This window comes from Lepisma saccharinum, chromosome 3 (assembly GCF_977018435.1).
Source record: "Lepisma saccharinum chromosome 3, izLepSacc3.1, whole genome shotgun sequence".
NCBI lineage: Eukaryota > Metazoa > Arthropoda > Insecta > Zygentoma > Lepismatidae > Lepisma > Lepisma saccharinum.
The window spans coordinates 88,322,804-88,394,892 of NC_139231.1; the positions used below are offsets into that span (position 1 = coordinate 88,322,804).

The 72,089-nt window shown below is 38.5% G+C and overlaps 1 protein-coding gene across 2 annotated transcripts; it reads left to right on the top strand.

The window, feature by feature from the left end:
* The first annotated feature begins 2,156 nt into the window (after positions 1–2,156).
* LOC145985897 (beclin-1-like protein) lies at positions 2,157–58,888 on the top strand. Of its 2 annotated transcripts, XR_014441463.1 has the most exons (7): positions 2,157–2,351; positions 23,544–23,707; positions 35,179–35,309; positions 35,953–36,104; positions 43,353–43,410; positions 45,300–45,465; positions 58,581–58,717. XR_014441463.1 is itself a non-coding variant. In XM_083120033.1 (6 exons), exons 2-6 carry the CDS (start codon positions 23,593–23,595, stop codon positions 58,854–58,856), a joined length of 732 nt encoding a protein of 243 aa, XP_082976159.1. In that variant the 5' UTR covers positions 2,157–2,351; positions 23,544–23,592; the 3' UTR covers positions 58,857–58,888. The 2 variants fall into 2 exon arrangements, 1 of the variants encoding a protein (XP_082976159.1); XM_083120033.1 differs by lacking the exon at positions 45,300–45,465 and having other exon boundaries at positions 58,581–58,888.
* The last annotated feature ends 13,201 nt before the right edge of the window (positions 58,889–72,089 follow it).

The following is a 72,089-nucleotide window of genomic DNA, read 5'->3' on the forward strand; positions in this document are numbered from 1 at the left end:
GTAGGATGGAGTTTTGTGGACCTGGTAATATGTGTGTGTGTGTGTTAATTACACGCGGCTAAAGGGTGGGCCCATTCAATGTTATTTTGCAGCGTTTTACACTTCGCGGGTGCACTGCTAAACAATGTGAAATTACAAGTACTTTACTTTGAAAGGAGAAAATTATCATCATGCATTTTTCCCCATTTATTACTGATATTAGCTATAACAAATTGTAATCACACTAAAAGCGATGGAAATAAAGCTAAGAAAAATATGCCATGTGGTAGAACAAAATCTCTCAAATAGGCCGATTGCGCGTAATTGATTCGACGTAAATATATCAATACCGGGTTTTTAGAAATATAAATTTATTTTATGTCGACAACAGGAATGGTTCATAACTGATATTTTCTTTTTACCTTATATATATTCTTAATAAAGGTTGTGTAATGGGAGGGAAAGGGGGAGAAAAATGAACCGTCGAATGTAATTAATAAATTAAATTGTCATGGATGCCAAATGATTACTGCGCTCTTCTCTCAATGTAAATGTATTTTTATTAACTTCAAATACATAGTTACGTCCCTTTCTTTTTACAATTCGATGTTCTTATGATTCAGATTTCAGCGAACATTTGATTTTACGAAGTGCAGGTGTATCTCAAACACACCCGCACCCTTGCCTCTCTCCAGTCTCCAGGCTGTTTGGTCGGAACGAAACCTCGGAACGATTCGTTCCGACTCCAAATTCTCGTTCCGATTCCATAAACTCGTACCAAGGCTCACTGACTAGTCCTTCCTTCAAACGTACAGTACGCCTATTGGGGAGCTTGGAGCGAGTTAAAAACTGCAGTAACGCCCTCCATTATATTTGGCTTCTTGGTTGGTTCCTTCTGACCTCAATAGCGGGTGAAGGAGGGAGAGGAGTTTAACCGCGATGAACCCAGCAGGAAACTTCCTAAAAACGGGAAATTTTTGGAGCCAAGGAAGGGAAAAGAGTGAAACGTCTAAAATGTGCAAGAAACGGTGGAATTAGATGTCTTGCATTAAATAATACTTATCTTTTATAAACACCTGAAATGTATTTTCTTTCAGTTCGAACTCAGTTGATCGCAGTTAATCGTGATTCAGTTAAAAAGTGTAACAACATTCAAGTAAAGCCGGAGCCTGTGGCTGAGCGGTTAGCACATCGCGCTGCGATGCCAACGGTCCCAGGTTCGAATCCCGCTCGGACTTGGTTGTTTGTGAATGTCCATTCATCAATTTCATCACTCATCCCCATCTTCGCAAATTAGCCAGGATTCACAAAACGCAAAGTAAAATAAACTAAATCAATCAATCAACAATCAACATTCAAGTAAAAATATTAATTAGCAATAACGACTCAAATAAAACAGATTTTGTCCAACATGAAGAAAATAAATTAAGTACATACTCAATGATTTATCCACCTCTACATATCACGGCTATATTTTTTTCGCAACAGACCCCCTTTAAATTTATTCACAATCATCTAATTTGGTAGCAGACTCCCGTGGCGGAGGGGTTAGCACTTCGCGCTAACACTAGGGGGTCCCGGGTTCGAATGTTTGTGAGTGTCCATTCATCACTCATCTCCATCTTCGCAAATTAGCCAAAAGTGGCACAAAAAGCGAAGTAAAATGAAGCAAATCAATCAGTGTGATTTGGTGTTAAATTTGCCTTTACATCATTTACACCCTCCTAGATTAGAAGTTCTGGATAAATCGTGAAAGTATGGATAATTTATTTTCTATTTTATTGTTGTATTTCTTGGTGGTGGAAGACCAGGAATTTTCAAGTCGAAAGGGAAATTTTTTGCTACACGGGAGGGAAATTTTTCTCCGAGCCAGGGAAGAATTTTGCAGAATTCACAATGTCCCTGCTGTTTAGCCCAGATCACTCGGAATGGGCAAAATACAACTTTCCTCCTACCCCCCCCCTCTTCCCTCTCCTCGGAGTGCCTTTTCAATGCTGAGGCAGATGGCGGGAAAGTAAGGGAACAAAAGGACAAGAGAAGCCACTTGTAGAAGTTTCTCGCATGTGTTGACAACGACGCAGGCGCAGTAGCTAAAAACAAAACCAGATTCGATTCCAGCTGACTTCCTGAATCGGAACGATTCGTTCACTTGCTGGTTTCGTTCCTTTGGAACGATTCGTTCCGGAACGACCCATCACTAGTTCTTAACATTTGTGAAATTCTGAAATAAGTGTGCGAGTTTCGAAAAAAGATATTGCTGCTGTCACATAACCGTAGTAACATTCTCGATCTATTGAGTAATGTATCATTTAATTTTTTCGAGGACTCGAATGCAGACACTGAACATTAAGCACAATAATTCTTAAGCTGACGTAAGTTGTTTCATTTTATATCTTTCAAACTGAAGATGCATACGCAGGTGTGAAGGACTCGTGACCAGTGACGACGCCTGAAAACTATATATATATTATATATATGTGTATGTGTGTGTCTGTGCGCACACGCGTATCAGTGCAAAGAGAATGGCGAAGCGTGAAATTTTTACGTAGTCGTCGCAAGAATTGCCAAACGTCAAGAGTCGATCTTTCAACCGGGGAGTGGAGGGGGATTCCTACATCGATAATGATGATGACAGTGTTCGTACATGACATGTGAAGTAGAGATGGCCAGATCCATATGATCGTAAAATAAGGAAGACGACTTTCTTAATAAATTTTACCCGAAAAAATGTAAAAATTGTGGTAAAATTATCAAAGCCGGGAAACGTCTGTAACTCTGTAATTGTTGACATTCGTGCTTACTTATTCTGCATTGCAAAAGGTTGTTTTCGCTTTTTTTTTTTTTTTAACGAAATTAGGGCATGAGTTTACAATACCGGACCACTCTCCAATTTCTATGTAATTTCGCACACTCACTAATTGAGACCTCCTAATAACGAATCTGCATCTCATAATTGGCGGTCAAGCATGGAAATTGTAAAATAATGTGTAGAAGTTGTAGATTAACCTTGTTAAATAGGATGATTCTCCATGCAAAGCAATTGACAACAATGTTTCTTTCGCAATTCTTGTCGCACAACAGTTTTTCTACCTTGTGTTCCGACGTCAGAAGAGGAATTCCTATAAGGCAAGGTTAGGCCTGTTAGGTTAGGTTCCATTAGCATAAATACAACGAAAAATTATTATTTACGCTAAGAGAACTAAACACACTAAAATTGAAAAGCTTTCTTTCGTCTGTATTTCTTGACGTCAAAACACAAGGTTGGTCAAGTGTTGTGCCATGAGACCCAATTCGTTATGCTGTATCCAGCATTGCCACACTGTTGCGTTCTCAGTTACATTGTGTTCAGCATGGAAGAATGGCGGGAGACATGCACAACAGTTTTCCTACCTTGTGTACGAGGAATGCCTACGAGGTTAGGTTAGGCCTGTTACGTTAGGTTCCATTAGCATAAATACAATGAAAACTTTTTTTTTTTTTGGCAATGGTGTATTGCACGTTGATTTTTTTCATGTTGGGAGAATGGCGTCTTCCGTGGACCTATTGTTCGTGGAGGTATTTTCTTTCATCGTGGAATCTATTCGACCGGGAATTCATGTATTTTTGAAGAAAAATATCTCTCCGACGCACAATGACCGTTGTTTCCTCTACGTGTGCTGTATGTTCCATGTGTTTCATGACGTAACCCCCCTGTCAGTATTTCCAACCACGCTGTTGTTTTGCAAGAAGTGGAGAAATTATTTTTTTTCAAAACTGTATCACATTGTTTTACGATCAAAATTTTAACTATTCTTGCGTAACCTAACCGAATCTAACCTAACCTTGCCGGAAATGGTTCGTGGGGCTATCTGTCAATGGTTTTTGGGGCTATCCGTGAATGGTTTTGGGAGTTATGCGTCAATGTTTTGTGAGGCTATTCAGGTATTTTTCGTTTACGAAGGTTGGAAAAACTGCATACCCACATGATGCATGACGTGACTCAAGCTGTACCCGCCATATTGTGTGTTACGGAAGCGAAGAAACCAAGAAAAATAATTACTGTTAATGTGAAAAATTGAAATTATTTTCGTAAAAAAAACAAAATGCCACCTTAAAGAATCTTTTGCAATGCAGAGTAGGTAAGTACGAATGTTAAAAATGAGTAAATAAACGAGTTAGAGGTGTTCGGTGGAGAGCGCACTGGTACCGTAAAAACTGTTTGTATATGCACACTAAAATAGCGAAAGAACACGACAAAAATAACTATAAGTACCAATCCTAATCTAATTACATAAAATTATAAGAGGCTAGACTGCACAATCGCCCTTTGCGTTTTACCTTTTGAAAGTAAAAAAAATATATTGTTTGCTAATAGTACATATTTAACACTTCAAATTGATACTGTGCATTTCTCAATTTGAAGTTTACTAGAACATTACTTACCATATCTGGTATCCTTTTACCTAATCCATGTTGTAAACACACAGTATTACCAGGTCGAACTTTGGTTTTCAACGTGGATATACCTATATACGAATTTCCACTAGGATTGAACTTCTTTTAAATCATGTTTTCATTCCTATTTTTTCATGTTTTTATTCAAATTGAGTTATGACTTGAAATGATCGGACCCCTTTTCAATTTTCTTCATATTTGACATACTCACTAATTGAGGCCTCCTAATCGCGAATCTGAAGTTAATATTTGTCGGTCACGTCTAGAAATTGTGAACCATTGACGCTAGCCCCACGAACCATTGGTAGTATCAGGAATATATATATTTGGTTGTGAAAAAAAAAAATTTCGTGAAAATCGACAGTTTCCATTCCGAAAACTAATGCCTTATTTTCACTTATTTTGCAATTTCTAGACGTTTCCGACAAATTTTAACTTCAGATTCGTGATTAGGAGGCATCAATTAGTGAGTATGCCAATTATGAAGAAAATCTGAGAGGGGTCCGGTCATCTCAAGTCGTTCCCAAAGGGACTATAGAAAAAGGCGGGGGTCACGGTAGGTCAATTACCCCAGGGACGGAGCTCGGAATCGGGGGGCAATTAATACTACTTTTTTTTTCCCAACTTCCAATTGTTTCCTCACCTTAATTTTGCATTTCTGGAATCCTTGGTTCGTACCCTTTCCAACGATGTATCATACATATTTCTATTAAGAAGGGTCAATTCGACATCCTTACCATTATAGCTGCTGTTGTAGAAAGTCGTTTTGGGTGCTATATTCACTTGGGCGAAGCCTTCGGGCTGTTCTTCTTCATGGTAAAGTAACATGCTAAGGTAACAGACGTAGTTTACGTCACAAGATCACATTTCCAAGAGCTATAATCAACTGAAAATGTTCATAAACAACAAAATCTTCATAAATCATGCAACATATTTCACATTCTCCAGAGGGTTAAGGGTACCAAAAGGTTCTGTCTGAGTAAGTATGTGTCACCTCGAGAACAAGAATCTTGATCAGTCATCATTTGTAAGCATACTAAACACAATTCTTGTAAAGGAAGAATATTTTTTCTGAAATCAATATTTGAACCGCAGGATCCAAAAAAATTAAAAAGAGAAATAATACTATGAAGGAAATACAATGGATCCAGAACTGCTTTTTTTTTATTTTTTAGTTCTTTCTAGCACTAACCATGGGGATATTCATGCTTTTGCTTACTTATATTTTTTTTCTATGCACCTAGGGTTACCAGATCGCTATGAGGGAAATGTAGGACATTTTGTTCCAAAATATAGGCCATTGAGTCAAAATGTAGGACACAAAACATTTGCAATCAATAATACATATTTCTATAGAACACGTTAGAGAGTAATTTAAAATTGACACTTTTCATTAAAAAAAGTTTCTTAATGAATTCTTTAATTCAAAATTTCCAAACTTGTAATTATACTAAACAATGCACCTGTTTTAACGATACTTCTCAGAGGAGCCAATTTTTCCCAAAATTTCAGGTTGTCAAGATATATTTATGAGAGACTGGACAGTCAAACTATTTGATATTATATGGACCAGTACCAAACTTCCTACAGACTTTATGAAAAAAAAATCTCTCGTGAGTCTGTTGTGCTGATGGTTAATGAAAGTAATCTCTCAACCTTTGCATTATGACCTGTAATGGCAAACAAATATTCAGCAATTACCGTAGAAATGGTTCCAGAAGTTTCATCTTGGGTAGTTTTTAGTTGAATAACAGGGTGTCTACCAAAATAACAAATCCAAAATTCTTGAGTTTTTCAGGATATTTCTTTACATTTATTTTTTGTTTTTGTTTACCTAAGTAGGAGTCGAATAAATAAAGGTTAAGTTGGAAATTAGCAATTAAGAAAATAATATTTAATAAGAAAATCCTACCAAAAGGCTGGTTAAAATGAAAACTGCAGCAGAGATTTAGACCTATTTTATCTATTAATGCATTCTGGACTGCATTTTGCAGACTGCCGAGGCTCTGCTGTTTGGACTCTCAGCCAGTATGATCTTATGTGGGGCTCATGTTGTCGTCCCTATATTTATTTTATTTATTTATTGCGTCTTGTTTATCATGGCGAAGTTAAGGCTTTGTAGCCTTTTCTACCACTTAACCATGTTTACAACAACATTTAAACCATTACATAGAAAGGTAAATTTTAAAATATAAAAAGTGAAATATAAAATTACAAAGAAAAAATTACAGAAAAAAATGACAAGAAAAAAAATACATACGGGAATAAAATCCTAACCTATACACACGAACATACAACAAAACACACACATACACAATCAGATATTCATGACAGTAGTCAGGGATTTGAAATATTAAGGTGAATAAGGATTTTCAGTGTTGTTCTGCCCTTAACTGTATGCAATTTATCACTAAAATATAATGTGCTAACTATTTGTGCCCAATAAAAAATGTTTTAATTGCGTCTTAAAGACATATACTGAAGATGAGTTTCGGATTTCGAGGGGCAGTGAGTTCCAAAGACGAGAAGTAGAAACAGTGAAAGATTTTGAATAAAAATTTGAGTTATGAAGGGGGATGTGTAGTTGAGTTCTCCCTCGCGATCTGGTGTCAAGGCTGTGTGATTCGGAAAGCATTGAGAATCTGCTCGAGAGATAAGCTGGTTCCTTTGAACTGATTGCCCTATAGAGAAGGGTGAGGTTGTGTACCTTTCGCCGATCAATTAATTTGAGCCAATTTATCTTTGTAAAGAAAACGGATAAATGGTCCCTATATTTCAGATCGAAAATAAAGCGGACGCAGGTGTTTTGTACTCGTTGAAGACGTTGAGCGAGATCATCTGGTAATTCAGAATAGACAGAATCGCAGTAATCGAAGTGTGGAAAAACAAGTGCTTGCACCAGTTTGATTTTAATGCCAATGGGTAGAAAATGTTTAAGCCGAACAAGAGCGTGTAATGCAGCGAAGGCTCTTTTACTAGTTAAATTTACGTGATCTGACCATGAGAGATGCTGATTAAACATTACGCCCAGATTTTTGGCTGTTTTACTTAATTTAATAGCTTTCCCTAAGACCATTATGGGCGGGAGGGAAGAAATTTCAAATGCTGAAAGCATTTTTTGTGAACCTATAATAATAGTTTGGGTTTTCGAAGGATTAATTAGTAGCCTATGATTAGCTGACCAAGTACTGATTTTGTTCAGATCATAATTTATATCGCAAATTGAAGTTTCAATATTCTTTGGAGGAAATGACAAATACAGCTGAACATCATCTGCATAGATGTGATATTTACAGTGTTCGAGTGCGTCAGGAATATGGTTAATGTACAGAGAGAAGAGGAGTGGACCGAGGACGGTTCCCTGGGGGACACCGGCGCTGATTGATCGCCACGACGATTTCTCACCAGAGTTGAAGACGCATTGTTGGCGTTCATTAATATACGAACGGAACCAAGCTACGGTTGGGTCAGAGAAGTTGTACAGGAAGGATAGCTTGGATAGCAAGATGTCGTGGTCAATAGTCTGAAAAGCTTTACTAAAGTCTAGAAGTACAAGAATAGTTACTTCTTTAATGTCCATGGCGTGTCTTATGTCGTCCGTCACGTTGATGAGCGCTGTGCAGGTGCTATGGTTGCGCCGGAATCCCGATTGGAGGGGATTCATTAGATTGTTTCGTGATAAGAAATTACGCGTTTGGTTACTGACAACGTGTTCGAGAGCTTTGGACAGAGCCGGAAGAATACTTATCGGCCGGTGGTCGCCGAGGCTGAGAACTTTGTTTGTTTTTGGCAGAGGGCGAACCTTAGCCAGTTTCCAAATCGACGGGAATATGCCGAAGGACAGGGAGAAATTAAAAATGCCTGTTATAGGAACGAGAACGTACGGGAGAATTTTTTTAATCATTAGAACAGAGATTTCGTCTATTCCCACAGCAGTGGATTTTATTTTATTGAGAGCTGACTGAACGTGTCCTGGCCGAATGGGCGAGAAGAAAAATTTTGGTGCAGTGCTGTGAACGGTGGTCGAAATCGTTCGTATTGTTTCTTCCCTTACATTATTGTCCAGTGTTTGAACTTCGCTGAAATATTCGTTCAACATTTCTATGGAGAAGTTTAATTGATCGTTCCTTTTTTGTTTACCAACACCTAAAGTTTTCAGTTTTTTCCAAATAACATCTGACTTTTTCTCATAATTCAGAAGATCGTTCGCGAATCGACGCTTTGCTTTCCTGACCTCTTGGTTACAACGATTTCGTAATATTCTGAATCTTTCGAAACTGCCACTTGCCGACTGGCCGCGCTTTACGTCCCTCAGATTTTTGCCGTAGGATCGATCCCTGGCTGCCATGAGCTGCCGCAGGTCGTCCGTCAACCACGGACAAGGGGGGCGAGAGACGCGTTTCTTTTTCACCGGGGCGTGCTTGTCGTACAACTGGAGAATGAAAGTGTTAAGAAGATTCACCTGTTGGTCGAGAGTGGGCAACGTGCTGATTACGTGCCATGGGAGAATGGCGGCGTCGGCAGATAATTGCGCATCGTTTATGTTTTTAATGTCTCTGTAACATACAAGTTTGGCTTTGTACTTGGGAACGCGCAGCTCATAAGATAAAAATATCATGTCATGGTAAGAGATTCCGGGTACTGGGGTTTGTCTGTGACTTACTACGCGTGATGGCCTGGAAACAAGAATTAAGTCGATCCACGATTCAGAGGTTGGAGCGTGGTGAGTTGGGTCGAGAGGACAGATGGAAAGGTTCAGAGCAGACACCGTGTCCCGGAACGACGTGACTTCTTTCTTTGTGCAGCAGAGATCGATATTAAAGTCCCCCAAAATTATCGAATGTTCATAGTTGGGCAAGAAATTCCCGATTTCATTTTCGAAGTTGACGAGGGAAGTGCAAGGAGGTCAGTACACTACGGACAAAAGAACCTTTTGTTGTCTTACGGTGACTTCGAGAATGAGGAATTCGGAAGAATAGTTATATTCTCCGTGAGATTCTCATTACTTTTGCGTTAATGTCTTCCCTTAGATATATTGCTACTCCCCCGCCCCTTTTTCCGATCCTGTCTCTCCTAAAGAGTTTAAATCCCGCCACATGCACCAGATCGCTCGAGAGGGACTCTTGCAGCCACGTTTCGGAGACTAAAAGAGCATCGATATGTTCGAGCGTGGAAAATATATTTTGGATCTCGAGGAAATGTTTGAGGGCGCTCTGGGCATTTATGTGCGCTACATTGAGGTTGCCGGTGGCGAAAGTTGACCTGGGTTTGGGAAAAAAGTTTACAATCGTCTGCCGTGAAGGGGGTGGGGAGGGGTCGGTCACACTTCCTGGGGAGAGGGACAAGTCTCAGAGTTCCGCAAATGGGCTGGATGGGGGCGTTGCCAAATTTACAGTGACCAAATTAGCGGTTCCAGCCATCGCAGAGAGTTGAATTTCAATTTATTGGATGATCCGGAAAGGCATGCTATGTAAGGAATTATAAGTCTACTTACCAAGGCGGCAGAAGAGATGATGTTTGCAGAACACTGAAAACCCTTTGCAACACACTTAAGCACACACACACGCAGATAAACATATACACTAACACGGAAACACAAAAAAGAATAACAAATATATGTAGAAAAGAAACTTGCACAATGTATGTACAACACAGTTTTAAAATGGACGCTGAGCTTTTTTATGTCCATGTCTCAGGGTGTCCTTTCCCCTCCACGTTCACTCGATTTTTTGCAAGTCCTCCATCGTCGTGACCGAGATCTTATGCCCGTTGCTACGAAGTATAATGATCCTTCCATCCTGGGTCCAGACGTTCCTGGGGCCGTGTTGGTCTTTAGCCCTCTGCAGCACCTGATGTCGAGCGGCCGTCAGGGATTCTGTCAGAAGGAATCTTGATCCCTTCAGAGCTTTCTTTCTCTTCCATATAGAATCTCTCGTACGGTAACTGCAGAGGCGGAAGATGATGGGCCTCTTCCCGGACTTCACTGCATCCGCCACTGTTCTCCTCTGGGGACCGATGCGGTGGGAACGTTCAATGTAATCGATGCTGATGTCCTGCATATTCAGGTTCTTCCGGATCACTTGAAGAACGAGCTCGTCCGTGTTCTCGCCGGTCGTTTCCGGAATGCCGTGCAGCAGGAGACAGTTTCTCTTGGAGTACATCTCCAGATCGTCGATCTTCCGGGCGTTCTCGTTCGAAGATCTCTTGAGAGCCTCGATGTCCAACTTTACGGATTTCAGCGTTTCTGCGGCCTCCTTTTTGAAATCCAGGAAGGCCGCGCTCAGATCTTGCAACGCCGGCTGGACTCCGGTGTCGGCGCTACCAAGGGGTGTCTGCTGTCCGGCGATGTCCCGCAGGTGGTTCTCAAACTCCCGAAGTCGCTCCTCCACGCTTTCCACACGGTTAGACACCACATTCAACGAGGGCTTCGGCTTTGTCATGGTAAAAATGCCGTAAAAAGTATATTCATATGATGTTTACGTCACCACTAAGAGGCTTGTCGTGAACACTGACAATGCTGGTACTTGATTATATGGAAAATGGACTTTGATCGTTAAATGTACCAGCCTAGTGGAAGGAAAGATATGGGAGCTCTCGCTATCCTTGCATCGTGCTGTCCGCCATCTTGTTGATTGACTCTTCATCCATCTTATCTTATGGCCATTCATCCTCATCTTCGCGACTAGCCAAAGGAGCAGAAAAGTTAAGTAAAATAAACTAAATCCACTAATCAGTCATTGGGATAGCAAACATTCTTGACCACAAGTATAATTTCTTGACTTTTTATTGACTTCTTGGCCTACTTTCTTTAATTTTTCTTGATTTTCACGATTTTCTTGACTAGTAGACACCCTAAATAACTTTGTTCTGTAAACCCCTCCTTTACAATCAAGATAATGAGTAAGAATGGAAAACACCTTGTTTCATCAATATACCTGTAAACCCCAAGGCAAGAAATTTCCCTCAGGCATTGAACGCTCGCATCATCAGAATGTGGTCCCAAAACTTTTGTTCATTAATTGCTTCCATTTTTCCGTTTGTCCTCTAGCAGGACAATATTTTATTTTCTTTTTCAGCAATGACTCAATCAAAATAAATGTCACTATTGAGTTCGGGAACGCAGTCCATAGACTTGTAACTTGCATGATTTATCTTTGTTAAACTGAAACATGTATTTTCCTAGTTAATATATTGTGACGCTCAAAATGTAGGACATTTATGACATTTTTTAAATTTCTCCCGGACGCCGGACACACGGCTAAAATGTAGGACATGTCCGGGAGAATCCAGACGTCTGGTAACCCTATATGCACCATTTCTTTCATGTATTCTGGGTAAGTTGATGCTCTTCAGTATGTGTTTTTTTTCTTAAAAACAAGAGCGTTGCATGTTTTACAGTGCTGGACATTCTGAGAAGTTTCATCTTGATGACATCACAGATACCCTGTGGTGTTTGTAAACAAGGGGGCTGAAAAAGTTCTCTTATGACCAGACCTTCAAGAGTAGGGAAAACTAGCGGTCGAAGGACCTTGGATTCGCAGACTCGCTGCAATGATCTGGCCTGCCTGAAACCATTTCATTCAACATGAAACATAGCGGGGTGATTGGGCATGAGGAGTAGAACTGGGCTCTCCTTTCGATGTGCTAAACTTAGCGATCTCTTGCGTATTTCTAGCTGTTTCATGGTGTCATGTGACTAATTTCGTGCAAATATGCGAATATTCGTACTTATTTTTTTACTTCTCTAAATTATTTAAGATACAATATTTTTATTTTGCTTTGTCATCGCTGCATCATGTATGGTGTTTTGTGTTTGTCCTTCATGCAGAGTGAACGTTAACTGCCTAAATTTTATTCTTGATTACGAGTTAATCTCCATATGATTCATTTTAATAATGGCATTAACTATTTTTTTGTTCGTGGGAACTGCCATAAGTTGTGTTGTTTCCAGTGGCCTACTGCAGTGTTGAGAGAAAATGGTCTAAAATAGTTTCCCCATTTATAATTTCAAGATTCATCGTCTTTCTTGAGATGAAAATAGTGATACAAATATTGAAGTTCGGTATAACATAACAATATAAATAAAAAATATCAAATGTTTGGAAGAGTTCAATTTTCTTGCAAAATAAATGTGACATTTAAAAAAATAACTGTATGGTTAGGGGCAGATTTATTTGCACTGAAAGGCAAAAATTTTTTAAATTTGTCCTAAAAATTGTGTATTATGTTCTAAACATGCTTTATGATCGCACCAGGGGGGCAAGTCATTGCTCACATAATTGCATCTTTTGTCCAAGATTTCCAGCGCACTTGGCCAATACAATTGCTCAACATGTAAAAAAATTGCATTTCTGTGATTTTTATTTTTACAGACTTTTTGCAAAGCAAGAAAGTGATGACTAGTTGCTGGGGGTTATTTTAGTCCCCCCCAAATAACAGGGTCATCATGCTCTAGTTATTAACAACTAAAAACAATAACAATGCACTCCTTTGCATGCAAAATTTAAGAAATTAAATTAATAATATCCCACAGGTATCCATAACAACTGGTCTTACGTCTCCGAACAATTGTATTTTAACTACACCAATACACGGGGTTTACAAAGCCCTGAAATTCTGGACAAAACCCAAACTAGCAATTTCCTACTGTAATATTCTTTTGCTAGAGTTAGTTTCTAAATCTGGTTTGGCTAATTCTGATGGCAACTGTTCCAAATCATAAGCATGTAGATCGTTTGACAAAAGAATACCATTTACCTAAGCTTCTATGCTGAAATCAAGGCAGGGGTTTCACATACCTTATCCGATGTTAGAATTAATTAATAAGGTCGCAACTTCATAAGTCACGTGCTTTTGTTTACATTTACTTCATTCTTATTTTGGGTGGAGGATAGCACTCACCAGTGTTTTAGAATGTTGTGAATATTTACAAGTCTGGATGGGAGGTTCCAGTATATGTAGCATATGGTTGATCGGTTACTTGGCTTCATTTGCTTTTGGCTTATTGCAAAGATGAGGATGAATGGTGATATGTTGAAATTGGTGAAATGACAATCACAAACACGCATGTATAGGATGCAACAGAAGTCATAAAGAGAAATATACTGGCTGTGACTCGGTGAGTCCCCAGATGCCCGAGTCTTGTCAGTCTGCAAGATGCAGTCCAGCGTATACTACGAGGAAGACAGATTGGCATTTCAGTGTCATTGGAAAGGGTCACCGCTTACATCCTCCCCAAGATGGACATTTGCAACCAGAAGGGGAATTGCCCCTTTTGTTCTCCACACATGTAGTACAGCTCAGACATAGGTATGGCCACAGATTTACGAAGATAATGTACTAACAGCTAGTCAAGAAATAAAGCCACTTTAGTGCTGTCACTAACACATGGAACTGTGACTTATTTCTTTTACTTGTCTCTGATTGACACAAAGAACTTGAAGAGGCAAGCTTGAAATGAATCATTTCATGAAAATTATTTCGAATATGTGCATGAAATATGCACATAAAGCTCAAATATGCCCTAACATCTTAAATATGCATTTATATGCACTTTAAAACTTTCCCTGAGAATTCCCAATCAAGTAAGAAGAATGAATTCGTTGATAGGATATGGATGTTCCCCAAGGAAAGAAACATGTAAATATGCCAAAATCCACCCCCTGGTTATGGTGTTTCCTTAACCTGAAGCAGTACAGGTGAATATAGGAATAAAGCACTCAAAACAACAATCCAAAACAGTACCAACTTACCAAAGGGTGTTTCCTACTGCTTCATAAACATGAAATATTAATGACAAAAATAAATTTACAATAAATGTTAATTATTTTACATTAGAATGCATTATAAAGTAAAGTAAATCAAACACAAAGGACTGAAAAATTACAAAACCAAAATAGAAGAAACATTTGTTAGGAGTATTACAACCATAAAAACACAGTTTTTCGTTGTGACTCAAACTAAAAATAAATAAATGATGAAGGGAGCGTGTGTTCTCCTTAAACGTCACAACGGAAAACTGTTTTTATGCTTGTAATAACCGTAGACTACAAGAGAAATAATTCTAGAATGCAAGCAATACATACATACAAGAAAAACTAGTGTTTGGTTTGACATTGATAACAATTTTCGACATTTTTTTAGGTTAGGAGTGCTAACTTTGGTGGTGTTATCATTTACATTTTTCACTATTTGAGTGTGCATAGCCTACAACCTTTTTCTGCAAAGAAAGATGACAAAAGTAATTAAGAGAGAGGAGCTTTTTTTTTTTACTTGTGTGGCCAGTACTTTGGGATCAAATATGTCTTGTTATTTGCGATTTCGATGCCCTGAAACAAATTTTATGTTATGAAAATCTATCAATTAAAAATAATTGGATATAATTCTCAAGGGTCCAAAAGGTAGATCAAAAGCTAGGTATGTCACCTGGTGAAGGTACTCACATGTGTTCTGGATATAAATCTCATTGTCAAGTGTGCTCGCTCCCCGTGTATGCATGTGCTTGTTACCGAGAGATTATAAATACACACTGTACCTTTCTTGTAGAACTATGTTACTGCAAAATATTCCTTAAGGTGATCTCCGGCGAAGGTTTGAGCAACCGCTGATCGATATTTTCATTTTCTGAATCAATGTCCCCATAATTAATTAATTCATTTTACTTGTTAAATTTTGTACTTTTCACTTTTCTTGACAGGGCAACCCTGTTGCCGGCCGGCGGGCTCACTGCAGGTACTTACGGTCGCCTAATGACCTTGTAGAAAGAAGGGTTTGAAACACGGCGGGTGGTTTTGACCCAACACACAACAGGCTTAGAAGATGAAGAGATAGCAACATGTCTTTTGGGTTTTATCTGGGTAGCTTTTAAATTATGGACTGGAAATGGTGGTATGAAATTGTGTTCCGAACCAAGAAAAATATGAAGTTGGAATGTGGTGCGAGAGTATGAGTCTGAAAGCCAATTATGTTTTTAAAGCAGTTGCATTTCTGTAACGGGGCTGGTTATGGCATTCTTATTATTAACCCTATTGCCGATTCTTCCATTATGAATGTAGATAACGGACCATACTTTATATGTATAAATGAATGTTGAGTTTGTTTTTAAATTTGTTTTATGCACAGAAAGGCTAACCAGGACTGGAACTACAGTTTAATTGATTGATTGAAATGTGTTATTTTACTTCGCTTTTTGTGACAATTTTGGCTAATTTGCAAAGATGAGGATGAGTGATGATACGATGAAATTGATGAATGGACACTCAAACATCCATGCCCAGGCCAGGATTCGAACCCGGGACCCCTGGCATCGTAGCACAATGTGATAACCACTTTGCCACGGGGGCCGACGGACCTACAGTTTAAAGTGTAGTCTGAACCACAATGTGCCTGCACCGGGTATCGACCTCGGGACTCCTTGATTACAAGGCGACGACGTAACCACTATGGCATCGGGAAGGTCCGCATATAAATAATACATGATTACACACACGTATATAATATATACTAGAGATGGCAAACAATATAAAGTTAGGGGTAACCAGAATCGGGGGTACCTGGGTCTGATCCTAGAACCGAGTGTCCATTGATTGACTGATTAATTTGGTTATTATTAGTCGCTACTTGGATAATTACAACAATAATGAAGAATGGGGATTAGATGAAATTCTTGAATGGCAAGTCACAAAAAACATCTATGCCCTGGCTGGGATTCAAACCCAGGACACCCGGTGTTTAAGCACGCTATGCTAACCACTTCGCATGAAGGTTAGCCCAAGTGTCCAAATTTTGGGTTCTGGATGTATGAATTTTACATAATGGCTACATTAAGACCAGTTAACTATTAAATCATTCATTTCGAAAGCTCTTATCACTAATGCAATGAAACATTTCATACACAAATTAGAAGTATTTATGCCAATATAATATTTTAATATTTCAATTCCATTGCAAGCACTATAAAAAGATAAAATTCCCTGTGCGAAACTCTGTGCCATGAAGGCACATTTAAAGGATGGGGATAGGGCCCCACACATTCTCAAACTGGACCATCTTGGAGGTTGTGATCAGCACCATACTCCTGCAGCCTTTACCCCCCCCCTCCCCAGGTACCCATTGATTTAAGGCTGGGACAGCCCCAGAGCCGCTTTATGCCGGGACAGGGTCTGAAGAACTTCGACCTTAGAGATCACCTACCCGGGAATCAAACCTGGGTCTTTCGCGTGGCAGTCAGATCCTACAGATTTTTTTCTTTTTATTAAAGTGAAGCCCCTAAGCGGCAGCTCTTCCCACACAAACCTCATCTCCATTAATGTCAAATCTCGACTTGTTCATTGAGGACAAACAATCACAAACATCCATGTTCGAACCTGGGATTCTGGCATCAAAGCATGCTGCGTTCACCACTTCGCGACAGGGGTAGACAAACTAGACCACTTTGGCTCTCGCAAACACTATAAAACATTAGAAATCCTTTTTCTCAACCTCGATCTGTTTTCTGCAGCTATCATTGTTTACTTCTGGCATTTTCACTTCTACCAACATGGTGGAAAAATAAACTGGAAAGAGTGTGCAGCTGGGGCTAAATTCCGAGAATCACCACCGAAATATCATGTTTCACGTGCTGAGTGCTTTCCAAAGGTTTGGAAGATTTTAGCTGGTTTGTCGCAGGACGTTGCAGTCTGGGCTTCGGAGGAATTCGTCACCATTCGTAAACCTTGACGGGTGACATGGGCGTAATGTCAGACTTAACTTTGGGGGGGGGGGGACAGTCGAAAAGTTTTTAATCCCATAAAAATAGTGTCCAGGATTATTTGCTAAATAACTGATGCATTTGTGAAATCATAAATATTACTATTTATTACTTAGCTCCTCATGTTTTAGGATGTTAACAAAAGTATCCTTGGCAATCTCCTACTCCAGCGAAGGTTTGAGCATTTCCCATGTAAGCTTATGGGGTTTTGGGGGTATTTGCCCCCTCCCCTGCCAAGTTACGCCTATGACGTTGGGAACAAGATATCTTGAGAATGAAGCACCATCAACCAGGCACAGAAATTCTCATAAACACACACAAATAAATATAAATATATATAAATATTTCTAGTGTGCTGTGTTACAGTCGAGCGTTATTGTCAGGTAGACCATCCAGCGACTAAACAGGAAAAGTGGAAACGATACAGAAAATATGCCACCAGGAAGTGTTTGAATTGAAGAAAATGTAGAAAGGGGTGGGGATGTTACAGCTTCCTATCTTCACATTTGGACGTTTTTACCTTTGGAAGGCAAGGCAGTAGCCAGATATTTTCCCGAGGGGTGACTTTTTCAGAAAATGGAATAGGCTATTTGGGGCATGCTTTTAAACAAATTGTTCAGTGTTCCTCTTTGGCGAGTAATTTTTTAATTTGGAAAAAATATTTAGACACCTCATACAGTATATAACAATGCTGCAAATCAACGCTAACAACTTCCTCAGTTTTTGGCCTAGAGTTAGAATGTGTAATGAAACCATGCATATTCCATTTTTTTTAATGTTCTGAGAAGGTAACACTGTTAATCCAAGCTAGATGTTATACGAGGGTCACTATTTATATTTTGAGCCTATCAATGAAAAAACTGTAATTTGGCATTGAAAACTGCTTTATTGTTTTTGGAAGTATTCTCCTTTATGGTCAATACACTTTTGCATTCGTTCGAACCATTTGTCAAAGATGTTTTTCCAATCTTCTTGAGACACCTCCATAATATGGTTTTTGAACGCATCAACGGCATCTTCCGCCGACGAAAATCGTTGTCCACGCAATTTATTCTTGACATTCGGGAACAAGAAGTAGTCATTGGGTGCCAAATCAGGACTGTACGGCAGATGACCCATCAATTCGATTTTTTGACTCTTCATAAAGTCGGTTGTTAGACGAGATGTGTGACAGCTGGCATTGTCTTGATGAAGAATGATCCGACGGCGTTTGTTTGTTTTCGGTATTTGACCGAAGACCTCCGGCAAACAAATTGTTGTGTACCATTCAGAGTTGACCGTTCTACGTTCCTCTAAAGGCACAGTTGCCACATGACCAGTTTTCCCGAAAAAACAGGCGACCATTTGTTTCGATGTGCTTTGAGCGCGAACAACTTTTGTTGGATTGGGTTCATCTTGAAACACCCATACAGTCGACTGCTGTTTACGTTCCGGCTCATATGCATATATCCATGATTCGTCACCTGTCACAATCTTATATATGTCTTTTGAAGCACCACAATTGTATTTATTGAGCATTTGTTTGCACCAATTGACGCAAGCATCTTTTTGAGTTTTTGTCAAATTGTGTGGGATCCATCGAGAACATACCTTTCTCTCAGCTAAATGATCATGTAATATTTTATATATGCTGGTGGAACTAATGCCTATGGTTGCCTCAATCTCACAGTATGTCACATGACGATCTTGCAGTATTAGGTTTTGCACAGCATCAATGTTTTCTTCAACAACAACTGATTTTGGACGACCTTCGCGAATCTCATCGGTGAGCGAATGGCGGCCACGATTAAATTCGTTATACCAGCATTTCACAGTGGCAAAGGATGGGGCTTCATCGCCAAATGTGGAAGTAAGTTGATCGATGCACTCTTGTCTTGATAATCCACGTCGAAAATCGTAAAAAATCATCGCACGAAAATGTTCACGAGTTAATTCCATTTTATTGTTGTCGCGCAATCTCCAAGGCAACATAAACAACACAAATGAAGCTATTGACAAAACATTTGAAGTACGTTATGGTCAATAATGCCAGACGATTCCGTGCAAACGTCAAATCGCGCCTAACTTCAATCAGTGTTGCCAAGACTCAAAATATAAATAGTGACCCTCGTATTCTATGTGACTCAGATGTTTTACTCTCTTGCCACCATGGAACATTGATTGAATTGGTGTTTAAAGTCCATTTTATGAATAGTAAGGCTAATCGGAACTGGACCTACAGCTTAAAGTGGGATCCAAACTACTATGTGCCTCCACCGGTTATCGAACAAGGGATGCCTTTATTACAAGGCGACGAGGCTAACAATGTGCCATCGGGGAGGACCCTCCACTATGGAACATAACAATATCTTGGTTGTTGTCGAAACTGATTTGGTGCAATTCATCTGTATTCTTGACATCTGAGATTGTGGGGAAAATTCCACCTCTGCTCCCACCCCCTCCTTGCCCGAAGCACTATTTGCAGCATAGAAATTTCATATTCCACATTAAACGATTATAGGTTTTGTGTGATAATTCTGTTTCTATTCATGAAACATTTGCTCCGAAACTTTCAGTCTACAATTTAAAAGGAAAGATACTAAAATTGATCTTGAGGGGGGGGGGGGGCTTTTCCCCTGTTACATATACCCGAAACCGGTTGTATGGAGGTTGAGAGCATCTGGTGTGTTATCCTCGGGTCTCCCCCCCTCCCGCTTCTCCAGGCTCATTAGGTGCATCATGGGGATAATGACGCAGACCATGCCAAATTCTTGGGGAGGGATAGTTTTCCTTTCAACATCATAAAATTCAACATATTTTTCTAAAATACGTAAATGTATAAAGGACATCGTGCTGCAATGTGTGCGATGAGGCAGAGAGAAACATATTTGATTAGTAATTAATTCACTATAATTTGTTCCAAGATAAAGAAAAGAAATAATTTGGAGAAGAGGCAGATGAAGTAAATTGTTCAGTAAAGCCTAAAAATGACTCAGTAATAGGACAGTGCCGTAATAAAATACTTTATGGGAATTATGGCGTGATCTGGGGGGACGTGCTATTGGCTGTTGGGGTGGCGGAGGCTGATCTTGACAATTGTTAGAACCTATGCTTTATTTTGTTTTCTCAAAATTTCGGGAGGGGCTGTAGCTCTTCGGCTCCCCCTAAACGTATGCCAGTGATAAGACAGATATTTTACTTTTTTGTCATCACAGAATATCAATATTTTATTCCATTTCCGAAATATTTTTGAAATTTACATTATGTAATTTTATTTTTTGTCTTGAGATCTGAGATACTGGGGAATATGTCGCCCTCAACCCCTCCTTGAGAACAGCAATGCTTTACAGCATATTTTCGTCACCCCGGTACTTTGAGAAATTTCATACTCTAGACGAAGTGAATATATATGTATATATGTGTTGATTCTATTCACATTCCTGAACACTTTCATCTGTCCATTTCAATTTAGCCCTATAATTTCAAAAGTACCCTGTTAAATCTTCACAGAGCTTTCCTCCCTGGATATTTATACCCAAAGCCGGTTTCTGCAGCTCGAAAACATCTGGTGAGTTCTCCTCGGGCCTCCCTCCCCTCTCCTCCCAGCCCATTAGACGTGAACGAGAGTCCATTAAGAGCCGACTGGGCTCTGCAGGGTTGCCGTGTCAAGAAAAGTGAAAAAAGAGTAAAATGAATTAATTAATTTTCGGCACATTGATGCAGAAAATGAAAATATTAATCAGTGGTTTTCTAGAAACATCCTTTCTCGGTGTTCAGTTAAAATTTGAAAATATCTGGACGACAGGTTGTCGAGATAATCGTGACCAAAATACTCACAAAACCCAAAAAAGTAGATACACATTGGCACAGTGAGTTGCAACAGTATAACTTGTTTTTGTAAGACATAAAGGTAATGAAGTGAGAAACAATATTCCACTCTATTTGCATTCTGTATGCACATTACAGGAAAGCACTGGAGTTTGGCACCCCTCCCCCTGGATATTTTTAAAATGCCACACTGATTTCAACAAATAGTAAAATTTGTATTTTCTGGTTTTGGAAAGTGACTAAAATGCAACCACTTTCCAAGGCAAAGCGCATAATGTACTTTTTATGTACAATACAAATGACAGGCACTTTGTACATTATGACTAGACCTCGGATTTTTAGGTTCTAAAAAGTGTGCTTTTAGGTTCCTAAAATAGGCTCTAAAAATCTTAAATTAGGCTCGAAAAATCCTGAAGTAGGTTGCAAATAAACTTAAATTTGTACAAAATTCCCGAAAAATACTGATTAGATACAATCGTTAAAAATTAAATTTCACAAGAACTGTAATAACCAAATATTAATTTTCTAAACACATTTTCATTCCTTTGTATCATTTTCAAAATTATCTACAAATTATTATAATATTACACTAGTGCTGTTAGCAATAGTTACTTGTTCATATGCAAAATGAATTACCAGTACGTATGTATGATTTGCTGCACAATATCAGGGTGGCTACTCACTTGGAATTCCTTGAATTCTGGGATTATACGTAAATTATTGGCTCCTGGAATTATGAGGGCTCTGGAAATTATTCATGTATTTCATTAATACATGAAAAAAGTACAAGCAAATGTTTTCTTTATTCCCATTTTTTTCCTCCGTCGACGTGAAAAATTGCAACTTTTATTAATCCAAATTCCATTAAATTTATACATGTTAATGAATGCCCTGAGGCAAGTTTATCTCAGTTTAGCTTTTTTTTAGGAAGAAAAAGAAAGCTACATGGAAAGTTTACTCTATCTTAGTAGGCAAGGCTTAGCATTAGGAGTCTATAGTGCAGGGATGAAAAGTAGGGGGAAACAGCCTGCTTTAATTGCCTCCACTGTGTGCAGGTAACAGTAGCATCAGAAATTTTGTTTTGTTTAAAGCTTTGATAAACATTGTATAATTGGAGGGAGGGATATCAACAGAAAACATGTTTCAAACACTCCAGTCATTGAATTATTTCGCCACCAAACCTAGTAAATACCTCTGTGAGATATAAAAATCCTTTAAAACCTAAAAAAATATATAAAAACCTAAAATAGGTTCTAACAAGCAAAATAGGTTATTTTAGGCACTATAAAACTTCGTCAGTTGTGTTTTTTAATGAAATGCTGACATACCGTGTTACTTCTTATTTACCTGCAAAGGAAAAAATATGTCAAAAACCTAAAAATCTGAGGTCTACTTATGACTTAAGTTTGAAGAATTCAATTTCAGCATTACATCAAATTTCAATATCTAAGTACATATTTATTTCATCATCATCCTTCTAGCTGGTCCGGCATAGAAGTCAAGCCTTTCCATTTTCTTGTCTTCCACCACTCCTCTCCTTCCACAGTGTTCCAATCTTTTCCTCTTCTCCTAACATTCTCCACTATCTGCTCTTTCCACCGACATCTTGGTCTCCGCCTTGACCTTATTCCACTCCTTGTGCATTGTAAGCTCATACTGGTAGTCTTTCTTCATCCATCCTCTTCACGTGTCCTAATCATATCATCTGTGTCTGATCTATCCTGTCCTGAAGCTTCACCACCCCCACTGTATGTCAGATCTTCTCATTCCTTATTCCCTTCTAGTCTTCCCCAATATACTCCTTAAAAATTTCATCTCCACTGCCTGCATCTTTCTTTTGTCTCTCTCTGTCCAAGTCTGCTCCATACGTAATTATTGGCACATTGTATGTGTTATATATTACCTTCTTGCATTTCATAGGTTGTATGTTCCATATTAATATTTCAACGCTTTGATAGTCTACCACCCATTTGTCCTAATTTCCTCATTCCAACTATTAAGCTGTCTCTGTACTCTGTCATCAGTAGACAACAGGGATTTCATCTCTTCCTCTCCTATCTTCTTCACCACCTTTTTGTTAATTGCATCCATTGCAATTATGAACAGCAGTGGGAAAAGAGCAGTTCCCTGTTTTAGTCCATTGCTTATACTGAAACACTCCGTTCTTCCCACTAGTTTCTTCACATAGCTCTGGTTGACCTTATATGTGCTCTGCACTCGACACACTCTCTCTTATCTCTTTATCGACTCCTTTCTCTTTTAGAGCCTTCCAAATCTTCGTTCTGTCCATGCCTTCACTTCTTCATGTTCATTTCCTTTTTTCACGTTCAGCAATTTCTCGAAATGATTTCTCCACATTTTCCTTATTTCTTCATCCTCTTCTACAACGTATCCCCTTTCATCCCTTAGCTTACAACTGTCTCCTCTTTCTCTTCTCCTTTCTCTCACTAATCCATACAATACTTTCTTGTTCCCATCTACATGTTTATTTAAAATATTCACAACTTTTATACATCTGTACATTTTGCTTGGGCACATTAAGTTGAAGATTTTTAATATCTGATTTCTTTTGCAGTTTCAGGAAAGTAACAATTTCAACTGATATATGACCTAATAATATAAAAATGACTGATGCAATGCCAAGTGTGTACTTTATCTGTCGGAGATGCCGAAGGTGCTGTAGACTTGATGTAGAATGTGGAAGCATTCATTTAGAATCTGTTTTAGCAAAACAGACATGTAAGTACCTCTAGTCAATCCTTTATCCCCATTGAAATAAAAGTCTTCTCCTAGCTCAATATTGACTACATGCTTTTACTTTTACAAACATGTTTTGTTGTTTCGTTGCGCTTTCCTGTAAATTTCTATCCTGATTATGATGATATTCATTTAGGAAAATTTCAACTACAAGTAAGTTTAACAAAGGTTAATGCAATCACTTTGTAATTTATGAAAATTACTAATATATTCACTGTTCATTCCTATTACTTTTTCGCATTTACACTGCCGTGCACACACTCCTTTCATAACAGGATTACATGCAAAGATGGCCTAACATTCAAACAGGTGTTCTCAGGTTACCAGCCAGGTTAAGTCGATGTTGGCTTCCAATGTTTCGAGCGCATACTTTGCTCTCATCAATTCACCATCAGGATATTCCCTGATGATGAGAGCAATGTATGGAAGCCAATATCAACTTAACCTGGTAGGTAACCCGAGAACACTTGTTTGAATTACGTCACCAGGAAAGCTACAATTCCTATGGTCTACATTCATTGATACTTTTAAAAAGGAAATAATTATTTTTGTAAATTTGAATAACAATTCACTAATTGTAGAGAAGGCAGTAAATGATCTTGGATTTGTTTGGACTTCCACATAGAAAGGGCAGGTCATGTTAAAGGAAAGTTAAATTGAGGAAACAGAGTCCTGGTCTTTATACCACTTAAAGAATATTGTAGGCATTGATGTAAATAAGGAACTTTATGGCCTATAGTTACATTCAGCGGAGTAATTGTTTAACTAAACTTACAAAAGTTTATTTACAATCTCTTGAAGAATTTATACATACTCAGTAGGCCCAATACAAATATTTTTTTCTAAATGTCAGCTGCTAACAGTAACAAAGAGAAGGCTCAAGAAGGGTAATATGAATTTGAGTAAGCATGAACATCTAACCCAGTGGAACTATGTACTTATTAGCCGTTCCCATACAACTTACAGTAGATTGTACTCAGTAAGTGTAACTAGAGAATGGAATTCCATTCCAACCACCCTATCATCCATTGCCTTCCATAAAAAAATCAAATAGAAAATCGATCATCTACTAGTGATGTCTGACTATTGTCGAACTTCGACAAAATGTCCCACTACAAAATGCGACAAAAATCGCATGCATGGCACTCTTATGGAATTATTTTTTGTTGGATGTCTTCAGACTGCGACATCTGACAAAAATCACATGCATAAACAGAACCTTGTACATCAGAGTTTGTCTGGTATGGTACCACATTTCATTGAACAAACTTTCTATGCAAGCGATTTTTACCGGACATAGCAGTTAGACATTTGTTTTCTGTTCCACAGACTGTCCAACCTATTCAACAATTTAACAAACCAAATATACATTTTTGAATATCAGGCACGTTTTAGAAGGCTGTTGATTAAAAATATGTAAGCCTCTTTATCACATGTATTATTAGTAGGGAACGGAACTTTATGTGCTAAAAAACTCAGAAATATTTATTTTTTATGTCTCATAAATGTTGAAAATATGTGATAAAAACAGGAAAATATGTGACAAAAATAAAAACATTTGGTAACAAAAATGCTTACCTCTTAGTGAGCTATTTTTTGGAAGAGTTGCAGTGAATCACCATAGTTTTTCCAAATTCTCCATTGTAAATCTGTGACGATTATCTCTAAAAAGCATCTTATATTGTGAGAAAGATCGCTCCACGTCACAAGAAACAATTCTTGCATATTTGAAGCACGAGATGCCACTAAAGCTGAAGTTTTCCAAAGCTTCCTCTTCCTCTACTTCACCTTCCAAAACATGTGCAATTTGGCACAAATTTTGAACACCTTGGTTTTTCCCAAAAATTTCTGTACATTTAGACATTAGCACTTGTGCGTTAGATCCAGCGGGGGTAATATTCCCCCCCCCCCCCAATAGGATCGTAGGCGAGGTGCCAGAAGTTTGCCAGCGAGCGTGTTCAAAGACAAAACAAACCTAACACTCTCGATATGAAAGAGGTGCTGAGAATCAATATTTTTCCTTCGAGGATTTCGAGGCAGCTGAAGTCAATGAGCGATTTTATGTATTTAAAATGAAAATTCGCAAAATATGTATTTACATACGGAAAACTGGAAAAGATGTGTTTTTATGTAAAATAAAATTTGCTGTGTTGACATATAAGGCTATGATCAGAATTTTGACAAAAACGAGCGTCTCTATCTTATCGCAGAAAAAACATTTATTTACCTAAAGTTCCGTTCCCTAATTATTAGTTTGTTATTATTTTTCTTGTTATTTTCTGTTTGTACATCCCAATATAATATGGCTAATGCTATATTTTGAATCTTCTGTTACATAAATAAATAAATTTGTCATCTGCGACATGTGACAAAAATCACATCCATTGCCCTTACGTATTAATCTGATGTTCCTTGAATGCCTCAGTATGACATTTTTTGAACTTTTGACGACATTTGTCGGATGCAACATCCAACAAAAATCGCATTCATAAATGGATCCTTAGTCTGTTGCACCACTGTAAATATTCTGGAATTTTATTACTCGTTTGGCTCATTTTACCTTATTTAAAAAGGTTTTCTTTCATTCCCTGGCATAATACTGATTTTGCACAGGTTAACATATGTTTACAGTGACATTAACTGTTACGAATCGGGATATATCTATTGAATGAGATCATGACAAAGTGAAATGGAAATCTGCTTTCTTAAACGTTATAAAAATTTGACAAGTGAATGCTCCCAATCTCAGTTCTTCTGCTACTCCCGCTTTGCAATTCACCCTGCCCTGTCCCTTTAAACTCTGGAGAGTTGATTGTTAATCTGCCACTGAGTGAAGTTCATGTCCAATGTTATGAAATAAAATAATAAGAAGAAATAGGTAAATATTTTAATATATTAATTACGTGAATCATTCAATCCTATAAGTGTATCACTTTCTTCGGTAACTGACATATCTCTGCCAGTCCTGCTAAATTTTCGCTTTCTTCTACTGATTTATACAAGGGGTGTCTAGAAGGTAAATTTCGATTAATAGCAACCTTGGTTTTTCGCAAATGCAATAACACTGAAAAATATTAATTGTTGCACACAAGTGTTTATGAATGTGTAGTGATATCTGCACACTTTTTTCACCCAGTCGAATAAGCAAAATAATGCGAATTTGGCATAAAATGTGAATTGTTGCATTTTCACGATTTTTTGTAAAATGTTGTTAAACAACTAAAAATACTGTGAGATCCAACATTCTTGTGTTTTTTAGGGTTAAAAAAGAAAATATGCCATATTTGTGCAAGTTTTCCAAAATTTTATCCAAGAGAAAACTATAATGCATGTTAGCCCTGAAAGGGCCTTGGCCTATATCCCAACAGCAAGTCTCCCTTCCACAGTCCTACCTAGAGGTGTGGAGATCTTCAACCAGTAATGGAGGTGACATGGAGTCAGCACTAGTGATGGGTTCAAGCATTTCATTTGTGTGAGTCGACTCATGAGCGCTCGCTCACTTAGAAGAGTCATTCAAATGAGACGTTCAAAAGAGTCGTCAAGCTTCTTTTTCTCGAAACACATGCCTGAAGAGGGGGAAGGGGGGTAGGAGGTGTTGAAGCAGATGATTGTATTTAAATAAACGAACACAACGGAACGTATCAGCCTCTGTCCTTCAAGATTAATAAATTGTATTGCATTTTTGTGTATGTGTGTGTGCGTGTAACCGACTAGATGGCCATGATTCTGAAGTAATCGACATTTGATCTTGCCACAGAAGTTCCCGGGTTCTAGTCCCGGTCTGGGCAAGGATATTCTTTACGAGTGTCCCTTCATCTATATCATCACGCATCATCCTCATCGTCGCGATTACTTAAAATTTGAAGAAAAGCGGCATAAAATAAGAAAAATACAAATACGAGTCTGTGTGTGTGTGTGGATATACATATATGTGTAAACAGTAAACACACACACACAAACAAAATTTATTGCACATACTTGTTTTCATTACTCTGCCTCATGAGTAAGATTTTCTATATTTGTATCTTGTTTCAGTTTGCATTTCATGCTGCGGATAATGCAAATTATGCAGTACGATAGCATGCACAGAAATGCTATATAATTAATTATATCAACCTTTTATTAGTAATAATGTGCATTTACATATTCTTCCTTTTTTGCATTCGATCACTGGTTTTAATATCGCAACAAATGTGAGAAATCGAGTCAACTAAATGCACTCCAGATCTGCGCTGCGACACATGCTTGCCGACTCTTGAAACAGCACGAAAAGTCACAGCACAGTCCCACGACTCTTTCCCCATCAATCTGTCACGACTCTCCTGGCAGCTCGAGTCACAGCACAGCGCCACGACTCTTCTCCCGCCGTTCGTTCACGACTCTTGAGATGGCATGAAGAGTAATGGAGCACCTTAACGACTCGCTCGCCTTAGCAACTCTTCTCCTCCCTCATCGTTCACGACTCTCGAGATGGCTCGAAGAGTCGTGGAGCACCTTAACGACTTGCTAGCCTTAGCGACTCTTCTCCTCACTCATCATTCGTTCACGAGGCGCGAGTTCTCTTACACAAGGTGCGGCGGCGGCAGTCTCGCCAGCCCCACTCGCTCTCCGTGGATGGCTAACAGCTGTGTCTAAGAAATTTATATCGCTCTTGAACATTGTCCATGTCCATCCCAGATAGCCGTTTGTTGTTCTACAGTCATTCAATATAAGTTACTGCCAATATCATAATGTATGATCGAATTTCTATAAAGCGGGTCAAATTATACGTATGTATTTTTTTTAATGTTGCTTTCTACTAGTAAATCACCTTAACACATAGGCTCACCGCAGATGGCCAACAGCTGTTTATCACTCGTGAACATGACCCATGTCCATCTTACGTAGTTCCTAATTCTGCAGTCATTCAATAAAAGCTTTTTTGCAGTATCATGTACGGTGGAATTTATGATTAAACTTCTATATTTATTCTTTAATGCTGTTTTCATTAGTAAAATATTTCCACGTTAATGTTAATGAAATATTTCACGTCCTATGAAAACGATTTTGTCAGACAATGTTTAAAGTTCACTTTATGCTCAGATAGTCTAATCGGGATTGAAGCTACATTTTAAACTGGGGTTTAAATCATTGGGCAAGGTGCCTCCACCGAGGATCGAATCCGAGACAGGAAGCGATTTCCTTACCAGGATTTAACAAGGAATGGGATGGCTGAATAACATAAATAAAACAAACTCCATGGTACATATTCTTTGTTTCTTGGTTTCTATGTTGGCCAGCTTGAAATAATCTTGGGAGTGACAGATAAGGGGTGTCGCCCTCCTCAAAGTAAGCCTATTGACACCGAAAGTTCCGGGTTCGAACCGCTGCCCAGAGATGAGTGGTAATCTGTATTTAACCTCCTGTCAATTACTCTAATCCTCCTTCGTTGCCTTGTAACAATACCTGGTGGATCCCACTTTAAACTGTAGATCCAGTCCCGATTAGCCTATCTGTACGTAAAATTCATTCATCCTCGCTGTCAATACTAAGTAATTAGGTATAAAAGGTGCATAAAATACAACAAAGCGTGTTAAGCAGTTAAAATATTAAAATTGAATTAATAAATTATAAAACATAATTACTGCATGCTAATTTATAAGAAATTATAGCATTTTGAAAAATGTTTGTTTGCTTATCGATTTCTAAAGCATAAATCGGTATTGTTACTCCAATGAGACGAGATTCTCGGACAGTAGATTTTACACAGAGTGTCTCTCATCATCTCATCAACTTTGGAAGGGTTGGCCCTGTTTTCATTGCGATTTTGTAATGTCCTGCTACTTGTGAAACTGATTCACTTCCCACAATTTCAGTCGCCTCTGTGGAGGAGTGGTTAGAACAGTGCGCTAAGAGGAATCCCGGAATTGAGTGTCACTTCAACAATTTTTTTTCTGATTCACCCTAATAGCATAGTGGTTAATGCTGTCATGTATTAAAATGGTTTGCGTGGCAAAAATTGTTATAAGTCCACTTTTATGCTCCAATAGGCTAATCGGGTCTCCCCGATGGCGTAGTGATAACGTCGCCGGTAATCAAGGGGTACCGTGTTCAATACAAAGTGGAGGTTCGGATCTCAGTTTAAACTGTAGGTCCAGTCCCGACTATCCTATCTGCACATAAAGTGGACTTAAACAATAACAACTCAAAATAGGCTAATCGGAATATTGTAATCAAGAGGTCTCTGCCTAACACCTTCCCAAAATTTTCACAAGACTCCCCTAATATTTTTTACTAACATTTAATTTCTTGTAATTTTAGCGCTAATTTTGTCTGGACATCATAACTGGGTATAGGCTTCCAGGGGCTTGACTTCCGGCAAAGAAACGCAATGGTTTGCCCGAATTTGAAACTACAGGACAAATTTGTTGGCTGTTCTTCGTTGTCCGTCATGGCCTGGGTACAGCGCTGTAGCCTGGGGTTGCGCGCTCTCTCTCTGCAAACAACACTCGCGAGTCGCGAACTCGGGAGTCGACTCTTTCCTTCGTTCAAAGAGTCGACTCCTTCCCCTCTCATCGTACACGGCACGTTTCAGCCAGCTTCACTCAACTAGGAGTAGGGAAAAGAAACAGAGAGGACCCCCCTCCCTCTCCTCTCCTCTCCAGTCCCCATTTGCTGCCTGCAGAATCGACTTGCTTTCTTTCAAAAATTCCGGCCGCCAGGCGAGTATTCACTTGCGCATGCGCCTTCCTTGCAAAATTTGTGGAAAGGAGAGGGAATAATAGTTGCTTGGCAGGCGGAGGAGTCGTGGCACACATACGACTCTTTGAACGCGTCGTTCAATTCTGGTGAACAAGTCGTTCACCGCTCACAAGAGAGAGTTGTTACTTTTGAACGACTCGTTCACGAACGACCCATCACTAGTCAGCACGTCGAACCCTCACCTGTTATAGGAGATTTCCCAGACCAGGTTATGCTTCTCACCTGTGGCTCCCCAATTTCCACATAATAGTGGGTTGCCACTGGTCCTATACACAGGCCCAAAACCCAGATAAATCTGAGTCCAAAGCACATCGCCTTAGACCACACGGCCATGGAGGAGGACAATGCAAGTTATACAAGGATTTATTCTGATAGCTACATGAAACCACATGTTTTCAATGATTTGTTTCAACTTTTATGGGAACGATTTGCATCACAGAGCAAAGTGGTGAGGTTGTGACAGGAGATTGAGTTCTCATCTACCGCCACACAAGAGCCATCAAGCGAGAAATAATGGAAAATAACTTCTTCAAATATAGTTTCCAACATATCAAACTGTCATGAACAGGTGTCAGCCAAGTGACCTACAATTTAAAACACTATTTTCAAAACACTATGAAGGTAATTTTATGTATATTTGCCAGAAAATGTGCTCAAATTAAAATGCAAATTTTGGACAGATACTGAAAAATCAAGGTCCCTACTGATTAGCCATAAATAAAACAAGAATATCAGTAGTAATTGACATTTATTGCATTAGTTACAGTGACACCTAACTTTGTTCACCACCTTTGTTCTGGCATTTGTCGCAGCTTGACACAAAATGTTGTGTGCCCATGGCATATATGTCTGACACCAAAGACTGGAACCATACCGCAGCGTAACTATCACAACATTGTCCTGCCAGCAACCTCTTCAGCTGAATAAAGAGATGAAAGTCTGTACGTGCAAGGTCGGAGGTGTATAGGGAGTGGTCCAAGATCTCTCACTTGAAGTGATTGCAAAAGAGCCCGCATGGAGTCTCGGCCTTCCATGAATCTCTTTACCATCATATGACCACACTGTCACTTGTGACGTCTGGTCTGTACACCTCACACAATTGTTAGTGGCTCTGGCGTTCGATTCTGAGCATGCAAAAATCTGATTACCGTACGTACCTCACAGTCCACTGGAGACTGTATGAGAGCTGCTATCTTTCTCCTAGCACTGACCTAAAACGACTGCGCTGCGACTGCACCAGATTAGTCACATGCCACCTCTTCCTGCCTGTATATGCATGTCTTGCTCTGACCACTAGCACCACGAACAGACACCATCGGAACTTACTTTTTCGATGCCTCTTGTATATAAACTTTCAGAAGCTGTTATCAACAGCGTGTTCTTGTTTTAATATTTGATTAGCTAATTCAGGCACTTGTACAATGCAATAGATTCCCCTATATAGATTTCTTGCCTTAAATTTTGAATACGTATATATCCTTTTCACCAGAAATAATGGTATAACTGCATGTTGTCATTTTCACAATATTTGGATATACTGTGAATGTTTGTACTGAAGAAGTTCCATTGATAATGTAAGGAAATATGGCACTTTGTTTTGCACAATTCCATTGTACAGGGTGGCTACTCACCGGGAATTCCTTGATTTCCGGGAATTATGCGTGGATTCTGCTTGAATTTTTATCCGTAGACATGAAAAAATGCAGCTTTTATTAATCCAAATCCCATTCAATTTGTACATATTTATTAATACCCTGAGGCAAGTTTATCACAGTTTAGATTTTATTTTTATCGAGGAAGGAGAAGAAATAGAAAGCTGCGTGGAAAATAAAACAGAATCCTCTCAATCCGTTTGCTTTGTTAGTATCCTTTGAAGAGAAAAATCTATCTGACAGACGGAAGATTATTGCAAGATATCTTGAAGTTGACTAGGTAAATTTGAAATTGTTATACAATTAACAATTTTCCGTAAATTACTATATCGCGTAACATTTGTGCTTGTATTTGTAGATGCATTTCTAGTCTTGAGTATGTGAAATGACAAATGTAAACTCCACACCTTAAATTAAATATGGCGGTAATACCTAAGGTTCAAATAGAGAAAACATCTTGTACCCTTGAATTTTTGGAAACGTCACCTTGAAAACCGGGAATTATACTTGAATTTTATCAGGGCCCTAGAGTGACCACCCTGTTATATCACTTTCAGAACATTTAGTCCCTAGAATCAGGTTTAAGGGATTTTATGGGTTTTAGTGCCTAGCAAACACTGTGTGTTGCCATGTGTGCATCGAATAAGCCATGAATTGCCCTGTCTAAATCTCTCGCATTTGTGCAAGGCTGAAGTTGTTTGCTTTGCAGAGAAAAGAGAAGTATGATACAAGTGTTAATGCATCAAGAAATGAGTCTGCACTCATGGTTCTTACAAGCAGAGGGCTCCAAACCTCAGTGGAAATATCAACATATAATAACGAGAACGGCTAAGGAGATTGATAAATTACAAAATTTCTTATTTCATCAATGGCGCTTCACTCTAATCTCATATAGTCTCAACTTAAAAAATAATTAAATATTTTATTGAAAACTGGCTGCATATGAAAAAAAAATCCCTGTAATAACCCTTCCTTAACTTGTGAATTGATATAATTTTCCAAATTCACTATTTTGCAGTTTGAATTCAAATCATATAGAAATGAAGTCTATTTATCTTAAGATAATATTGAAATCCATACCTGAATATGTCCATTTGCAAGAACATGGATTTAGTTTATAATTGTCAGGAAAAAATATAAAGTTTTGTCCTGGAAAAGTCTGGGAATTTCATTTCTGCTTGTCTGTAGCCACCCTGTAATATCACACATATGCTGACCTGTGTCTTACCAATTTAAGTTCATGTTAAACATTGTCACATGTGTCACTTCTAAAGAGAAGAAGATACTTTTTGTAGGAATATGTTTTACAATGATAAAAAGAAGTAATAAAATAATTTGATGTAACTTTTGGTTCTGATGTTCTGTGTTTATGTTAGGTATGTAATGGAAAAAGTGTGTACTTTAAAATGGTGATGCTCTTTTACCTGTTTAGCTTAACTTAAGTTCGATAGATCTACAGATATTTATGAAAAAGTAGAATGATAGGTTTTTTTAAATTTTCATATCATTTCTTTTCGTTTAGAAAGTGTGTCTTAAATCATTTTATTTTACCAGTAAGATGGATTCGAAACACTATTTTCTCCATATTTTGCCATATTCTTTTGCAAATATTGTAAGAATAAAAAAAATGATCTTAGAGATGAATACTCGATTTCTTAAAATAGCCTCAAAACTTAAATGCATTATTTTTTCTTAAAAAAAATTCTGTTCCTTGTGTGCAAGGTAAACTGTCTTGTATTTTGGGTTCAACTCTGTAATAGCATATGGTTAGGAAGTGAAAGGTTTTTCTGAACTGTCCCATTGTTAAGAACAAAGTGTTTCACATTTAGAAAGTGAGCTATTAAAAGAAAGACACATTTCATTTTTCCAAGGTATTATTACACATAGTACAGTTTAATGCTGAATATACTTTATGAGGCATAAAAACCAGTGCAATATTTGCAGAAAAAGTTGTGTAAAAGTTAATGAATTGACCATATCCTCATCCCCTATGATTTATGGAGCTTTTCAGATGTACTGTGCAGAACTGCTGTCTATGTACTGTGCAGAACTGCTGTCTCAGATTTATCTATTTCCAGAGAAGATACAAATATTTTAGATCGTGAATATGTGCTTCAAAATATTTTCCCCTAAACTTCAGTTAATTGGCTTGGTAGCTGATTATGTTAAGCAGTCTCACCTCCAAGGTTCCCAGGTTTGAATCATGGCCTGTGCATTTGTGTTCTTTGTGAGTGTTCCGTCATCAATTTCATCTCATCATCACCCATCCTTATCATCACAATTAGCCAAAAGTGGCAGAGAATACAAATACTAAGCTTCACATGTTAAAATTTCGTGTCACGTATCACTAGAAAAATTATTTTCCTTACCATAACCTAACTATATGTAACTATGTAAACTTACATTTTCCACACTCTTGAAACTTTTGACCAGGGTCACATAATCCATGGCCCTCAGGCCACATCTGGACCTGCTAAGCACTTTAAAACCTCTACTTTTATTTTAAGGTATTAACTTAGTGTAAGTGTCATGTCATGCATGATCTATGACCAATCACTCATGTATACCGCGTTTGGTAGAACCTGTCCCGCTTCCCGCGCTAGGGAGCGCTCAACAGTTTCCGTGCTGGGGAAAGTCAAAGCCAGGCAGCCAATTAAAATACGCAACGTCGCAACAGCGTCTACGTAAACGCCTCTCTTCTGGCTTTCATTCGCTCCTCGCTGCCCAGCAGACGATTTTTTCCTCGTTTCTCATTGACACCGAAACTGTTGAGCGCTCCCTAGCGCGGGAAGCGGGACAGGTTCTACCAAACGCGGTATAGTCACAGGGCTTACATATAAATTATTTTGTGGGCACCCATACTTTAGACATTGTTGTCCAAACACAGAATCTTTTCAATAAAAGACTAAAACACAATACTAAACATGCATAGGTGGTCACATTTTTTTTTAATATTACGATGTTGGCACAATTAAGCTTCAATTAATATAAATCGTCAAGGTGTTCCTCTTATATTATTTAATTTATTTATTTCATTGCCAATAAATCCTGCAACTGAAGTGGTTTTGGAAGGCGCATCTAATAGGTTGGCTCAATATGTTCATCCCATCAGATGGACAAACTCTGTGAATAGGGTAAACTGCTTTGAGCATGTTAGCAGCAAAGAAGAATTCCTGAGCCGCCCATTGAGGGTAAGTGTAAGTTTGTTCAGCTTTTGACAGAGTGAGAAATTCCACTTCAAGTCTTTTGCATCCAGGTATTTAGGTATCACTTAATAAATCATCATGAAATAAAGATTAGCTGTTATTTGGAATCTCTTTGAGTTAGTAACATTTTGTGCGAGGTACTGCGATGTGTAGAGGCATCATTAGCAGGAGAATGGAAAGATTATAGAAGTGTTGAATTTTGCAAAAATTTTCAAGAACTTGAGGAAACATTCATGGAAGGTAATTGGATTTTTTGTTTCCAAGGATTGGAAAGTGAAAATACATTCCACTTTTGTCTCCAAACTGGTTTCTCGTGTGAGAACATTTTGTTTAAAAATTTATTTTTTGACAATGTTGAAATGAATTTGGTTTGATGAACAAAATTCTGCAAAGTTAAAGACACAACAGTTAGGTATTTCTTAGTGTGTTAAGTCATTATAGACAGGCCTGGAGAGTTATTTAAAAATATCTGAGCAACATGGATAATCAGGTAATATAAATTTTATAAAATGAGTAGGAACCCTGTAAAAATTCAGGGAAAGCTGATTATCATCAAAGAAGTAATAATAATAAGTTTCAAGTAACAATCGATAAATTATTTTGTCAAATTTTCCTCTGCTTTCTCCAGGTAACAGCTGAGATGTTTGATATTATTTCAAAGGACTCTGAAATTGACCATCCTTTGTGCGAGGAATGTACAAATGCGCTCCATGAAATGACGGACCAGCAGCTGCAGCTGGTGGAAGATGAATGCAGTGACTACAGTGAATTTCTGAAACGGTATGTTTCATTCCAGCACAGTACCTGCAGATTTGACAAATTAAGTTCTAAACTTAAGGTCACTGCTTTAATTTAGTCACTAAACATAGCAGAATCTTATTTATACACTGTTGTTCGAAATGCATAAGTTAGGAATTTCACTTTTCTAACCCATTTTCAACATGTTCCATTTAGCATTTGTAATAAAAATAGAAAAAAAGGATATTTCTTATATCTATAGAGTGACCACAAACAAAAGAACCTTTGGCCAAAATCCTTCGCATCCATTCAACTTTGGCCAAAAGGAAGCATGCTCCACTCTGCCCCTCCCCTTTATGCAGAAGGATGATGCACAGGAGTCGTGGGTCTTTTCCGTGTGGCTAGACTATGCATTGAAACCTCAATCTTACGTTTTCCAGGAGACCAAGATGATGAAATTCTGGAAAATGTAACATCTGGGAAAATTTTATAACACTTTGCTCTCAGGGTGAGTCAAAGGTCCCTTAACACCCCTATAAAATGTAATGGAGTTATGCTGGGTACAATTGGTCATGATAGAAACATGTTAGACCCAGGGGGAACCGTAGTTGTGGGTGTCAAGCAAAGGTCTGCCATATTGAATTCAACTGAAAAAAATCATGGAAAGGATGTGATGTGATATATCAAGTCAGGTTAAAATTTCACGAGAAATGCAATGGTGGAGGTTTTTTCCAACCTGTCTTAACCAGTAAAAAGTTATACACATATCTTCCACTTATAACAGTCTGCTAAATATGTTGTGTCATCTTTCCTTTATGCAAATACAGAGACGTTTCTCCCACTCATGCAGAACATTTTGCAACATAGCAGATGTGACAACATCGCAAGCAGCAACTATGCATTTTCTCAGATGGCCAATATCACATATTTTTTTGTGCATGTACAATTGCTTTCAAATGTTCCCAAAGGTATTAGATGCGGGGAACATACAGGCTGTTGTTGCCCCAGCTGCCTATCCATGTACTGGAAAATTTAGTGTAAAGAAACTATTTCTCAATGTTCCCATAGTGTGGTGGCGCTCCGTTCTCTTGAGAAAACTCTGGAAAAAGTACCGTATTCCCAATTCCGTAAGCAAGTATGAAAAAACGTGTTCATTAAAATCCAAGTAGCCCTCAACATTTAAGGTTCCGTCGATGAAAAATGGACTAACCAATTGCGTTCCTCACACCAAACAGCACCATTAGCTCACGAGGACTTACCATTTGGCTGGGATCTCTCTCCAATGTGGGTTTTCAGGTGACAAATATCGCAAATTCAGCTTATTAACTTCACCATAAAGATAAAATTTAAACCTTGTAACTGTGAAGTAATTTTCATTTCAAGGGAAGCATCACACTGTCTGTAATTTGTTCGAGACACCATTCACAATATTTAACTCTTTATGAATGTCACTGATTAAAAAGATGTGCAAAATGACACGTGAACTTCCCTCCCTAGATGTCAGCATGATCATGATACGTTAAAGGCATTTTAGTGCTTTCTTCTGACACCTCGAAAAGGAGAAATATAATTATAAGATATGCATCTAGCTTTTTACTAGTTTATGATACATGAAAAAAATCTTCACCATTCCATTTCTCATGAAATTTTAACCTAATTTGATATACCACATAGGGCCTCCTCGATGGCTCAGTGGTAGCGTTGTCGCCTTGTAATCAAGGGGTCCCGGGTTCGATTCCCAGTGGAGGCACATAGTGGTTCGGATCCCACTTTATACTGTAGGTTCAGTCCCGATTAGCCTTACTGTGTATAAAGTGGACTTAAAACACCAAATCAATCAGTCAATTTGATATACCACATCACCCCCTTCTAATTTAAATTTCTTGAGTTGAAATCAATATGCCTGACCTCTGCTTGACACACACAACTATGGTTCCCCCTGGGCCTAACATGTTTCTGCCATGACCAATTGTATCCAGTAGCCCTTTAAATTTTATAGCGGGTGTTAAGGTAGTTTTGATTCACTCTGTATTGAGAACATGAGGATTAAATGTATAATGCAGGAAAATGTAAAAATACAGGAATATAAATTTTGGTACCTCTGTATGTATTTCTTAATCCTCAAATTGTTGTGGCTGGGAATATTCACCAATGCTAAAAGATCCTAGGAGGTAATGTTAAGAATAACTGCTTTTGGGAACATCATGTACTGCAGTTATTGATTTAGAGTTTCATGTTTGAATTGTTACATGAGAATTCTCTGAATTTTAGTGATAAACACCTGTTCTCTGGTTTTCAGGTGCACAATTTTTTTTTTTTTTGCTCGAACTTATGACATCTAATTTTACTACAAATCCACTGTGGTACCAACTACTCCTGCTACTCATAGAGGAGGAGGAGGAGGGGTATGGAGTAGTTGGTTCTGTAGAAAAGCAATGGCTCTCTGTGATACGATTTTTTTTTTTATTTGAAACTACAGGGTGGCTCAATAAGTCACTTAACACCCCCAGTACAAGGCCACTGTAGCGCGCAACATGGAAATGGTGATGACCAATCGTTATCAGGCCAAGGGGGAACCACATTGACGCCACCCACACGGTCGGCGGCCATCTTGATGTCCGCCATCTTGAATTCAACTTCAGCATTTTAAATGTGAAGGGGGTCGTACGACATATCAAAATGAGCTAGAATTTCACGAGAAATGCAATGGTGAAGGTTTTTTCGACGTATCTTTAACCAGTAAAAAGTTATGACTGAATTCTTGTACCAATTTGCTCCTTTTCGAGGTGTTAGAAAAATGCCTTAAAATTTGTTTAGCGCATCGGTAATGCATCGAGATCAAAGTGACGTCTATGGAGAGACGTTCGCATGCCATTGCACATTATTTTAATCGGATACATCCATGAAGAGCTGTGCATTATGAATGGTTATCGCGAACAATTTACAGTGTGACGCTTCCATTGAATTAAAAGTCCTTCACAGTGACAAGGCTAATGTTTATGTTCATAAGGAAGTTCATAAACAGAATATTCGATGATTTTTATCTGATAACCCATTTTCGACAGATCAAAGCTGAATGGTTAGTGTTGGTAAGTTAATGGTGTGGCGTGCTGTGTGGAACACAGTCAATTTTCCATCAACGGAACCTTAAATGCTTAGGGCTACTTGGATTTGTTAAATAAACAGTTTTTTTCATCCTTGCTTATGGAAGAAGGTACTTTTTACAGAGTTTTTTCAATAGGGAAGAACACCAGAACACTTATGGGAACTTTATGAACCAGTTTTTGTACAAAGTTAGTTATCAGATGACAAGGGTCACATATTCTGTTTATGAACTTCCTTATGAACATAAACATTAGCCTTGTCACTGTGAAGGACTTTTAATTCAATGGAAGCGTCACACTGTAAATTGTTCGCGACAACCATTCATAATGCACAGCTCTTCATGGATGTATCCGATTAAAATAATGTGCAATGGCATGCGAACGTCTCTCCATAGACGTCACTTTGATCTCGATGCATTACCGATGCGCTAAACAAATTTTAAGGCATTTTTCTAACACCTCGAAAAGGAGCAAATTGGTACAAGAATTCAGTCATAACTTTTTACTGGTTAAAGATACGTCGAAAAAACCTTCACCATTGCATTTCTCGTGAAAGTCTAGCCCATTTTGATATGTAGCACGACCCCCTTCCCATTTAAAATTCTGAAGTTGAATTCAAGATGGCGGACATCAAGATGGCCGCCGACCGTGTGGGTGGCGTCAATGTGGTTCCCCCTTGGCCAGATAACGATTGGTAATCGCCAATTTCAAATTCCATGCCGCAGTGGCCTTGTACTGAGGGTGTTAAGTGACTTATTGAGCCACCCTGTAGTATGTTTTGTATGTTTATATTTAATAATGCATGTTAATTGAACCGTTTCTTTTGTGTTTTTTTTCTTTGAGCCCAAGAAATGGAAATAAATTAGCACATTTGTTTGAGAAAATTTTTTGCCTATGCTGTTGGCTACGAAGTACCACGTTTCAGGTGAAAACAGGAAGCTTTGACGCCTCTCCTTTTTCCCCTTCAATTTTTTCAATTCGAATATTGATTGGGATTGTAAGATAAGGTCATTGATTCTAATTCGCAGTACAAAACTGTGAATATGCTCACCTTTTTGCAAGTGTGAAATTATCTGTAATTATTGTAATTGCGATCTGAAACATTCTGAGTGATCAGAATGCTTACATACAAATTAAACATGGATAGACGAAATAAAATGCATTCTGTACGTAAAACACATAGAGGTTTAAGAACCTTACAACATATGTACAACATGGCACCTGAGGAATCTAAATTAACTCTATTGTTTTAAACAACAAATTATTGGACACTTCCGTTCTTCCTCATGATTATACATAACATCACGCTCAATCACAACACAATCAGTTTTTTTTTTTTAATTGTTGGCTCTTTATTATTGAAGGGAGGTGGGTGAAACTTTAGTAGGTTGTTTATACTATATGACGGGACTAGTGGCAAATAGTGGGCCTGGCACTGTATGTACAATTTCTAAAATTATGCAAAATTTACAGGTTTTTTTTTTCAGTAAATTGCCTTTTTATGGGATATTTTTCAAAATGTGGGGACAGGATTGTCGTGTCATTGGAAAAGGGTCTTCTGTCATAATAATAAATAACCTATGGTGCAACAGCCTGCCGGCCTCACTCCCACATGCCTCAGCAGAGGTGGGTGATCATCCAACTATAGTGCAGGAGGCCTTAGAAAGATCGCTTCGCGGGCTTACAGCAGACAACAATATGGGTGTGTGTCTGCGAGAACCAATCAGGTCCGCGAATGAGCGAGCTCGGTTGCCACAGCTAGCTCGCTGCACCCTTCTGGAAGGGTGAGTGACCTCTGCCTCTTGCTACTTCGGCCTGTCTGTTCGGCTGAGGAGCAGATGACACGAGAGTATCAGCAACAGTGTGCGAGCGATGTCTGCTGTTAGCCCGCGAAACGCTCTTTCTAAGGCCTCCTGCACTATAGTTATGGGAAGTTGTGTGGTTGGCACATCGAAGCTCCAGTCGTTGTTATTGGTTTGTCACAGTTAAATGCAACTTTGAAACGATTCCTGTCCATATGTCAAATGTGAGAACCAGAGTTCAATAACATTGCAGATCTTTACTTGTAAAAAAGATAAACTTTTATAATAAGCATTTATAAAGAACTGTAAAGATAACTATATAATTTTATTATTCAAATATGTAATAAAATAAAATGTACAACAATATACAAGGGTCGTTCAAGGTTGACCGGGATTTTCGTACGTAAAAAATCGATGAATAGCCGGATCATGATGAAACGTGCGGGTGACGTAATGTATTCCTTCACGAGTAACTAGCGCCCGGCATGACGTATTTCGCACATGCGCAGCAGTTGCAGCAAACATGGTGGCAAGCAGTGTTTCTGTGGCTGTGGAGCAGCGGTGTGTAATCAAATTTCTCGTGAAGGAGAAAGTGAAACCAGCTGAGATTTTCAGAGGATTGCAAGCACAGTATGGTGAACAAACGATGTCGCGGACAAGAGTGTACGAATGGTGTGAGCAGTTTCGCGAAGGACGGGAGCTGGTGACAAATGAAGCGCATGGACACATTCGCCCGACTGCAGTCACACCAGTGAATATCGCACGTGTTGAGCAAATGATTCTTGAGAACCGGCAAGTAACAGTGCGGGATATTGCTGCCGAGGTGAATTTCAGTGTCGGAAGTGTTGAGACAATCATTCACGACCACTTACGCTTCCGCAAAATCTGTGCAGGTGGGTTCCCCACCAGCTGACATTCAATCAGAAGTGGACACGCAGGACGGTCTGTGAACAGCTTCTGAATCGGTTTCGAGCAGAAGGTGATGAATTCTTGCAATCCATCATCACGTGTGATGAAACATGGTTGCACAATTCAACCCCAGAGACCAAAAGACGCAGCATGGAGTCCCCGCCCCCCAAGAAAAGCAAAATGCAGCCGTCCGCTGGAAAGATCATGGCAAGTGTCTTCTTGGACATGAAGGGTGTTATCCATGTGGATTTTCTGGACGAAGGGAGCATGATTAATGCCCAGTATTACTCCACATTGTTGAGTGGTGCTGTATGAAAGTCCATTCGCAAGAAAAGACCGGATGTTGTCTGGAAATGTCATTCTTCTCCATGACAATGCCCGCCCTCACACGGCCAATGTGACAACAACAACTCTGGCCGACATGCGCTGGGAAGTTCTGCCCCATCCCCCCCTACAGTCTGGATTTAGCCCCCAGTGATTATCATTTGTTTGCACCCCTTAAAGACCATCTGGGAAGGAAGAACTTCACGACAGACGAAGCACTGTGGAGCGATGTCCTCCAGTGGCTATGACAACAACCAAGTTCTTTCTACGCCAAAGGAATTCGGGAGCTGCCAGAACGATGGCAACGGTGCCTCGGCGCGCACGGAGAATACTTTGAAAAACTGACATAGTTTGGTGTTTCTTCTGCTACCTATTTCCACTGCAGAAATAAAAGTCCTGGTCAACCTTGAACGACCCTTGTAGAAGAAAAACATTTAAAATATTGTCATTTGTTTTGGAGATGACGTGTTAAATGCCGTTGCATGGTGCTGGCCCACTTTATGGATCAGTGGGCCTCAATACAACAGATAAATACTAATGTGAAATTTTGAGTTAGCAGATTATATGCAGTCGAAACTTGATCATGGGTTCTTTGGGAGCTTGTGGCTAAAGAAGTGGTGTAAAAATGTAAAAACAGATAAATAATTTTAATATTTTGTTGCATTCAGACTGGAAAGAAGGAAGGAGGAAATTTTAAAATCTGGGAACATACAATCCTAGTTCCACTGTATTCAGAGAAGTAATTAATGATTATGCAAAAATTTTACAAGTGTACCTCATTCAGAACTCTTTAAGATATGAAGAGGATGAGTGCATTTTTATACTCTCCCCCCCCCCCCCTTTTAGGTACCAAAATGTCTCGTGGTAACTAAGGCAACCAATGAAATACCAGTATATCATTGTCAGTTTTTAATATTCCTCTGTGAACTATATATATGTTGAAATGGTAGACCCCTCTATCTAATAAATTAGAAAATACATAGAAGTAAGGGTATTAAGAGAAATAAGGACATGAACAGTTGTTGGCTTAAAGTTATTGTGATTGTATGTTCTACTTCGTGAAAACAGATTTAAGGCTATATATATCTATATCTTGCTTTTTTGACTCTTAAAAGTAAATATTTTATCATTACCATGCATTGAAATTACAGGTTGGAGGTAGCAGACGAGGAAGAGGATTTAGAAGCATTGCAAAATGAATTAGGAGATGTAAGTAGTGTGTTGATGTTGATGTAAAACATATATTTGTAAATAATTTTTAAAGTATTTGATGTGGTGAAAGCTTTCTTAATATAGCTCAACTATTGCCATGAAGTATTTGGTATAGGAATTAATTTGTGCGGTTGTTACACACACATTGAAGCTGTAGTAAAGTAAAAAAGGTAAAGTGCTCCCCTGTGCATAGCACCACGCCATGAAGGCGTATAGGGGGTGTGGGGGTAACGCCCCACACTTTCTTGATCCGGTCGTGAGTGGGGGTGATGTGATCATCATCACGCCCCTGACCGACTTTACCCCCCAGGGTTTCCCCCAGGTACCCATGTTTTTCGACGCTGGGTGGGCGCCGGGGATCGAACCCGGGACCTTTAGCATGGTAGTCAGATGCGTTACCGACTGAGCCACCGCGGCTGTAGTTCAAACACAAAATACATAAATACCTTAAGAAGAATATTGTCCATCGCGAGCCACCATTTTCGCCCATCTGTCAGGCAAGTTACGGATTCCGTGGCGAAAGAAGTCCTCATCCTTTGAAGCGATCCAGTCAGAGACCCATTTTTCGATATCTTCTGAAGAAGTGGACCGCTGTCCAATCAAATCGTTATTCATGCAATCGAACAAGTAGTAGTCTGAAGGAGCAACGTCTGGTGAATACGGCGGGTGGGGTAAAACTTCCCATTCGACATTTTCTAAATAGGTTTTGACTGGTTTTGCGACATGTGGGTGAGTGTTATCATGTTGAAAAATAAGTTTATCATGTCTGTTCTCCCATTCTGGACGTTTCCTGGCCAGAGCTTGCTTGAAACGCATTAATTGTCGTCAACATCATTCTCCATTAATAGTTTCACCCGGTTACTGCAGCTCATAGTACACCACACCTTTCATATCCCACCATATGCACAGCATAACCTTTGCACAGTGAATATCTCGTTTCGGTTGTGATGGACCTGGTTCACCTGGCTTCACCCCAGGCCTTTTTTCGTTTCGGGTTCTTGTAATGGATCCACTTCTCATCGCCAGTAACAATGCGATGCAAAAACCCCTTTCTTTTCTGTCTTTGAAGCAGCAATTCGCAAATGGTTTTTCGTCTTTCAACGTCTCTGTCTTTCAGTTCATGTGGAACCCAATGTGACATCTTTTGAATCATTCCCATGGCTTTGAGGCGCTTGGAAACTGTTGTTTGATCAACGCCTAATGCTTCTGCAAGTTCTTCCTGCGTTTGACACGAATCCTGATCGAGCAATGCTCTCAATTCTTAGTCTTCAAATTTTTTTGGCTGTCCAGGTCGCTCTTGGTCTTTCAGGCCGAAATCACCACTTCTAAACCATGCAAACCACTTCTGACACGTTCGCTCAGCTAGCGCATGGTCACCATACACTTCCACCAAAATACGATGACTTTTGGTAGCACTTTTCTGCATGTGAAAGTAATGAAGCAGAACACCCCGCAAAAACACTTTATCTGGCACGAACTTCACCATGTTCAGTTGACTACAAAATGCTGTTGGTGACGCGTCAATCAACTGCCCTATACTACGAACGATGCGTGCTGACAGGAGTTTTCAACGCATGTGTGGATACACGGAACTGTGGGATGATACGCTCGTTACGCCATCTCTAGTCCAGGCGCACGAATTAATTCCTAGACCAAATATGTGTTTGAACAACTTTCTTCTTGTGCCACTTCTCTGTTTTGCAATGATTACATTTCTTCTTTGGGAAGAAAAAGGAGTAGTTTTGTGTGTAGAAATATGTAAGATATGTTATGTATGTATGGTGGTGACAGCAGCAAACACACAACCTACACACCCAAAAATACCTTGTTGTTCCTTGTACCTAACCAAATGGAAATATACATGTTCATGAAGTTCCATTCCATAGGATGAAACCGTTATAGATGGTCTATGTGCTGCTCTTCGTATTTGCCACTGATTTAATGACAAATTTTATGAAGAATGAATAGGATGCTGAGGTAAAGTGGAGCGGGGCCTGTTTGGAACAGAGGTATTCATCCGGAGGACAACTCTCATGAGGGTGTGTAATGAAGGTAAGGATGGTGGCACATGAGGGTTATGTTGAAACATGAGAATATGCGAGTAAATTTATTTTTTTGGTCTTCAGGAATAATTACTATAAATGTCAGTTCATCCACAATAAAATGTCAATTTTTTTCAATGATGTTTTGTTATTGCTCTATCTTCAAGCATTGCAAACTGCGCATTTGACGTAACATCAAATGGTATTCAAGCATAATTCCAAGAATTACCTGCCCATTCCTCCCTGCTGGAAGATAGTTTGCATGCCTATTGAACCATGAAAAATGCACTGGATGATTCCTCTCATATGAAAGTTTCCCTGTAGAAAGATTTGAGTTGATTCTTCAGGAAGATTTTGGAATTAACAAAAACTAAGGATGCTCTACTTAGTAACAAACAGTGGAAGCAAAAACATGTAATGGAAGCTATTTAATTTTTCATCTAATGAAGAATTCTATTAAAATAAATACAGTCAACTCTTGATACAACGACCTTTCACAGTTCCCGGAAAAAGGGTCATTATTTCAAAGGGGTCGTTATTGGAAATTGCAAAAATTTTCACCTTGAACGGAGCTCAAACGGACACAAAGATTCCTAGGAGACTGTAACACCATTTATCCTAGTAGTTACACAACCTGTTATGCACATGAGAAGGAAAATAGAACATGAAAAGATTTTCACAAAAAGGGATTTAAAATAATGTTATTTTCTTTTAATTGTGCGCAGTCATTGCTCTTCCACGAAATTCTTACAAATCTAGTTCATGAGAAACCCGTTTGCACTGACACCTACGGAAAGGAAAATAATATCTTGTTTATTGCAAGCGTAATTTGAAGAATCTTGACACCAGTCACACTGCCGTTAGCAAAAGTCAGGAGATAATGGGGCAGAATGAATGTTGGATTTTATGTGGGTCAACTAGAGCATTGTCTGTTACAAGATTAACTGGTAAGATCAGATCTCTCAGGAGACACATCACAACCTTTCTAGGCACGAAACCAAAAAAAAAAAAAAGAGGGCTGTAAATTTCGTTCTGGTTCGGCTGTGTAAAATAAATTGTAAAAAAAAGTTACGTTTTCTTTGCTTCAACCAACTTCATATTCATCTCCCTCCCCCATTCCAGGGAGCAGTTTTGGACTTTCTCGACTTGCATTGTAATCCAGCCTGAAAAAGGAAACTTGCAACTTGCAATCTGTTTGCAGGTAATGCGTATTTTAGGACACATTAAACAGCGTCGCACTCGATCATTCGGGTTTGGAATTGGATTTCACTTTAAACTGTATATTTATGAGGGCCACTATTTATATTTTCAGTCTTGGCAACACTGATTGAAGTTAGGCGCGATTTGATGTTTGCACGAAATCGTCTGGCATTATTGACCATAACGTACTTCAAATGTTTTGTCAATAGCTTCATTTGTGTTGTTTATGTTGCCTTGGAGATTGCGCGACAACAATAAAATGGAATTAACTCGTGAACATTTTCGTGCGATGATTTTGGACGTGGATTATCAAGACAACAGTGCATCGATCAACTTACTTCTACATTTGGCGATGAAGCCCCATCCTTTGCCACTGTGAAATGCTGGTATAACGAATTTAATCGTGGCCGCCATTCGCTCACCGACGAGATTCGCGAAGGTCGTCCAAAATCAGTTGTTGTTGAAGAAAACATTGATGCTGTGCAAAACCTAATACTGCAAGATCGTCATGTGACATACTGTGAGATTGAGGCAACCATAGCCATTAGTTCCACCAGCATATATAAAATATTACATGATCATTTAGCTGTGAGAAAGGTATGTTCTCGTTGGATCCCACACAATTTGACAAAAACTCAAAAAGACGCTCACGTCAATTGGTGCAAACAAATGCTCAATAAATACAATTGTGGTGCTTCAAAAGACGTATATAAGATTGTAACAGGTGACGAATCATGGATATGAGCCGGAATGTAAACAGCAGTCTACTGTATGGGTGTTTCAAGATGAACCCAATCCAACAAAAGTTGTTCGCGCTCAAAGCACATCGAAACAAATGGTCGCCTGTTTTTTCGGGAAAACTGGTCATGTGGCAACTGTGCCTTTAGAGGAATGTAGAACGGTCAACTCTGAATGATACACAACAATTTGTTTGCCAGAGGTCTTTGGTCAAATACGGAAAACAAACAAACTCTGTCGGATCATTCTTCATCAAGACAATGCCAGCTGTCACACATCTCGTCTAACAACCAACCGACTTTATGAACAGTCAAAAAATCGAATTGATGGGTCATCCGCCATACAGTCCTGATTTGGCACCCAATGACTTCTTGTTCCCGAATGTCAAGAATAAATTGCGTGGACAATGATTTTCATCGGCGGAAGATGCCGTTGATGCGTTCAAAACCCATATTATGGAGGTGTCTCAAGAAGATTGGAAAAACTGCTTTGGCAAACGGTTCGAACGAATGCAAAAGTGTATTGACCATAAAGGAGAATACTTCGAAAAACAATAAAGCAGTTTTCAATGCCAAATTCCTGTTTTTTCATTGTTAGGCTCAAAATATAAATAGTGATCCTCGTAGTCCCGATTGGCCCATCAGCATAAAAGAACTTAAAACAAGCTTTATGAAACCTGCGCATTTTCGGATATCAAAATGGGAGATCGTTATTTACTCTCACGTTAATCGTCAATTTAATGTTAGATTTAGGAGAATTCTCGATGTCAAACACCCGCTCCTCCAAAAGTTTTCCCCTTGAGTAATGTTTTTTTTTAATCGGTCTCAGCATCCGTTTCCACATTCAGCACTTTTTTTTCTTTCTTTCTCATGAATGGTTCTGAAGAAAAGCTGCGATTATATTGTGTGCATTTCCTTCCAACACTGCTCTTACTGTTCATGAAGTTTATTCTTCTGTCAGGTTCAAAATAAAATTTACAGTTTTGCTTATCAGAAAGTGCAGAACATGAAGTTGTTTTAACTGTTGTTTTTTTCTGGAGATTGAATTTTGTTATCTTCAAATCAAAACAGCTTTGCAAGATTCAAAACAATGACGCTTCTTCCTTTGCGCTGGATGAGTCATTGCTGTTATCAGCAAGGGACAGCTTTGCACATGCTTGATGAGACACTGGCACCAGCTGCAGCATAAAAACAAGGTGACCTGCTGGAAGTTCGAGTAACAGGTGGCTGAGGAGAAAATCCTCGGCATTTTAAAGATAACGCAACTGTCGAAGACTGAACTTTTATGAGCAGTGTGAAGAAAGAAATGACCCTTGCTGTATGTTTTACCATGAAACAGACAATAATATGAGCAAGATTTCCTATGCAGACAACAGCATTAAAAAAGAAATAGGACCTAAATTCTACACTCACATTGCCGTGCACACGAGTGGCAGAGAATGAGCTGGGAAGGAGGGGGGGGGGTACTTTTTTTTTTTACTTGTATGTTTTTGTTAGTTTTCAAGAATGTATCCAGAACTGGTTGCCCCATTTTAGACGTCAAAGGAAAGCAAGAGGGGTCCACTTCCACCCTTGCCTGTAATCAGCCCATGTGGAAACACGAGCGAGAAAATCGTGGCTGAAACAATATGCATCCCCCACCTACATGTTTGTTGACAGGAAAAGAGGGAGAAGTCACTCAGCCAACAAACAAAACACTTTTTTGGCAAATATTATGACATCGGCACAGTTAGGAAAACTTATGAAGTTGGAAACAGGAGTTATGATGCATGTAAGATCGAAGTAAACTTTTGCGGAAACCTGGATGACAATGCATTAAGGGAGTTGACGATCTTTAGTTGCCCTCTGTGACTTTGATTATCTCTAGCAGTTTCACTTTTTTATGAAGTGTTACAGGGAACAAAGAACAAGTTTTGAATAAAAGCGGTTACGGAAGTTGTTGGCTACAAGGGCAAGAATTGCTCACTCACAGGAACTTGCTGAAATCTAGGTCAGAGCTGGACAGATGTGCGAGACTTCCAGGAGCCACACGTCTGTATTTTAGAACATTCCTGCGATCTTCTCTCTCATTTCTCATTGACAAAGACTGCAAGTCCAGCAGTCATTAGATCAGACCCACTTGCGAGCGGTAGAGCACTTGTGAAGGGAATGAGTGCAAAAAAAAACATATTTTTCGGCCTTTTTTTTTTCAACTTTTTTCCAAATTATTCACGGTTCCCGGGAAAAGGGTCATTACTTCGAGAGGGTCGTTATATCCGGGATCGTAGAATTGCGAGCCGACTGTATTTGCTTTATTAAACTTGAAGTTTACCTCTTTTTACAAAACTTCAAACGTTTACTTTACAATTCATCACAAGGGTTTTAGAGGTTACATTTTAATTAAAAGATAACAATAAACTTTCCTAATACACAGAAGAAAATAGCCCAAATTTCTCGAGACAAAATATATAAGAATCAACTAATTAGAGGCACCATTATGTGTACTGAGGTACACCTTTTACTCTACTCTTCAAAGAAACCAAAATGAAACAAACTTGGAAACAAATCACATAGATTCAGCAGTGCAAGTAAGATGAAGTAAAATATGTCCGTGTATAAAAGGGTAAAAAGTAAACTAGAAAACCCATAAGTAAAGTATGTGAAATTTATTTATTTTATTTATTTATACATTTTTTGAAAATGAAAAACGAAAAAAGTGCCATGTATATATGACACCTTATCACACTATACATTACCAAAGACAGGCAAACATAAGAGAAACAGAGTGTGAACAGTGCTCAGGAGTGAAGTCTGGACCAGCTAGGTACCTTTCTACCTGCACATAATCCCATGAGATCACTCCCATTGAAGACTACCATGACTTTTTTTACTCCCAGAAAACAAATGGTTTCAATTGTTATGATGACCACAAGCAGCCACCTTGGAAAAGGAAAACTTGAGACTTAATTTTCCAGTAAATGTTTTCACTAGACTCAATGAACTTTGCTTGGGCACAGAAAAATCTATTAAATTATAAGACCTTATAAGGTTAGTAATATTCACAAATCTGAATCCACATGTAAACAAAGACCACACACAAGGACCCTCAAATTGTATGTATTGCACTATTGTACCATCCATACAAAAATATATAAATATCGAAAAACACATATGCCTCTGTTGAAAGAAAGAAGAGAATAGAATGGAAAAAAGAATCTTGAGTAATCTTTTAAGCATGTGTTCATGCATTTATAAATTTGTGTCCCTTCTGAGTAACAGGGAGGGGGGGTGATATGACAGGGTGGCGACAGACCTGGAAAACCGGGAAAAGTCATGGAATTTCAGAGATCAAAAAGGTCGGAATTCTGCCTTGATTGACAAATATTTCTTTGTTGAACTGTTTGTGCAATGAAACACTGCACTTTAATGGGAAATCTTGCCACCTCTTCGTGTCAACTTTTAGGTCCCTATCCTATTATGCATCGGACACCACAGTACAGCATGGTGTTGGCCATTATGAAGGAACATGGGAACGAATGAGGGCTTTTATACAACTTGATATTTTGTTGTATGTCGTGCTAATGACATTTTTTGGGACAAATATTTAACTCCATTGATGCATGTGATTTTTGTCAGATATCGCCATTCATCGACTAATGTCGAATTGCGATAAAATGTCTCACTATGGCATAAAAATGCATGCATGACACTCTTATGCATCCGATTTTTTGTCTGTGATATGCTACTGCATTTCTTCGGACAAACTTTCAGGCTCCGTTTATGCATGCAATTGAGGACCTCCACGGAAAATGGGCCCAAGTACACTTTTTTCTGAAATTGAATTTTTAGGCTTAAAGTACTCTTTATGTGCTGGGGCACATGAAGAAATAAACATAAGTACAAAAATCTCATTTTGTGATTGACAAAAACAACTTTAAACATTTTCACTCCGTCGAAAAAGGTCCTGTGTCCATGAACATGAGTCTTATGTTCAAGTGAAGTTGTTTGCTTGATATGGAAGAGAGAAGTAAATGCAAGTGTTAAGGGGGAGATGGACAATTTTCCTTAGGTCCTTCTCTCTAAGGCAGCTGGGAGCACTGTTGCCAACTTAGCTCTTTTGAAGCCAGATCTGTCTCTTTCGTGTACTCATTTGGCACCCTCCCCCTGCCCCACTATGATGCCATCACTAGCCCCGGCCCACACAGACCAACTTTTGCCATGTGTATACATTTTGCACGTGACATGATATTATATTGGCTGCATCGTCCCACCCCTCTTACCTCCCCAGCTACATTTATATAGCGCTTTGGCTGAGGTGCAGATGACAATATTGTTATCCGGTAATCCCTTATTTGCTGTTCATACGACCATTGGATTATTGAGATGGGTGATGCCGTCAGATCTAGAGGGTGAAAACTAAGAATAGATTGTCATTACTTTAAAGTTACCGGTAATAGCAGCGCTCCCCACTCCCTTGACAACTAAAATTACCATGGGAGGCACTTTATCCAGCCTTCATAAATCTAGCTCCTTGAAAGTCAACTTTAGCTCAATTTAAGGTGAAATTTAGCTTCTTTATGCACATCAGGTTTGGCATCACTGCCAGGATGGCCGTAGGAGGCAAGGGGAAATGCATTATACGTATGGGAGAATTATTTTATTCGTTTTCTGGGGGATATCAAACTTCCGATGGCGGAAAAAACATATGATCGGGTAGAGGATCCATTGAAGATGATATTTGCACTAGAAAGGGTTCAACTCTCATTTGTTCAACCATAACTTGAATTGGAAGTTCTCTCTCCATAAGGAATACATGGGATTGTGCAAATACTTATTCATCATATTTTTCAAACACTGTATCTATCTTAATAATCAACTTTAAAAACCGGTTTCACTTACAACATGGGGAGAAATTCATACTCTCAAATTATGTGTGGATTTTCTTTAGTAGCAGTGCCCATTCCGCCGATATTTAAATAAATGCATGCCTGGTGCGAAATTGTCACACCTCACCTTAATGCGTCGAAAATGAGTCTGCGGTCATTGGAACTTTAAAAATAATCAAATATTTTATTTAATCCTGTTTGCAGACGAACATGTTTGCAAATGAAAAAAAAAAGAACTAAAAATATCCCCCCTAGGTTGTGAATTGTAATAATTTTCCAAATTCACTACTTTCCCGTTTGAATATAAATCCTAGAGAAATGAAGTCAATTTCTTGTAAGGTGATAAAGGTTTTTATACAATCCATACCTGTAAGCTGTATGAGTCTTATTTGTATGTACAAATACGAGGTATGGCTAGAAAAAAAACAGATTGGTGTTGCTGTTGACAAACGGCAAGCGCGTCAAGGTCAAGCGGTGCATGAGTGTATAACGTGATATCCTTCCTATCGACTGTGTGATTTCCCAGGGTGCGCGGCACTCAATTCTGCTATAGCTTGTCGACGAAGTGAACCGTACATCTGTGCTCCGTCGGAAAAATGTTAAGTGTGAAAGTGGAACAGCGTATCAATGTGAAGTTTCTTATGAAACTCGGAAAATCCGCCACAGAAATTTATGGTTTGTTGAAGGAAGTATTCGGAGATGAGTGTTTATCACGCACGCAAGTGTTTGAGTGGTTTCAAAGGTTTAAAGGGGGACGAGAAGTGATTGCGGATGACTCGCATCCTGGACAGCCTTGCACGTCGAAAACGGAATCAAACATTGCAAATGTCGGTGAATTGATTCGAGAGGATCGTCGCTTGAGTATTCGAGCTATTGGAAAACAACCAACATTATTACATTACGGTGCTGACGACCCTTCGTGAGCAAGTAAGAAGACGTCGACCTGATTTGCGGAAAAGCAAGTCATGGATTCTTCATCAGGACAATGCTCCTGTCCATACGGCATTGTCAGTCAAGGCTTTTTTTGGCCAAGCATGGGATCCCAGTGTTAGAATATCCACCCTATTCGCCGGGTATCACTCCGTGAGACTTTTTTTTATTCCCAAAGGTCATATCAGCACTGAAAAAAACCAGATTTACGATCATAGAACCTGTGAAAACAAAAGCGACGGAAGTCATGAACATGATTTCAGAAAATGATTTCCAGCACTGCTTCCAGAAATGGAAGATTCGTATGGAGTTGTGTATCGATAGTTCAGGGGAGTACTTTGAAGAAGATAATGTTCTTATTGTACAAAATTACCAATAAAAGATTTTGTAGCAACAGTCCGGTTTTTTCTAGCCACACCTCGTATGTGGGTTTACTTTAAAATTGTCAGGGAAAAAATTCAAAATTTGTCCTGGAGAAATCAGAGGGTATTTCAATTCTGCTTGTATGTAGCCACCCTGGATATGATCACAGGGGAAATGCCCAGTCTTGCCATAAATACTGTCACAACTTTGGAAGGTGTTCAAAGTCAACAACTTCCCTGGCGAAAATGAACACGTGAGTCATTGCTAGTTGAGCTAAAGAACTGATAGAACGTTTTTCTTTAGCTTCTATGATAGAATGCAGCAATTGCAAAAACTATGTGGCTGTTATAACACTCCATAAAGTGGGGAAGGTTGTGGGCAAGATTTTCAAGATCCTACAGAACCTTTGAATCTCCAAGAGGTTCATGTATCATACTATCCAGCATTCCAGTAACACTGTTGTAACCCCTGAGTGTTGACATTATTGACATGTTTTACAAATCGTGAATTGAAAGTAATTGATTCCTGATCCTTTTGTGAATGAAGACAGTGGATCTTCGAAATTAATAGGATTTAACCATTAAACTGTGCAATGCGGAAGTGCGAAATTTTCTAAATTTCACGTAAGTGAAAGTAATTGGTTTAAAGTTTGTCTACATAGAATTTAGAATAGTTGTAATAATAATATTTCACTAATTCTGTGCTTATAATAAAGCAATTATTCATCTTCGTGATCATGTTAATACTTGCATGCAGACTACAGAATTGATTTTACTAGTAGTATCTCGGTCTTCTTTTGTCTGGGCTTGGGCTATTTTCGAGAAACTCCAAAGCTGTAGCAGGGTTCTGCTTTTCTTCAAGGGTTGAAAACCAAATCTTCACCAAGATTTTTTCTCTTTGCCATGTGGTGCTTACCATCGGTCTGCCGAGGGAGTTTGTGGCTCTTAAATTTCTTCAAATCAAGTGCAATAGAAACAGACATGTGGCAATGCCGAGAGCATAAACCCAAGCTGTTTACCCCTGTTACACTCTTGCGTCATGTGGGTAGAGGCCAGCATAGTCTGCCTTTTACCTACCCACTGCCCGCTTGCACGCGATAACAGGTTTACCTGCTCGCCTGCCCATGGCAACGAGTCGACTTGCGTCTCTACCCGGGTTCTTGGTCTTCAAGGCACTCTGCGCTTACAAGGTACCTGGGCATTCAACAAGACCCGGGTGCCTGCAAAACCTGCTGGAAGGAAACAGCCCTCCGGCAGCGTGTCGCTCCAGGTGTTTCATCACCACGTGGACGGCTGCAGCCAGTGATGCCTACTTACGTAGCCACTAAATCCTACGAAGTCCTAGGAGGAGCTTCTTCTCCAAGGAGAATTTATATACTTAGCGATTTCAGTTCAGCGTAAGCAGTTTTTATCTTATTGCCAGGAAATGCACGCAATATTACAGTTTCATTTATCTAAATGAATGATCGAGCAAACAAAAATCTCCTCACTGAAAACTAATTGTTTTTCATTGCATGGTGCCTTAACCAGGCACGCAGTGGTGCAACCAGAGGGGGCAGGGTGCATTGCTCACAACCTTGGACGGAAATTGTCTAGCGGAGGAGTCAGGGTGGGGGTCAAACATTAAAGTACAAGAAAAAACAGGCTGGCAGAATTAAAGAGTAGCAGGGCTAAAGGGTACGAGGGGCGATCAGGTTGCTCCGACCCTAACATAGAAGGAATGACGTTATGATTGATTTTTTATTTTGTTATTATTTAGTGATCCTTTATATGCTTTCATTCTGAATTACAAGTCTGAGTAGCGTACAGTTTTCTTTTTACAGGGGTATAACTGAGTGAAATTGTGTCAATGTGCCAGAATGGAGAAAACTGAGGTGAGAGCGGTGATCACATATTTTGTGAAGAAGAAGTGGACGGTATCCAAAATTCACGAGGACTTGGTGAATACACTACGGGACACTGCTCCTTCATACAGTATGGTGAAGAGATGGCGTCGTGAGTTTAATTGTGGGAGAGAGTCGTGTGAGGATGAACATGCAGGTGGAGCACCAAAAACTGTCATGACGACCAAAAACATTAACAAAGTCCACGATATCGTGCTGAAGAATCATCGAGTCACTATCCGTCATGTTGCTGAGATGTGTGGCCTGTCATATGGCACTGTGCAAAACATAATTACCCAGGAATTGCAAATGAAAAAAATTGCTGCAAGATGGGTCTCTCGAAACCTCACCCCACATCAGAAGCGCACCCGAATGTTCATCAGTCAAGAATTTCTTGACAAGTTTCGTGCTGATATAGACGATTTCCTTGCCCGATTTGTAACTATGGATGAAACATGGGTCCATCACTTCGACCCAGAAACAAAATCACAAAGCATGGAGTGGAAACATCCACATTCTCCACCAACGAAGAAGGTCAAGCTTCAAACGTCAGCCAAGAAGGTGATGGCCTCAATTTTCTGGGACTGCAAGGGTGTCCTTCTTGTGGACTCTCTACAAAGAGGCCAAACCATCACTGGCACATACTACAGTGGCCTAATCAAGAAATTACGTGATTCCATCAAGAAAAAGAGACGTGGAATGTTGACTCGCGGTGTGCTCCTTCACCAGGATAATGCACCTGTCCACACCTAACGCATTGGGAGGGCCGCTATCGCAAATGCATCGTTCGAATTGTTACCCCACCCATCCTATTCCCCAGATTTGGCCCCCAGTGATTTCCATTTGTTCAAACATTTGAAGAATGACATTCATGGACAAAAAAAAATTCTGATGATTCTGAGGCGATAAGGGCTGTAGACTAATGGTTGGAGGACTAGCCGGAAGATTTTTTTTTTTCAAGGTATCCAGGCGTTGGAGCACCGATGGGAGAAGTGCATTGGAGTTGCAGGGGAGTATGTTGAAAAATAATAAAAAAATTGAAACCCTATAGCTGCTCTTTCTATGTTAGGGTCAGAGCAACCTGATCGCCCCTCGTAACTCAAGATGGAATTAATTTTCATATTTTTCATTCCAGACGGCCAAGGGCACCTGCAGAGGGGGAATGGAGGGGTAATTGCAACCCCTTGATTTCAAATTTTATGAAAGTAGAAATATATTATAAAATATTATACAGTCTCATCAAGTTCAATGCCGTAGCAAAGGGGTAGCGGGAGTTGGCCCTGAGCGCCGAACGATCTAAGTGAGAAAAGTTTTAAAACAGAGAATGCTATGGCGGCCCGTGATATTATTTGCTATTAATGTTGGTTTGTTACGAGTTGGATGAATTGATTATGTAATACGTCGCTCCATGTGAAAAGAAAATATTGTAGATGGAAATTTTACATGCCATATGTATGTACATTTGCAATGCATTTATCATGCACTTTCTTTCTTTCTAAAATAGTTTGTGTGCTTGTTTTCCATTATTAGCTAATATGAAATTGACGTGTTGAAAAAAAATATTTCTAATCCTCTGCTTCAACACAAATGCGTGAGAACCGACTTCTACCCCCTTTTTGCGTGATTTATGAGGATAATAATGCCTTTCATGCTACTTTATTACTATTATTGTGATTGTTGTTACGTTTATCCAAGTACTTGCCCCCCCCCCCCCAAACGAGGGTAACGGCAATGCCCCTGGCTGGCTACGGTCCTGGTGTTCGCAGTAGAACAGTGTGTTGTTTGACTCGTGACCTCAGCGTCGAACGTGACACGTTTCAGTCCTGCCCTATATCACTATATGTACGTATATTGGTTATTTACGACGTATACTTATGGATCCTGTGGCACGGAAAACCTATTTCAATGTGTGTGTGTGTTGGGGGGGGGGGGGTAGCAACATTCGTAAATTTCATTTCATTGGTGATGTGGCTTACGAAGCTTTGAGTTCCCTTTTTTAAGTAGTGAAAATCTATTGCAGTTGGCAACACTGCAGAACGTGTTGGGCCCGGTGCAGTTTCTACTCGAAGCAACTACGTCATGCAGAGGGAGGGGTCTGCAGTTGATGGAAAGAACGAACTGAGACCTACTAGGTATCGTAAGACTGCGGGTACCCGGCGGGTCTACAATGCCTGCCAGGAACGATCTGGGCAGGTGGCCAGACAAGCTGCTCAAGTGAGGGTGTTGCACAGGTTGCATGGTATTTCAGGAGCGATGTCTCGCGAACGGGTCTGCTCCAGGTCTTGTGCAGGCCTCTGCATGTGGGGAAGGAATGGTTGAGGGTTTCCAGTCTTTTCCAGGGAAACTTCTTTATTGAGGTGAATATACAGTGTACGATGGGACAATCTGTGCCTCAGCACAAGCAGATTCTTGATCTAATCAGGGAACCGGAAATATCTTGTCATCGAAGGTGGTCAGTGCTTGAGCTGCACAGCTATTTTCATGCCATGGGTTCAGTGGACTTCCTGTTTTATGTGGACTGATATATTAATCTGTAAAATGTTTGCCTGTCTTATGCTCTCCGAGAGGGAATAAGAGTGGGTTAGGTGATTTTTTTGAATCCAGGATCAACTGCTACATGAGAAAGGTGAACCCAAACACCAAGTCGCTTTTGTTTTGGCCCTCGATTTGCACCAGATAGATTAGTTCATAATTTTACTGGTGGTATCAAAAGGACCAAGGGGCCCATAAACTTTCAGTAGCCCAGAAAGCTATGAAAGAGGACATTTCCAATGTCCACATAGCCTGCAATCCTAATTTTACTCCTTGAAGAGTGTAAAAATCCCATAGAAAAAAAAAACATTTGTTATTTTGAAATTTGCTATACGTGAAAAATGTGTTTAGCACATCATTTTTATCCAGTTCCATGCAGATATATGTGCAGTGCATGTGTGTGTGGGCACACTGTACTATGATATTTTATTGAACTTATGTTCATGACATTCTCTGTTGAAGTCAAATAAATAAATAATGGTATTTTCATTCTGTTAGTACCTTTGTAAAAAAAAATCATTAGGTTCATAGGTGTACCCACCCAGCCTACTTATCTTACTATGTAATGTATTGTGAAATATATATCATTCATAATGTGGTGGCACTTTACACTTAGCTACAACAAGAAGAACAAAGATTGCATGAAGAACTGGCAGCATTGAGGAAAGAAGAGGATGAAGTGCAAAAAGCAATCCTGGAACAAGAGAAGGACGAGGAAAGGCTGGAGCATGAAGAAGAACATTATCTGCGAAAATACAGTAGGCATCACAGAGATTTAATCCTGTTGGAAGATGAATACCTTGCTTCAAAATTGCAGATGCTTTGGTTGGCAGTTGCAATGGTTGCAACACTTGCAATTAAAACTACTAAATTGATACAGTATGTGTTGTAATGAAAAATTATACATTAAAATAATCTGAATTACTTTAAATTGTTTCAGTTCCCACGTATCATTTCAAATCTTTAAGAGAATTGGAATAGTATCAATATTGGGTCAAAGTGATATTGGTTCATGGGTCATATTATCAGTATCTCTCTAATTACATTTTTTCATAACACATTGTTTTATTGTAATGCCTGAAACTAAAAATCTTGAAATTTTAAACTAGGGTTACATGTACATGTACTATGTGTCAAGAAAGAAAATGCTCGGTTGATGGTGGCGTTGCAAGCAAAACTTCAAATATGAAAAATTTTAAGGTCAAATGTGTGACTGAACACACCATTCCCACTTCAAGTTTTTTGAAACTAACATATTCTCTTTTCTTGGAGTTGTGTTCCAATAATGTATTCCACAAAGATCTCCATAGGTGGCAGAAGGTAAAAAATAGTTGAAGTAGTTGTGGTCTGGAAAAACAACTACATCTGAAAAAAAAAATAGTGAGAAGAAATACTCGTTGCCAGTAGTGAAGTAATTCGAAAACTGACATAAGTAAATAAACATCTTCCAGCAAAAATTCTAGGAGAGTGGCTAGTGTTATGGCTTCATGTTCTGAAGAATGCGTGTTCGAGTCCAGTTAAGAGAAGCATTTTTTTTTAGTTGCCAATGAGGCATCAACATGTGTGTGTTTGAATCCTGACTGTGACGTTCCTTTCTGGTGTTCGCCACTGGATCACGGATCACTACGTCACGGTAACTACCCAATCTCCTTGTGCGGCGGAGTTATGACTCTCCTTAATGTTATGCTACAATGAGCATTCTCAGGACGAAACTATTTGAACAAAAAATAGCTTCTTGCTATTTTACAAATTTAATAACACATTTTACCTTTAAACAATCACTGCAAAATAGCAATAATATTCACGAACGCAATCACATTTAAATTAAGTTGCGGCTTTTCCTATAAAACAGTGTTTTTCACTAAATAAACATCATCTTACGCAACTCAACTTACTTTTTCCATTTCACGCACTGTTGTCCCGGCAACGGAATCAATAAAAGATTGGACAGTACAACAAATGTTTATAAACCGAAAATGACTTCCGCTTCCGATATTGCATGTAACAAATATACAGTAAAAATTATACATTTAAATCAACACAAACAACAGCATTGAAACTAACATATAAATCAAACAGATTTCTGTGAAATTAACAGAAAACAAATAACATATTACATATCACCAAAATAGACAAGGCGTATCAAGTTCTCCTCCCATACAAACAAAGAAAATTGACGCAATGTACATGAAGGAAATTTTCTTTATAGAATAAACTTCTTCCAGCTTACTTCAGAACTCTTCACTCTTCATGGAAACTCGCTCTAAGAAAATTCATATGATTCTACATTTTTTAATCGTAAACACAAATCTTCAAACTATCTGTTCTCTTGCTTTGTGTAGAACTTCTTTTCTTTCTTTCACCATCCTTTCCACATCTTCTAAGAGCTTCTTAACATTAACAGCTTGTTCTGCATCCAACTATACATTTCCTAAACATTTGTATTTCCAAAAGTTTAACTTCTGGAATTGTTCTGGGCTTAAACTTAATTATTGACATTGAAGTCTCACATAAAATTATACATTTGTTCCCTATTGGACCTTTATCATTTTCAACTATGGCTGTCCTTTCCTTTCGACTTCGCCATTCATTCTCAGATTGGTCTACTGGAACTAAATTATCAACATTGTGAACTTCTAATTCTTCTGGGAATTATACCTAACGTCAGCCCTCTTTCGGTTTAATAATAATCATTACAGGAAATGAAATTCAAGTTGTATCCAAATCATGTACACAAGCCAAACATTATCTGAATAATTATATGGCTTTGTAAACTCTTCTTTATCCATTTTCTTCAAAGAATGTGCAGGACTCTCAATGATTACTTTCTATGATGGAATATATTTTTCAACCTTCACAATGCAAACAAAAGATAGATTTTCATATAAATTTGATAACACTTACTTCACATCTTCACGTGCAAGCTTATTTGATAGTGTGTTTTACAAGCAGTTTCTTTTTGTTTTCTGAACTGTTTTCTTCTTCCTTCTTTTTCTCCATAGATCAAACATTTCTTTCTTCTCTTGCCACTTCAATAATTCTCCTTCCAACTTTTTCCTCTTGGACAACGGGACAGGAGTAAATAGGTTCTTCACTGGTTAGATTTATTTCGCAGATAGAATTCCTAGATAATCCTGGCTTGTCGGCGAATATTCTTCTACATTTCAACAATAAATTAAATAGCTGCTCCTTTTCCTCAACTCTCAAAACATCTGAAGCAAAGGCTTTATCTCTTATGTCTGATTCTGTTGCAGTCCACTCATCAGCGTTAGCTTCTTCCTCCGCTTTCGTACACTGTATTAAAGCTGTCTTCTCCCGCGACTCGCCCTTCTCTGAATCTCCAGCGTTAGGAAGTAAATATTGCTCTACTGTATGTCCGCCATTGATCAGATACAATTTTTCTGCACCTGCATCCAGAGTGGCTTTGTATCTTCTAAGGAAAGGATAACCAAATAATAAATCAGCTTCTAAACATTTGACCACATATACCAAGTCTTCAAATATAAACCCTCCAATTTCAAAATGTATTCGCCTACAACCAACTACCCGTGATCTTTCTTTTCCAGCAAAATCTTTTAATATTACGCCTGGACACTTCTGCAATTTAAGACCTGGTAATCGCTCTCGTACTTGAAGCCAAATATTATAATTCATAAGGGTACATTCGCTACCCGTGTCCAGAGTGCATTTTATTTGGTATCCTAATACCTCGACTGAAATTTCAGGTTTCTTCACATTATCCCTATCTTCTTCCATTATCGTCTTTCTAATTTTTAAATAATTTAGAGGAGTGGCTTCGATATTCAAGTACAATACTTCTAACAGATCTTCTGTTAGGAATGGGTCTTCACTTTCGTCGCTTTCTTGTACTTGCATGTCCTTCATTGCAAGCGTAAGAGTACCGCTTACAACGGGCACTGGGCTAAACCCAGAACTTCCTTGCAGTTAATTTCCCATGGCGACGCTGTAACTCTAAAATTACTGGAAGGTAGTTCTTCCGTCTGTATTGCACACTCTTTTCGTTCTGGAGCTCTTTGATCTCTTCTCCAACTATTTGTGTACGGCGTAGTCCTTCTATAAAGTCTGTTACTTGTCCAGTTTCTATTCTTCCACCTTCCACCCGGGAATCGCTGTCCTTCTCTGGTGATTGGTTCCTTCCCATTTCCGCTCTCTGCGCTGCGGGATCCTCCAGGATTATTAGTAGAAGTTGTCATCTGTACTCTGCGAACTCGAGGTTGGTTAGGTCTCCTTTCTTCTGCTTTATTACCGTCGCCTCTCCACCCATCTATCTGTTCTGAGGCTTCGTACTTCCCCAAGAAGTTGGTCAACTGGTCAATGTTTCGAGGATCTCTTGTTAATACTAGCTGCCGTATTCTATATGGGAGCTGCTGAATAATTAAACTTAACACTTCTGTTTGGTCCACACGTTCGACCAAGTTACAGTATGACCCGTAGACGTCCCAACAATAATCCTCCATAGAAAGACCTGAGGATTTGGAATATCTTCTGTTTCTTAAAATCTGGATCTCTCTCTGCTTCGCTTCTGCAGAGGCATACTGTTTTTTAAACGCGGCACAAAACTGTTCAAAAGACTTCCACCTTCTCTCGTTGGCAATAAACCAGGCTTTAGCTTTCCCTTTCATTACAGAAGGAAGCACCTTTAATCTATAGTGCATAGGCATTTTCATTATGTCCATGGACGTTTTCAGTTCTTCCAAATAACGCTCCGCTGATATGGAATTTATTTCTCCGGTAAATTTGCTCAGAGAGTTAATATCCGACATTCTAAAAAAATGTCCAGTGTGAGATGGACTATGAGAGACATCAGGAGATTTATCAATATCTTCTCTGGGTATCCCTTTTGTACTTTGGATACGTCTTCTCCTCTTACGGTTCCTTTTAGTCAACAATTCAGCAGAAGATACAGATTCTGTTGAAGATATACCGGAAATCAAAGGGTCATTATCATCTCTCACCCATCGAATATTTTCCACAGATCTGTCAGTATTTCCAGCAGTCATTCCTGGATTTCCTTGCACAGATTCTAAATGTAATCTCTCCAACTTCCCTAAAAGGAATTCCTCCATAAAATAGAACTTCTGGTTAATTTCTTTATTCATCTTCTCACTGTCCTGCATACGCAAATTCCTTGAAGTACTTTGCTGATCCACGACGGATTCTATCCTTGCCCTTACGGTGTCCAATTCATTCATTACTTTTCGTCTGTCTACTTCCCAGACTTCTTCTATCTTATTAAGAGCATCTCTCCCTTCATCAATTTGTTTTAACAAATCACATCGCACAGCTTCCAATTCTTCTTTGTTTTCTTGTCTTCTGTCTTCAATTACTTTCATCATTTCATTTTTATCATCTTTCCGCTCATCCTCAATCTTCTTCATCAATTCTTCTCGGTCTGCTTTCATTCTCGTCATCATTTCCTCCTTATCATTCCTAAATACCTCCTCTAAGTTCCTGAAAGCTACTTTAGTTTCGTTTCTTCCGTCTTCAATAATCTTCATCAGTTCCTTTTTATCCTCTTTCCGTCCTTCTTCTATCATCTTCCTCAATTCATTCTTATCTTCTAGCCTTCCTTCTTCCATTTTCTCAAACCTCTTTATCATTTCTTTCTGATCTTCTTTCCTTCCTTCTTCAATGATCTTCCTTAATTCAATCTTATCTTCTAGTCTTCGTTCTTCCATTTTCTCAAACCTCTTTATCATTTCATTCTGATCTTCTTTCCTTCCTTCTTCAATGATCTTCCTTAATTCATTACAAAGTACCTCCATATTTAAAGTAGCACTATCCGATTTGCAATTTTTACAAACTAAGTCACCATCAGGAAGAAATTCTCTGGATACTGGCAAATTTGCACACCCTAAATGGAAATACGCCTCGCATTTCCTGCACTGAAATATTTCGTCCACGGGCTTATCTTTATCATCACAACAACTCAATTTATCCATTTTCTTCTTGCTCTGGCTTCTCAAAATTCTCCTACTCATACCTTGATATCTCTGCAAAATCGATCACATGACTTACATCTATGTGTTATCAGACTTTGTAACGCTCGACAATTTCCTCATGACTTCACACGGCACAAAACACACATTTTTTTTTTTTTTCACACGATATTACAGTTACAATTTATCCTTTTACATCATCGATGCCTTCACGTTGAGCACCAAATTTACCTGTGACGTTCCTTTCTGGTGTTCGCCACTGGATCACGGATCACTACGTCACGGTAACTACCCAATCTCCTTGTGCGGCGGAGTTATGAGACACTCCTTAATGTTATGCTACAATGAGCATTCTCAGGACGAAACGATTTGAACAAAAAATAGCTTCTTGTTATTTTACAAATTTAATAACACATTTTACCTTTAAACAATCACTGCAAAATAACAATAATATTCACGAACGCAATCACATTTAAATTAAGTTGCGGCTTTTCCTATAAAACAGTGTTTTTCACTAAATAAACATCATCTTACGCAACTCAACTTACTTTTTCCATTTCACGCACTGTTGTCCCGGCAACGGAATCAATAAAAGATTGGACAGTTCAACAAATGTTTATAAACCGAAAATGACTTCCGCTTCCGATATTGCGTGTAACAAATATACAGCAAAAATTATAAATTTAAATCAACACAAACAACAGCATTGAAACTAACATATAAATCAAACAGATTTCTGTGAAATTAACAGAAAACAAATAACATATCACATATCACCAAAATAGACAAGGCGTATCATCATTTAAACTGATATTTTTTTAATCTGTAACCACAGATTCTCGAATATATGTGATGCGGGAAGTGCATACCACGTGCATTTTTGATCCATGATTTTACCTGCTAATTTCGAAAAGCACCTTAGATTTTCCCTTCTTGACAAAGTATTTTCATATTGAGGGGAATAAACAATGTGGTTGATAATATAAGACGTAAGCGAGTTACTACAGATATATCCGCGAAACTTACTTGTAAATGTTCTGTTAATTTCGGTGTCCTCTGCCACCATCCACTTGGGAACTTGATGCTTTGCTGTTAGGTTGACTTCCGGTTCCTGTTGTTGTTTCCTCGAATTAATAGAACATTTACAAGTAAGTTTCGCAGATATATCTTTAGTAACTCGCTTACGTCTTATAAAGTCTTTTTGGACCAAACATAGAGCTGTCAGGTCATATATACTCTGTGGCTATATTTTACATGCCTCTATATATATAACTAAAGATAATTTCGAATTTGTTGACACAAGTTTGCATTGTCACCTACAAATAAGTGTAATTTAATCTGTATCTAAAGAGAGATTTTTTTCTAGAATCATACGATATTTACACAGCAAATGGATATAAATATAAATAGCCCCCTTAGGCTTCTGTAAAAAAGAAAAAAGAAATAATGTACGACTTTATATGTTATTCGACAACAAATGTAAGTTTAGGTTTTAAAGGGACATGTAGGGAAATAGGGATCATGCACATAAAAGTCTGTTTTGCCTGGGATGCAATTCACACAGGAAGTTTGATCACTTTGCAATAGTCTCGTGGAAGTGTGATCATCTCTGCCTCAGTGAACGTGTAGCCTCCATGATATGACATCGCATTTGGTTCAATCACGTGGTTCCACAAACGAAACCTCCATTCAGTGGAGAGACGAATAGTTTTGTAAGCAAGGGATGTGGTTGATGTTTGGGGGGGGGGGGGGTGATATTTTTTCAAGTTTTAAGAAACATTTGTATGTAGATAGGAAATGATGAGTGTGGTGTGTAAGGGTAGCCTTCCACATAGTACACTCAATTGTCAACCCCACTTCCATATAGTACACCCTGGACTGCATTTTGCAGACGAACGAGGCTCTGGCAACTGGCCCTGGCCAGTATAATTCTGTGTGTCGTCCTGTGTCTTGTTCTTATGCGTGCTGAGTGCCTCTTTACAGCCTCAGCTTTTAACCGAAGTCAGAATATCTTAATATTTTAGTTATGACACAACATTACAGTTATGTTTATTTTAGTTCTGTTAACCTAAGTCAGAATATTTTAGTCTTCCAATGTTACAGTTATGTTATTAGTTACATTTTAGTTCAGGTAAAGTGCTGGACCCCATATAAAGTGATGGGTTCAAAATAGCCTAAGTGCTGTCACCCAAAATTCTAAATTCAAAATAAAAAAAATATATATGGGTAGTGATTCTTCGCTCACTGCATGTATACAACTCCTAGAACTACATAATTTTTCAAGATATAAAGCAACCTAAATAATTTATTATTATAATAAAAACTGAAGAAATATAAATGGAAAACTGCAACAGACAATTTAAATAACACACTATTTGCATTTTTTAGTATTACAATTATGTTATTCATGTCTCATTGTATGGTTTCAACTTTATGAAAGTAGTTTGTATTGAGCAGTTTCAAAACTATTTGCAATTTCTATTAAAAAATAAATACATTTGTCATCAAATACGCAATAAATTTTTTTACAGGCTTGCATTAGTTGGCATTCTATTCTATAAAAATAATACTATAAGGGAGGATTGACCCTGGGACCTTTCGTGTGGTGAACAGGTATCATAGTGACCAGACCACACCACCATTCTTGTTTTATCGCTTCTATGCTCCTACGCATGTGTTGAAACCATATGGCACTGTTTTATCTGCTATTCATAGAAGCATTTTAAAGAGTATGTTACAATTAAGTTAGTGTTTCTCGAAACTACGAAACTTTTCTTTTTAACACTACATATTGTAAACAAGGAAATTTAGAATTTGATCACAAATAGGATGGAACCATGTCGAGTATGATTCAACAGTATACGTAAGAAGACCGCAAGCTGAGCATGCGCAGTTCCACGTCTGGCAAGCATTGTGATCTTCATCTTGTCCACAATCACATCGTGAACGCCAAGGTTTTCTCAGCAGTATGATGTCATCCTTGGTTGTTTACAGCAGGGTGCCCAGGAATTTGCATAGGAGGTATATGCAGTGTCGTAGCAAGGGGTGGGCGAAATGGGCAACCGCCTGGGACCTTTCTCCTTAAAGAACATCGGGTCCCATGGGGTTGATACAAAAATTGTATTAAATAGAAGTGAGTGGAAAAAAGATGGAAAAGGCTAATTTTTGTAGGCAGTAAAATTTTAAAAAAATCTGTTTTTATTACTTTTAAATTCTAGTTAAATGTTATAATATGTCAAATCAGGGGCAGAACATACAGGTGGCTGGGTCCTAAGCCTAAGGGGGCCCAGAAAAAGTATGTCATATTTCTCATGTGAAACATTTACACAAAAACTCACGATAACTTGCATGGACATTTTTACTCATTTATTCCTTTCTCGAATAAAAAGCAATTTGTCTTGTGTTTCCTTTTTTTTTTCCTCGACCTTGCAGTCCCGATTTTAATATGTTAACAATAAAGCACCTCCAACTGCCACGAATCAAGTGCGAGGCATTTAAATGCTTGGCTTTTTTTGTGCAACTTAAGAAGGCAATGGATAATATAAGCAGTTCTTACACCCTTCCTACAGCTACATATTTCAGCTCCCAGAAAACAGACATTTCTAGGGTGAGTGAAATTATTAAATACCATTTTCTTTAGTAATTTATTATTATTTGAATATGGTAATTTGCTGACGTATCCTTGAAGATTTTTTATCGATTCACATTGAGATTTCAAATTTAAAAACTGAATGGGGGGGGGAGCCCTTGCATTCTAATCTTACCCAGGGCCTCGCGATATGTTGCTACACCACTGGGTATATGCGTTGTCATGGCTTCTATTTTTTTAAAAAAACAATCAACTCATATTTTACCTCACAGTTGGGCACAAAGGGTTAAGCTTATCACCAAGATATATCTGACCACGCTATTACCTCATGTAAAATATAATTTAGTATTGGGGAAACTACATGAAAACCACATCCGAAGTGGCAAGAACAAGGAATTCGATTTATCGTATTTTGAATTGTATAAATGTCCACGATACACTAATTCTACTTAATTAAAAAATCTGCTCTAAAAGAAATTTGAACCTGCGATCTTCAGATAATGAGCCAGTCCTTTACCACTCTGACAAACTAACTTGAAATTTTGACTTAAGAGAGGTCAGTAATTTTGCAAACTTTATATACCTGTGACCAAACACTAGTTTATTTTTACAAGCTGGAATAGACTTGAGGTTTGCAACTCAGAAGTAGACTTCTGTGGCAATTTATTCTCTCCCGCCTACATTATTGTGACAAATCTCACGTATTGTAAATGTGAAGTGGCATTGTTACATGTTGCAAATAATTTACCATCGTTAGTTCCAGATTTGGCCACAGCCATTGAACATTTACTATCTGGACATGTAGTACAATAGTACATGGTTCCCACTGCAAAACCAAATTTCCTGACTTTTGCAGATTTTCCATATACGAACTTTTGAATAAGGTTACCATGCTAATAAATAAGTGTTGTCTTCAACTTGTCATATTAATCACACGAATAAATTTTATTCAAAATATTCCCAAAAAGAAACCATTTGGGAAGGGAAAGTGTGAAATGTGTTTTCAGTTTTCAATCATGGCAAACATAAGAAAATCTGGGTTTTTAACATTTTTACATATTTTCCTCCCTTTTCCATGACTTCTTCACTCCTAAGTCAGTTTCACTGGCTTTTACTGGTTTTCCAGGTCAGTTGGAAAATATTTATTTGAGCCAGGATGATTCCATGTAAAGCAAAGAAAATGCCAAATCCTGGAATATGAAATTTGAAAACTCAGACCTCTCACTCATTCTCTCACACACACACACACTCACTCTCTCTCTCTCTCTCTCTCTCTCTCTCTCTCTCTCTCTCTCTCTCTCTCTCTCTCTCTCTCTCTCTCTCTCTCTCCCTCCCTGTCGTATTTCAATTAATTCGCACGGGACTGTAGACCTCATTTCTGATTGGCCTACTTTATTTGAAATATTTTCAAAATGTTCATACATTTATTAGTGGGCGAATTCACACACATGTACAGTCCCGTGCGAATTAATTGAAATACGACCAACTACACACTTTATGTATTTTTTTGTACTTATATTCTAATTCATCAATTACACTATTCAGAAACAATAAATTACATATTTATAATATTTCTTAATAGCTAATATGTTCTTCTTTCTGTTATATAATTTGTATTACATGATTTGTCATAGATTCATCATCATGAAACTATAGTCAAGTTTGAGACTCTATCATGCATAAAAATATCTTGTTCCGATTAATTCGCACAGGACTGTATGCGTGACTGATATGTAATCTCTCATCCAGAACCTTCTAGAAGTGGCATCATTGAGTGGAGGTGTGACTGGAGAAGGACTGGGTTTCTGTTCTATGGCTGAGCACAGCAGAGTTTCTCGGAGGTAAAATTCACCATAAATATGGCAAATGAAGAGAGGGGATAGGTTCTCTTGGGGTAGTGTTGTTAATACTAATAGTGGTAATGATAATTATAATTTCTTGTACAAACTTGGGACAAGTCAGGTGTGGGGGACTAGCAAACTATTCCTCTGACATCATCAGTGATATATATTGTTGGTATTTTTTACACTAAGGTACCCCCGAATATTTTACTTGCGGGGGTACCTTAGGAAACTGCATGAAGGATTACCTATTACAGGATGGGACACTGAGCATATGCTCTATTGACTTGTGCAAACACTTCTCTAAGGCCTGATAAACCACAGACTATACATACCCAGTGCAAGCAGAAAAATCTGGCGGGGGAAGACAATGTACTCAAACAGTGAGGAACTATCGATTAATACACATATCGATGTTGGAGCTCGATACTTGGAAAGCAAATAAGACTTTTTTCATTGCAGTGTAATAAATAAAAAAGAAGTAATAATTAAAATTGTTGCATCTTGTCTTGGATTGTGCAAAGGAAATACCTGGAAAATATTCTAATTTGTTATATATTTACTAAATATATATGATATTGGGTCATCTTTTGGTTTTCGTAAAATTCAAGGGAAGAAACATTTCAATTCTAACACTAAAAATCTTACTTAATACTTCATTATTGTAATTGATTCTGGAATTGTTATTTACATTGGAGTTTATTAATTGCAACCCATGTGATATGCAATGAGATTAACAATAACAGGACCGAAATATCTTCCCCTTGCACTAAAATAACAAGCTACCCGTAGAGCAGTACATTTATCACAGAAGAAATATTGTACTGTGGAGTTACAATGAAAATTCATCGTATGCAAATACAGATGATGAACATACCCATATAATAATATTAAACTAAGATTTTTTTATCGTTTACCATACACGTGTTTTTTTTTATTTGATTTGTCTTAAGTTAACCTTGCCCATTGTCTTCTGTCTATCTGACATTAAAAATCATTGACTGCGCCAAAATGTTGTAAATATGTCTAGGTTTTCCTTAAAAATAAATAACTATTCACATATGCAGCCAAAACTTATTTGTAGGATACAAGAAAGATTTAAATTTCATTCTACACAAATTTAAATTACATACACACACACACAAAATGTAGAGTTTCTACCTTTGCTTAGAGCAATCAAACTCAACCTGTCCCCTTTGAGACTTCTTAGAGGATGGTATTTAATCAATATAGAAGGTAAAAGAATATCTTAAAAGATGCTCAGTCAACGACACATGTAAGTGTTGTAATGAGATGTCCACGTTAAACATGAATACCCAATTCCTAGCCTATTCTATACTATGCTTGACATAAGCCATAAAACACATCTTTCACAGCACAAGTCTTAATCACAAAACCAATCACCACTGAATTCCTAAACATTCAAGGAATAGCAAAAGGGAAATCACAGAAGCTTTAAAATTCTCCACAATGAACCTAAATTTTTGGTTCAGAAAGTATAGCTGCACTAAATCGAAATGTACTTATAACTAAAACCAAGTTCTCGATCCACGGTGCGTTACCACAGGTTAGTCAATAACCAACTTTGAGAATATTGAAATGCGTCGCAATCTTCCATGAAAGTCTAAAATCTTTAAAACAGCTTTATTAAAAGTTTCAAGTGCTTGAATATGGACGACGTAATGCAGTACTACATAAAATGTAATACAAATATACTTTATAATGTACATCGCTTGAATTTATACTATCATTTTATGAGTTAGCATCTGATCATGGACTAATGGCATCCTTGACAGGGCATTAATTGTCCATTTTAGGGCTGTTAGTTTTCGTTCAAGCGGTTAGATGGTGCTAGGCACTTCAGTCTCCAACGAAAATGTCGTATAGCAACTTCTATATCTATTTCTAATCTGTGTTCCATATCCTCCGCGTTCGCCATGGCTTATGGGAGTTCCTTATCCTCCTATATATTATCCTTGACTGCACTATGCCACTGATTCTGACCCTTGTACACCTCTTAATCTACCACTCATAGTACTAACTCTGCTTAATCCTAATGATTGAAGAGCAGTGAATCCTAAAATGCATTCCTTTATCTATCCTTGATACAAGAATCCGACAACAACCAACACCTGTTCCTTCTTTGCAATGTATTTTGTTTCATCTGCCATCAACATGAATACTTTCGCTTCTTCCACTTCCTGGCTTATTTTGCTGTGAATAAGTGTGAACATTACGACTCATTAATTTGTTTTGAATCTAATTGTGAGTATAATTTGCATTTTAAGGTACAAGTTCACTACATTTCCGAATAATATAGTCTCATTTTGAAATTAGCTTCAAGAGTTTGAGTTTCCAGAAATTTCCTCTGTTAAGGCTTGGATCAGACTCTCATCATCTTGAAAAGCAAGCTCCTGAATATTAAGATACCGCGATGCATTCACAACTGATATGTAATGTCAGTTTTCTTGAACCACCTTTGAGTGTCTTTCACTAATTATCGTTGCCACTGATGATCCACTCTCAGAATAATGTGCCCATACTACAGATGATGTTTAGTGGTCCTCAGAATTTTCATGATTTTTTAAGACCATCCACATTTAACGCTTTTTTTTCCAGTTCTTAGACTAGCCAATTTAGGTTAATCGCGACGATTACAGGCAGTGGCGTGCCATGGGGGGGAGGGGCTCTTTTGACCAATTATTCCTAAAAGATGAATGTCAAACGCAGGAAAG

Excerpts from the sequence above, each read along its gene's own strand:
- LOC145985897 (XM_083120033.1), top strand. The coding sequence starts at position 23,593 with ATGACTGATGCAATGCCAAGTGTGTACTTTATCTGTCGGAGATGCCGA. Across the intron at positions 35,310-35,952 it reads TCCTGAGCCGCCCATTGAGG|GTAACAGCTGAGATGTTTGA; the intron begins GTAAGTGTAAGT and ends TGCTTTCTCCAG. Across the intron at positions 43,411-58,580 it reads TGCAAAATGAATTAGGAGAT|CTACAACAAGAAGAACAAAG; the intron begins GTAAGTAGTGTG and ends CTTTACACTTAG.